Below are 65,746 nucleotides of genomic sequence, written 5' to 3' on the forward strand. Positions count from 1 at the left end.
TCCTACCACAAATCATTTCGCGTTTTTATGTATTATAAACATTTATTTTTATTATAAATTTTGTTGTTTAGTCTCAAAAACTTCTATAAGCAAGAGTTGCTTCATTAAGCAACGTAACTTATTGTTTTATATTATCCATGCACCTCTCATTAAAAACGTTCATTAAATTAAAAAATATAAGAGATGAAGTTCGAAAACATAAAACTAGACAAGAATAATGCGTAATTTAGCTAAGATAATAACTGCAAAGGACACATTTAAAAAAAGCAAAGGGAGTAAGGTGTAAATAATTTGAAAAGGATGGAATAAATGGTAACTGTATTTAATTAAAATGAAAAGGCAAAGTAAAGGGAGTAAGTCAGATTAATTACGGTTAGTTGGCGTCGTAACTCGTAACTGTGGGTCCATTAGTTTTGGGAGTAAGTATTGGAAAAATAGGTGGCAAACGCGGCCAGTTATTGACAGGGCTGGGGAAAACATGCAACGCAAATGGGGTTTGAACTGAGGAGGGAATTTGCACTCTTCCAGATCTGTCATTTTGTAATTGTAATTTCGCTGCGTGTGTCAGTTAAAGATTAGTGTTTGGAGTTAAAAATAAAGATTTGTTAGCGTAATTGTTGGATCCAATAGAATACGCCCTGCCAGGTCCTCTCTCTCTCTCAACAGTCAAACGCAGCATAATAACAATAACTCTAATACTGCCGCAGATTGAATTCCACTCCACTATTGTTCCTTTCGCAGGTACGTATTGTGTGGACTTGATTCTCTTCGATCTAGTATCATCACTTTCCGTTCTAATACTGCCACTGCCTCTGCGTTTCTTTAATCTCCCCATGCAATATTTTCATTTGTTGTTGAAGGAGATGATGTTATATCTTTTATTCACAGTTTGAATGTCAGCATAATTTACTGCTCCCTCACCAAATCTTTGTTTAATACAGTGAAGATGGTAGAAAATGGTTTTGTTGAAGACGACAGCATAACCAGAAAGTCTTCTAGCAAAAAGGTAGAGTTTATGGTTTATTTATAGTGATCATGTGTTATTTAAACTCTTGTGCGTCCAGTGTGACAATCACCTGCCTTTGGAACATCCATTCGATTTTTTTTCACTCTCTTGTTGAACTGTTTATACATACCTTGTGTTTTTTGCCTACACTGTTTGAATAGCATTTTAAATTTAATGTCATGAAAGCATTTGAGGCTTTAAAAATTGAAGCGATTATCAAAACTGTATCAAACTAGTTCTGTTATGGATGTTAACGTTAAATTCAATGTTCCTGACCTAGGGGCTGATATAATCATTACACCACTCTTTGAGTGTGAAATTTGATATTACTTTACAATGTAGAAGCTAATTAAGTTTCTCTTCCTAGAACTTAGAGCATTTAAATAAGTGGATTAGATCTTGTCTGAAGAATATAGTAATTTATCTGAAGTTAGTATCCGGTCCAGAAACCTAATGATCAGCATGATTTAAAAATTGTATGGCCTTATTCTATTGTTAGTTTTGATCTGGTTTATTTAGTAATTGCGATTTCAAATTAAGTCAAATGACTCAGAACTGATAAATGTGAGACTTCTGAAATATTTACTAACAACTTATTTGAAATTTAGTTGATCCTATTATAATTTCAAGATCTGGCAGATAACTTTGGTGATTATTTTTAAAGATCCAACACTTTTCACTCAAAAGAAACTTCTCAAATTTGATGATTAAGTCCGTGATAGAGATTCTACCTCATTTTTTTTATGCCTGATTCTAACGCCTGTTTTTATGCCTAATAAAGGTTGACCCAGGGAAACCTCCTGGACTTACGTGGCAGCGAAAATTAAACAACGAAGGAATTGCTCTAGTAGAATTCACCTTATCTTTAAAAGAGATAATTCATCTGGTAAACCTACTTTTGCAAAATGAAAAGTTCCCCCCTTTAATTGTTTACTTGTGATAAGAAGAAAATATAAGTTCAATTATTTGGTAACAATATAATATTATAATTGCAGCATAATCCTTGGTTGTGCATGTGATGAACTTCTCCCTGTGGTCATATCATTGGGAACATTTTATTCATGGACTTCATCGATTGTTAATCATACTCAACTTGTCTCAAATATTTATAAAAATGTTGATACCCTAACATTCAACGTACCTTTATTTTCTGGAGGAAAAAGTTAATATCTAACACAACAAAATTTTATACAAGAATTTAAATCTCAAGGCACTGAGTTCATTTCTGTTTTAGGACAAGACCCTTCAATGTCACTTCCCCATTGAAACACTTTGATGCTTTGCTATATTATCCCTACTTGGGTATACAATATATCAACTTTTTTTTACACCTATTGCTGTAGTATATTTAGAAGTAGGAACATCAGGAATTTTTTAAGATTAGCAATCCTTTGACTATTAATTGATTTGATAGGCTCCAATTGGTTATCGGCTATGGCGCCATGTACGTGAAGAAGCTGCCAAAGGAAGGGTAATTTTGTTTCAGTAATAAATTTCCCTATTATATTGATTTGTGCTTATGAAGCATCCATCTGATTATCTTTCTTGAAATTTCTTCTGCTATTGTTTGTTGTTTCTATCTTTCATGCAGGGGGGATTGATTGATCCTTTTGCCAAGCGTTATGTAACATCTTGTCATGGTGTACCTTTAGGTGGTATCGGGTAGGTCTTCTTCAATCCTTTTGTAAGTAAGAATTTATCTTCCATTTGCTAAAGCCAAAAGATCAGTATGTTTAAATCAACCACTCTTGTTTATACTAGGCCATTCTCATCAAATAGTAATTCAGTAATTGTACAAGGGAGAGATTATAGGATATGCTATGGAAATTTACAGCAGATTTATAGGGAAATAAATCAACTCCTAAAATTAGGGTCTATAAGTCTGTACATAGTAATTAAATAGTACAGTGATAAAGAGGTTAAAAAACATGCGATTAAACTGTGACAATTTGGATAATAGGATGTTACAACATCATTAGTATCTAATCTATATTTGCTTGATTTGAGTATGTCCAGAACATTTTATGATAATATGCATTGCTTTTGCTGTTGACAAACTAATCTCCAGTGCAGGAAGCATTGGAAGAGGTTTCAAAGGTGAATTTCAGCGTTGGCAACTATTCCCTAGAATATGTGAAGAGAAACCGGTCTTAGCAAATCAGTTTTCTGTAAGTTTTATTCATTTTGTCTGATCAGGAAGATACTTTGTTGTTATGTTTTAAGCATTTTAAAATCCTAGTGGTCTAACACTCTGATTGTATCCCTTTAAAATTGGAAGTTCAATGTACAATGATACTAGAACTTAATGTCAGTAAAGCAATCTGATGTTTATTCACATTGTGATGACCAAAAGTTATCCACTTTTTTTCTCTCTCTAGTTCAGTAAATTGATTTATTTATCACACATGAACGTCATAGTTAATATGCAGGCAGTGATATCATTGTTGATAAGATGTGTTGTGAGTGACAGCTATGTGCGTCTCTTTTCTTCTTTACCTTTCACACTACTTTTGATTTATTTTTTCTTTTGGATACTTTTTCCTTGAACTTTTTTCAAAAATATATCCTGCTTCTTCATGCTGGAAAAGAGCAGCATTGAATCATTAGTCAAACCAATTTTCTTTGTATCATAGGTGGTTATGTTTCTCATTTGAGTACAATACTTGTGTAGAAAACCACTATGCCTTCAAGCATAAGCTATCAGGGAAAAGTTTGATCACTGTTTTTATATCTGAAATCTCTCCTCACATAAAAGCCCTTAAGGCTTAAAATGTGGACAAAAGCAAGTGCATAACTACCTGATGCTAATGCTAAACGGTCAGTTTCAATCTGTACTAAATATAATTAGAAGAATTTGGGTTGTAACAATAAGATACTAGACCATTTAGGTTAACCTTGATTTTTCATCATGTCAATTAACCTTTAACCTTAAATTCATGCTTTTCTCTTTGCCAACTGTCTTTTGACATTTGTTGTGTGTGCTAATATGCTCCATTCCTTTTCAAAAGAAGTATGTTAACAAGGACAACTTTGAGAGTATTTTGCCTAAGTTGTAACTTTATGTATGTGTGTGTATTTGTAGGTATGTATGTGTACACACACACACGTGTATGTGTGTGTGGATATTTTTGGTTATTTACAAAAATCCTGACTTGTGTGTTATAACATTATAAAGAATGAATTAGTCCAAAGTTAAACATGTTCATAAAAAAACATAATACAACATTGTTTAACTACTGGATTGGTAACTATTGTCTCAGGTTTTTGTTTCTCGTCCAAGTGGTGAAAAATATTCTAGTGTACTTTGTCCAGTGAAGCCAGATATATTAAAGTAAATCTTTATAGATTGCCTTGTAATTTTAAAGTTACTAATTTATCTTTTTTAATGGAAAACTTGAATTCTTTGAACTTATTTAAAATAATTTGTGGTGAACTTCATTCAGACAAAATCCAGTGTCAGGAATTGAATCATGGGATTGGAATTTGAGTGGGAACAGTTCCACATATCATGCATTATATCCAAGAGCTTGGACAGTATATGAGGGTAAGCTAGGCTAATTGGCATAATTCCAAGTTTCAACTACATTATGATATGTTTAGTACACTCTATCTCTTGCATTGATCACCTCTTCGGTTCAAATACAGAACCTGACCCTGCTCTGAGAATTGTTTGTCGTCAGATTTCACCTGTTATACCCCATAATTACAAGGAAAGTAGCTTCCCTGTATCAGTTTTCACTTTCACGGTAAGCAAGGGCCACTCCAACATAACTTTTCGTTAGTTTTAGTTTTTTTTTTTTTTTTTTTTTTTTTGCATATAAAGTAAATAATAAACTATCAATTTTATTTTATGCAGCTGAAAAATTTTGGTAACATGACAGCAGATGTCACCTTGCTTTTCACATGGGCAGTAAGTGAAACTTTTTTGTTGGCTGTTCCTGTTACAGTCTGTTAGTTTTTACTTTTTAATCCTCTATTCTCTTGTTGAGGCACTGAGTGCCAACAATATGTTTGTGTTTCCAGAATTCTGTTGGAGGACTTTCTGAATTTACTGGTGACCACTTTAATTCAAAAATAATGTAAGAAAATTTAATTGGTTTGCCTTCTTTATGCAGATGTACCCATTTTGTTGCTCTCTCTCTCTCTCTCTCTTCCTCCCCCCCCCTGCAGAAAAAAAAATGCCTATAGTTTATTCTAAGATTCAAGGTACATGTTATATCTTGCTAGGATGAATGATGGGGTTCATGGTGTGCTTCTACATCACAAGTAAGCCAGCTTGTTACTCTCTTTTTGAGCAAAAGATGTAAAGAAAAACAATTCTTGATTTTATAAAAAATGTAATTGATATATTGCATATACAGGACTGCAAATGAGAGATCTCCAGTTACCTTTGCTATTGCAGCAGAAGAGACTGAAAACGTTCACATTTCAGTATGTCCTGTCTTTGTTATATCTGGTGCTTACAATGGTATCTCGGGAAAAGATATGTGGCATGAAGTTAAACAGGTTAGGGACCTGCTTGCATATTTAATACTGTATTTCGTTGAAAGATCCTTGTTTAATGTTTTCTTCATTCTTTCATTCTGTTTTCTCACAGACAAGCTAATCATTGTTCTGTAAGCATTTTATAAAGCAACTACTTGGAGTTTCCTTTATTTTCTTTTAGGTGTCTGAATTCTTTTTTCTTCAATTATGACAATTAGCAGCAATACTTGAGTCCCTTTGAACATCACTCTTTCAGAGTATTGCAAGCTTAAAGAATCATACTTCTTGGACCTTATTCATTAATTTCTCATGCCTCCTACTCATTCATAGGAAGAGAAGTGCTGCATGATCTCAAGTGAGGCGTGATCTAGGCTGAATCAATGCCATTTACCGGAAAAATTTTGGCCACTATATTTTTGCAAATTTTTGGTTTCCTTCTCACTGATGTGGTTACTAAGATGTTGCCACATGCCAATTTTTTATTGGACCACATCAGCTAGAGGGACCAAAACAAAAGATATGCATAAAAGTAGGGACCAAAACACAAAAAAGGTTTGGAGGGACTAAAACCAAAAGTTTGCTAAAATAGAGACTAAGAACATACTTAAGCCTTTGTTATATTATTACTGCTAATTCATGGTTTAACCTCTATTAGTGGATGCTTTAAGATAGGGATGGTTGAGTGGATTAAATGAAGATAATGCTGATGCAAATAGTAATTCTCTTTTCTGCTTGGTTTGCTCTTTTCCTGGATTCATAGTGAGAATGGGATTTCTGTGTGCTTTGTTCCCTTAAGAAACATTAATGATGAAATTTAAAAAACTTCTTTTAGTTGGTGACTTGATGATGTTCATTCTTTTCCCTGTCCTAAAGTACTGTAGCCACTGTTTTAATTTTATAACTCTGTATGTTAGAGGATAGTAAACTTCCTTTCATCCATATGCTTGCCATGTTATATTTCACTAAACTGCATTAGGGTACCTTTTTCGTTTTCAGCATGGGTCGTTTGACCATTTGAGTTTTGCTAAAACCCCCGTGCCTTCAGAACCGGGATCATCTATCGGAGCAGCTATTGCAGCAACCGTGAATATTCCTTCTGATGCTGAGCGTATTGTGACATTTTCATTGGCGTGGGACTGCCCTGAAGTCAAGTTTCCTTGGGGAAGGACATATTACAGGTTGGTGGTAGAAAGCCTGTATGAGAATATTTCTTGTTCAAAGAGTACACATTGCTAATAGAACTTGATTAGCAGGCGTTACACTAAATTCTATGGTACTAATGGAAATGCTGCTGCAGATATTGCACATGATGCTATTATTGGTAATATTGTTTGCTGAACTACTTTAAATTGTGTTTGTAAAGTGGGAATTGTGTCTAAATTTGATATCAATCACAACTACATCCACAGATAAATTTTTGGAAAGCAAGACTATGGATATCATTTTTCTTGATGTCATTTTTTGATGAGGTTCCCACGTTACACTTGTTGACAAAAAATCATGCAGAGGCATGACTCATTCATGATTTTTAATACCATTAATAAATGACTTTTTTCAAACTTTTATGAAATTGTGACTTAGAGCATTGCCAATGGGAGACCCAGATTGAAGATTGGCAAAGACCGATACTTGAGGACAAGAGACTTCCTGAATGGTAATTTTCATTTCTTTATTCACTGCCTATTCCTACAGTCAAATTCTGAAGTTTTCAGATTTCTGTGCAGGTATCCAACTACCCTTTTGAATGAACTTTACTATTTGAATTCTGGGGGGACAATTTGGACAGGTATTTTTGGCACTTGAAATTTTGGATTTTATCTGCTAATAAGTATTAGTTTTTTTCCTTTCAAAATCTTGCTATCCTTGCATACATGATAGTGTGTTACCATCATCAAGTTGTTAATTTTTCTCCTTTGCAGATGGTTCACCTCCTGTGCATAGTTTAGTTGGCCTTGGAGAAAGAAAATTTTCCTTGGATGGATTTATATCTAATTTAGAGAATGAAAATCATTTATCACAACAAAAGGGTACTGCTATCAGCATTCTTGAAATGTTTAGGTCAGTAGTTGAGCAAATAGACTCTCCACCGGCATCAAGGTCTGCATATGGAGTAAATCTGCTCCAAGAAGGGGAAGAAAACATTGGTCAGTTTCTTTATCTTGAAGGCATTGAGTATCAAATGTGGAATACCTATGATGTCCATTTTTACTCATCTTTTTCACTAGTCATGCTATTTCCAAAACTTGAACTCAGCATCCAAAGAGACTTTGCTGCAGCAGTACTGATGCATGACCCTAGTAAGATGAAACTTCTACATGATGGCCAGTGGGTACGAAGAAAGGTTCTTGGTGCTGTTCCTCATGATATTGGAACCAATGATCCATGGTTTGAAGTAAATGGCTATAATCTTTATAACACAGATAGGTGGAAAGACTTGAATACAAAATTTGTTCTCCAGATTTACAGGGATGTAGTTGTCACTGGTGACAAGAAGTTTGCACAAGCTGTTTGGCCCTCTGTTTATATTGCTATTGCTTATATGGACCAATTTGACAAGGATGGTGATGGAATGATTGAGAATGAAGGCTTCCCTGATCAAACTTATGACACATGGTCTGTGTCTGGTGTGAGTGCATATAGTGGTGGACTGTGGGTGGCAGCACTTCAGGCAGCATCAGCCCTGGCACGTGAAGTGGGTGACAAGGGTTCTGAAGATTATTTTTGGCTGAAGTTTCAAAAAGCAAAAGCTGTATATGAAAAATTATGGAATGGTTCTTACTTCAATTACGATAGCAGTGGTGGAAGTTCGAGTTCATCGATTCAAGCTGATCAATTAGCTGGACAATGGTCAGTATCCTTCTGTCTTTCAGAAACTATATTGTATTTGTATGCCTCATTTACATTAGTGGCACTTAGAAGTAGCTTTATGGTTGTCATCATGGCTGGAGTACTAGTATGGTGCAGTGATCCAATAAAACCAATTACATGACTAAATTTTGTGCATGCATTTTCATTGTTTGACATGGTTCATTGTGTGATATAAAGTGGGTGTAGAAAAATATGATATCATGGGATGTATTGTGGATATGGCTCTAGAGATCTTTGATGGCTGGGAAAATGTGATTCATTTTTTCAATGTACAAGGTCTAATTCAATTGAAACAAGTTATTGGCTCTGTGATCTTGACTTGTATGTGCACATGCAGCTACATGAGAGGGTAGCTTTCGTTAAGCAACCTCACCTAGCAGGAAAAGATTTTGGCTGTTGTCATATACAAGCATAGCTTCTGAAATTAAACTATGAGAAGACATGCAAGCATTTAAACAACAACAACAACAATCAAGCCTTATCTTGCTGGGTGAGGTCGGCTACATAGATCATGACGCCATTGAGCTGAGTCAAAAATTAAATTTTTACAAAATTAGTTCTCTATACAATTTGAACTTTGGCTTTATCCTCAATTATTGCACATGTAGCTTCCTCTTTGCTAATATTTAAAATGGAATTGGAACTTCTTATTTCATATTTTGCAGGTATGCTAGAGCATGTGGTCTTTTGCCAATTGTTGAAGAAAAGAAAAGTAGAAATGCGCTCCAAATGGTTTACAATAATAATGTTATGAAAGTAAAGGATGGGAGGCGTGGTGCTGTAAATGGAATGTTACCTGATGGAAAAGTTGACATGTCATCAATGCAATCACGAGAAATATGGTCAGGAGTCACATATGCCTTAGCTGCAACAATGATCCAGGAAAATATGATTGCTTTGGCATTTCAAACTGCTGGTGGAGTATATGAAGCTGCATGGTCCTACTATGGACTCGGGTATAGTATACTGTTCTCTAATGGTACTTGTTGAAAGTGAAAGACTAAAGTTTATATCAAGTTGCATCTCTTCTACTGTGAGTGGATTTGTCTGACAAGATTAGACTTTCCTTTTTTTCTTTTCCAAACAAATTTCTTGGATGTGTTAGAAACTGATTGAATAGAAGCTAATCCAAAGTGGACCTCAATCTCTACCTTGAAGTATTTCATACGACTGAATATTGTTGCTCTTACATTCTGCCATGGCAAGGGGTTATCAAATGAAGAAACTCATTACTACTATGGATTTGCGAGAAGCTAAACTAGTAGAAAATAGCACGTTCGATTTTAATGTGAACATAATTTTTTGGCTTTGAAATTGTTAATAATAGAAACTGTAAAAGCTTGTTAAGCCTTACCTTTTGCTGCTGTTCTCTTTCCTTCCTTCCCATACCTCTTTAGGTGATTTTTGTCTGGTAAATTTCATGATTTCTATTTCATCTTTCAATTCTTTTTGAAAATGTCAAATTCACTAGCACTGATAACGGTACATGCTGCAACTTGTTCCTGTGTTCTTGTCTGACATATAGTCGTGCGCTTGTTAATAACAATGAAAAATATGCCATGATGATTATTGGTCACAACGTGCTAGTGTGTTTAAGGTAATCGTGTCCTCTGCAAATTATCTTTTGAATGAAGCGTGGTCCTATTTTCATATTGAAGCATGGGATCCTTCGCTTTGCTGTTTTGAATTGCTGGGTAGCACCTAGCACGTGCCAAATGTATAATGGCTAAACTATTAAGAACTTGTGTGTTTTCAGTGATAGCTTGTTCATTAGAACCTTTAATACTTTATAGACACGTATCTGTTTAATGTATTTTTTTTTTAGTAGTTAATAAAGCTTCTTCTACTTGATCAACAGTTATTCTTTCCAAACTCCTGAAGCATGGTCCACTAACGATGAATATAGATCTTTATGCTACATGCGGCCTTTAGCCATATGGGCAATGCAATGGGAATTATCAAGAGCAAAGCACACTCCACATGAGAGAAAATCAGATATAAAAGAAGATATTTTGTCTAGATGTCATGATGGTTTCTTGAAAGTTGCGCACCTTCTAAAGGTGAAGGAGGAGACAGCTTCTAGAAGTCTATTCCAGGTTATATATGATTTTACTTGCAAGAGGCTGTGGGTATAGACATGCCTATTGCAATTTATATTTCACATTCTATGACTATAATTTTGCGAGACCTTGTTGATTCTGAATGGTCCCAATTACTTGATGAGCTTTATCATCTTTCAGCAATAAATCATCTCGTTTTCAGAATATGAGAAAAATAAGGTTCTATTGTTAAAATGGCAGAACATTTATACTTGTTGCTTCTTTTAATGGACTGAGCTCCCAAATCTACTTATTAACATAGGTACACGAGATTCTTGTGGCTTTCATTTTGCCAAATTCGCATTCTTGTACAAATAGTAACTAGGAAGTAAACAGGATCTCCACACATTTGCTAAATTAGGTGTAAATTCACGATGCGTGAGAGCTTCAACAAAAAAATCATTTGTGAATGAATTTGTTTGAGCTTTAATATATCGTATATTTGACTAAGAATGACTTAAATAATATCAAAAGTAACACTCTTGTGGAAGAAACTAAATTCCATTTCTAATTTGGAAATATAATGTTTCTAGTTTTGTGATTATTTTAAATAAACCACTAATATTCAATTGTATGTAAATGATATGATTTCCAAACCCACTGTAACATATTAAAATTAAAAAACCAATACCAAGGAATTATTCATTTAATTCGTACCACAAAATAAGAACAAACATATCATCATCATTCTTTTTGCATATTTAATTTTTTTGAAGCACACACAATCAAGTTGTACTAAATCTCTACTTATGAACTACGTGGAGAAAAGAAAATTTGTAACAAGATAATGATTGTAGCACTTGGCATTGGTAGTTGTAAAATAGAGAGGGCAATTCAGGAATAGCCTTTTCATGATTCTCAATATTAAAATTACTTTAAGCATGTTCCCTACATAAATATTTTGAAATATAAATATAATAAATCTTGAACATGATGGACATAATTTTAATGAGCTCTGAACTTTCCATCATCATTAAATATTTAAATATTAATATTTATAACTAGAGTTCTGCCACTATAACGAGACTTTTTCATTATAAAATTTTGTTACCATTATGCAACAAGGCATGTTTCAACATATTTAATTTTAAAAGTTTATTGCTTCATTTGTATTTTAATAATTTTTTATTTATTTCATTTATATGTTACTTAATCTTTCATATCCTAGTCTTTTCAGCTTTTTATATTTTTATAAATATTTAAAAAAAAAAATTGTAAAATACAATAATTTTTAATAAAGTATGAAATTCTTATTGTAAATATTAAATAGATGACATAAAAATATATATTAACATAATACTCAATGTTATAATAAAATTATTTATTTGGATCACATTTTGTTATAAATAAATATTTTACGTAATAAAAAGTATTTTCACTACAATGCTACATTTTTATTCTTTTTTTAATTTTATAAATTGAGTTTTACTTTAGATGCATGGCTGGTATAAAGATCTTTGTATTATCAAACAATTAGAATGTATTATATATCTAATTATATATATATATATATATATATATATATATATATGTAAATTATTCCAAAAATAAATAATTCTTGTTAATATAAGCACAGTTTGAGTAAATTTTTTAAAAATTATAAGAGAAAAATACTATAAAAATAAATAATTTTTTTCATAAATTAACAACAATTTATGTTTTTCTATTTTTTGTGAAAATTTATAATTTAACTTCTAAAAAATTTGAAAAGATGAATTAATTTTAACTTGGAGAGAAGTTTTATTTATTTTTTATTATAAAGAATTCTTTAAAAATTTATCCAAAGGCATAATAATTTATAATTGGGTGAGAGTGTGAAAATTCCATTTATTTAAATAAAATTTTTATAAATTTATTACTTCGTTGATGTTTTCATAAATTCATTTATGTCGTTTATATGTTTCATAATTTATTTTATGAAATAAAAAAATTAAAATTAAGATTAATATTTAAATAAATATTTCATGCAAGAGATATGACATGGTTTAATAAGAAAAATTTAATTTCAAAATATCTAAATAATGATATTGTCATATAGAAAAAATAAAACTAAAAAAATAAAAATACAATAATGATATTGTCTCTATCTCTATGTACACGTAGGAATTACTTAGCCAATTATGACGTCTTATACTTTTGTATGTTATTCTTTTATTTTAAAAATTAAAACTTTTTATTTTTATTGTTATAAGTTTACATGATATTCTTTTATTCTAGAATGAGAGCGAGTAATTTTTTAATTTTCTATATTACGACATGGATAATAGTCTATTTTTAATATAAAATAAAAAATTTTAATAAATATTTCTGCTCTTAAAAGAATAACTTTACTATCTATAATAGTTATATTTGACTCAAATAAAATTATTTTTAAAAAAATACTTATAATTTAAATAAAAATATATATTTTCAAGCTCCTTGCATGTATGTATATAAAATGTATGTCGCTAAATTTAAATTATAAATAAAAACACACACACACTACCTTTTAATTAAAAATAATGAATATATTATATAATTCACATAGTTATTTTAAGTAAAAACGTAAAAATGTTATAATTATGTGACACAATTTTTTGCATATTTAAATTTAAATTTTTAATTCAATATTGATTTGATTTAAATTTAAAAGTTTCATAATTTATTTATTAATTTAAAAATGTTTATATCTTTAATTTGCTCATATTTAATACATTAGATGTTAATCATTATAATAAAAGTATTTATTATTTAAAATTTTTTAAAACTCATACGATATACTTTTATTCTTCATGCAAAAATATATTTTAATTTAATAATATTTTTATAGAAAATAAAAAATTCACTAATATACAATCTATCTGTATCTATATTTATAACATTAAATTTTTAATATATGATTTTTTGAAATCTTTATTAAAATTATTTATGACAAAATAAAACATTCATACAATACATGAGCTAGCAATTACTATTTACAAATCATCGTTAAAATAAATTTTTACATTTAAAAGTAAAGTAAACTACTCTAACATCTCTTTTATTTTATGTTTTTTACTAAAAAAAAAATTCTATATTTTTAACATACATACAAAACTTATTTTTTTGAAAATATATTATAGTTTAATCTAATTTTAATGTTTCATTTTACATAATTGTTAGTTAATATATTAAGGAGTTGTTTGGGAAGAGAATTTTAAAGAGAAAAAGAGAGCATAAATTTATATTTTAAATAAATATATTTAAAATTAATATTTTTTAAATAAAAAAATATAAATTAATATATTAACAAAAATTTAATATATTAGTAATATATTTATCATTATAAATAATATATAAATTTTTTTATTTGAAATTAAGAAAATATGTCCTCCCCTTATTTCCTCATTAGAAACCTCCTCCCAAACATATTATACTTTGAATTTAATCTCATTATATATAATTTGTTACTTTTTAAAATTAGTACATAGATCTTATTTATAATTTAGAGTGATAAATTATTTTTATATAAAAATTAATTAAAATTGTTTAAAATACTTATTATTATTGACGAGTGTTCTTTAAAAAGTATTTTAAAATACTTATAAAATCATTTGAGAACGTGTAAATATTTTTGTAAATATTTTGATTATTTTAAAGGTATGAAATTAATTAAATTTGTTTTTTAATATTTCTTTATATTCATAATTTTTGTATTATTTAAGTATTTAATAATTTTAAAATTTCATTATGAGTGGCTGAGATTTTGTGTAATATATTTTTAAAATAGTAGAGATTTTGTATAGATTTTAAAAATAGAGAAGATATATTGTAAATAGCACGAGAGCTTTTGAGTAATTAACTCTAGTTATATTCAATACCTTAAAATAAATTTTACTTATTTTTTAAATGAGCAGTTAAGATTAATCTGAATTAAAATGGAATTTAATAAATTGTTGACACAAATATTATTAAGTTAAATTTTCAAGATAAAAATAAAAAATATATTATATGAATATTTTTAATTTAATAATTCTTAAAAAAATATTTACTTATTAATAATAAATATTTTATTATATTAACAAGAATAAATTAAAAATTTAAATATTAAAAATAAATTATAAAAAATTAAATTAAGATTAAATTAAAAATCTTTTTTTTTTAAATTATTTAACGTAAATTTAAAATATTATTATTTAATTATTAAGATTTATAATTTATATACCGAAGTAGATTTAGCCCGTAGGAACGCAGAAGTGATCATTCACTTATTATTATCCGTGGCATGAAAATGCTAGGAATTAATTGAATAATTTGACAACAATTTATTTTGCGTGATAAAGTAGAAGAGTGGCACAAGATGAATTAAATTTCATTGAATTATGTGATGATATGAAGATGTGCCTTTTGATTGCTTGGTTAGGTTATATATTATTTCCCCATGTCCTTAAACTTAAATTAAAACCGTACAAGAAATGCGAATGGGGAAGTTGTTATTAACCGAAGTGATATTTGTCATAATGGGAGTGCTGGGAAAGGTAAAAAGCAATAGAGGGATGTAACGTAGGAGGTAGCAATAAGGAAGGAGAAAGGTGCAATCGCATATCGCAATCGCAACAGCAACAGCAACAGCAACAGCATCCGCATCGAGGAGAGAGTGCAGTTGGTGTGGGGATTTAATTTCAGTTTGGTTAGGAGTCCAGTCTAGTCCCCTACGAATCCAATCCAAATCAAATCAAATCGGTGGCCGGAAACCTAAGTTGGTTGAGATCCGATGGAGGCAATCGAAGAATTGGTTCAGCTCTCCGATTCTATGCGCCAAGCTGCCGCCGTTCTCGCCGACGAAGATGTCGACAACTACAAGCGCCCTTCCACTTTTCTCAATGTCGTTGCGCTCGGCAATGTCGTAAGTTTTTCTTCTACATTTCTGCAACTAAGATAGATAGATAGCACACGCGATGAGGTAACTGTGTCATGCACCCTCTCTCTCTCTCTCTCTATATATATATATATATATATATATATTACCTATGTGTATATGTTGGATCCGTTACGAATAGACTTGCAATGGTGGATCAGGGTGCTGGAAAATCTGCTTCGTTGAATAGCCTGATTGGACATCCCGTTTTGGTATTGCCTATTTGCATTTTCTTCCTTGGTTATTTCCTCTTCAATCCAGTCTTTATTTGGCGACTAAATCCGTCGTGAACTGCAGCCAACCGGGGAAAATGGTGCTACCAGGGCTCCCATTAGCATTGAATTGAATAGAGACACCTCTTTAAGCAGCAAGTTAATCATTCTCCAAATTGAAAATAAATCTCAACAGGTTTCTGCAAGTAAGAGCCTCTTTCACGGCAATATTGTTTTTAAAATAACATGTTTCTGATAGTCTTACTCTTTTTCTTTCCTTTCCTTCTCACAGGTGCCCTTCGACATTCTCTACAGGATCGACTAAGCAAAGGTTCGTCTGGTCGGAGCCGCGATGAAATATATCTGAAATTACGTACCAGTACTGGTAAGGCCATTTTTGTATCGTATGTTGCTTCCCTCCCTGTATGTGTTAATAAATAGGCTTTGGAGTTTGGACAGTTATGCTTGCATGCATTGCCATCATAAGACTTAATCATATTGTTCCGTTCTAAAATTCTGCAGCACCTCCATTGAAATTGATTGACTTGCCTGGATTGGACCAGCGGATAATGGATGACAAAATGGTAAGTAGGTATAAGTTATTTTGCCCCCAGTTTTTAAGTTTCGACGTGGCCTATTACTGCCTGCATTCCCTCAATTGACGGTGAAGTGTATGCTTAGATCTATGGTTGTTTTTGAGGTACCCTCTTTGTAGAGAAGTTTGATTTATTCTTTTTAATTGTTTTAGATCAGTGAATATGTTGAGCACAATGATGCTATTTTGCTGGTAGTAGTTCCTGCTGCTCAGGCACCAGAAATTTCATCATCAAGAGCCCTTAGAATAGCAAAGGAGTATGACGCAGAATGTAAGTTTTCAGCTTTTGTTTTGGTCTCTCTCCCAACTGCCCCACTCCAAAAGCCTCCACCTTACAGTTTTTAATAGTTGGTCCTTGAAACATGGTATTAGCTTAAGCCTCCACCTAATAGGTTGCTTGTTGCTTATATAAGGCCATTCATGAACCTCAACCTAACAGCTTAAGCTTTGGGCGAATTGGTCCTTGGCACAATTAAATCTCTTAAGTTTTGAAATTGCTTTCATATTTTGTACCTAGTCATATCCTCATGGTACTAGTGCATCTAACCCTTTTTTTGTTTGTGGGTTTCAATTATAGCCACCAGAACTGTTGGTGTTATCAGTAAAATTGATCAGGCTGCTACAGAATCAAAAGCCCTTGCAGCAGTGCAAGCTCTTCTATTGAATCAGGGACCCCCTAAAACCTCTGATATTCCATGGGTTGCTTTGATAGGGCAATCTGTTTCTATAGCTTCTGCACAGTCTGGAAGTGGTGCATCTGAGAACTCTTTGGAAACTGCATGGCGTGCTGAAACTGAAAGTTTGAAATCAATATTGACTGGAGCCCCTCAAAGCAAGCTAGGTAGAGTTGCTTTGGTTGAGGCCCTTGCTGGACAAATTCGCAATCGTATGAAGCTCAGGCTTCCAACTCTCCTCACCGGGTATTTATTTTTTACTAGCTTTTGTTTTGTTGTAAATATCCTCTTTCTTTTGTTAGCGCTGCTGATTTAAACTTTTCTGTTTGTCTAGCCTATTGATTTTTTTCAAATAGGCTTATTAATATTGTTTGCTTAAATGTTGTCTTTTTTAACGATTGATTGATGAAATGGGATACTACACAAAAGTGAGGAGAAGTAGATAACTAGAGGGTTGCACTTGAATCTTTACTCACGATGCCATGGCATGCTCATTGCCAATATCAAAGTGCATTATTTTTATGTTTTCTATGTTTTATAAATGCTCAAACATTAGGTTGTTATTGTCATTGTTCTCTTAAATTTATTAGGGATGTATATGGGTTAGGGTGGTTTGAGTTAAGCCTCAACCCAAACCCTGCCCATGTTTTTGTTACATCAACTATTCACTGATACATAAAGGCTTGCTACCTAATCAACCCAAACCAAACCATGAAAAGGAGAAGTGTATTGGATTAATTTATTATATTAGTCCTTTCAATCAACCTTCATTTATGCCATCTACAATTTGCAACATTATGTATTTGTCAAATGGTGAGAGGTTGATTGGTTCAACTTCTATTGATATTTCTTAGTATTTGTATAATAAATTAATAGCTTGTAACAAGTACGAATGTAGGCTTAAAAGTTAATTTGATTTTCACACACACAGAAAAAAAAAGCTGACAGGTTAGCTTCAATGGCCCTAACATATCATAATCCCTTAATTGAAATGCTGCAGTCTTCAAGGAAAGTCTCAAATTGTTCAGGAAGAGTTGGTGAAGCTTGGTGAATCAATGGTTAGTAGTGCTGAAGGTACAAGAGCTCTAGCCTTGCAGTTGTGCCGTGAATTTGAGGACAAATTTCTTCAACATCTTACTGGAGGCGAGGTTAGTAGTTTTATTATTTATTTTTACATTTTACAGAAGCAATGGTGCATAGCATTTGGTATTTTAGGGGAAAACTGGATCTGTCAGAAGAGTTTGGAATTTTTTTCTCTTGTGCCATATTAAGGGATTGGTAAAGATGGCAAGGCCTTTCTGGTGTTGTGCAGTTGATGCAGTGAGTTGGTGCCTTGAATTATAGAGAAGTGCCAGAAGTTTCAAGAATAACATCTTACCATTACCACTTCTTTTGGTTTAATTTGATTTTATTAACTTGGGTACTTCCTGCTCAAATAGTGGCTATTTTATTGGGTTTTTTTTATTGGATATTAAAATGGTGTGATTTGTTCAATTGATGAGTGATTTGCCCCCTGTTGGAACTTGGAAGACGTATTGTTGTTGCTTCTGTACTTTTCTCTTTCCCTCTCTACCTAATGAATTTATTGTCTTAATAAAAAAATTATTCTAAAGTGTTGAAATGATAGGGATTTTGGTGGAAAAGTAGGAAGATTGACTTTAGAGATTCCGAATATTCTCGTGTATAATGATGTGATGTATGTGATAGAAAAGGGAAACTTTAATTTTCATTTAAATTGCTCAAAGACTCCTAATCTTGATTAAATAAGGAAATAAATTGGAAAATATGATGGAATATGAAAACCAAGATACTTTAAGATCCTTAAGATCCCATTAGTATATAGAGAAAGTACTCCTTATGATGACTTTAGCAATAGTCACCCTTTGGTTGGTTTTTGGGGTTGAGTTAGGCCTAATCCATTCTCAATTTTTCTAAATATATTGTAAGATACAATACTGAGTTTGGTTTTGAAGGGAAAAAAATCCAACCCAATCAAAGTCAATTGGTTTGGTTTGGATTGAAATTGTTTTTCAACAAACTCAAACGAGTTATTTTGGTTCGAGTCATCAAGACTAAGGGAAGGAATATTTGATACTTCTCAAATACTATATATGTAGGAATTGGTTTGGTTCTAAAAAATATGAACCTAAGAACTGAACCAATAAAGATCAAATTCAATTGGTTCAGTTTGGGTAGGACCCATTTGTGTGAAAAAATCCAAACCAATTTAATTGGTTCAATTTGGTTTGTTGAGTTCATCAAGTTGATTCAATGCAATGAACACCTCTAATACCATTGAAGGGATAGGATGAATGTCCCTCCTTAATAGCTCAAATAGTAAGAGCCAGAGGAACATGTTTAGATGGTAAAGTTCTGTCCCTGCAATGGGAGGAGGAGGAACAAGGGGTGTTCGGGAAAGGGAGTGGAGAAATCTATTATGCATGTCTCTAATGAAAGAGACTGTTGGCAGCAGAATATTGAAGAGGATGATGCAGCAGTCATGCAGGGGCAAGTGAACATGAAGGGACTGAAGGGTGGTGCAGGGGGTTTGTCATCATTTTGGTAGTTTAGGGATGGGTGATGCCAAAGGGAAGAGAAGGCACTGCTTCTCTGATAGATTTCTTTTACCTTTCTGAATCTTATGATGTGTTTGGTTTGGTCGTTACACACATTATGAAGAAGAAAATGTGAAGGGAATTAATTTTGTGTTAGGCCAAATGTCTGTTAGGTTTTGTTCTAACAGAAGTCCAAACACACTATTTCCTTGATTTTCCCATTGTAATCAGAGCTTGGTCCTCTGAAAATTTCTTGCCGTTTCTATAGGAAAAATCAGTATAGCTTAAATAAAGTTTTGCTTCTTTAAAAATTTGCAATTTTTCCACTTAGTCCTTCCCTTTTCACTTTTTTATTCTAGTTGCTAAAAAATTGCTCTACCTTTTTCATCTGGTTTCTTTGTTCCTGATATGTTAATTTGTTCCATTATTTACTTACATAGCATCTGAGTTGATTTATATAATTTTTCCATTTGGTCTTTCCTTTTTACTTTTTTCTAATCTAGTCCCAAAAAATTTGTTCTTCATTTTCATCTGGTTTCTTTGTTAGTGATATGTTAATTTACTCCATTATTTACTTACATAGCATCTGGTTTTTTTGTTAGTGATATGTTAATTTGCTCCATTATTTACATGGACGAGATGTGTCATTAACAATATAATATCTTTCATATGCATTTGTTTTTATTTTGTATTTCAAATAATGAAATCGTATACTCTGATCTTGGGAATGGGATTCCCCCAATGTCAGTACAAGAATCCTATTTTTTCTGTATCAAATCACTTTCCTTTATTTCCTTTCAGGGTAATGGTTGGAAAGTTGTTGCTAGTTTTGAAGGGAATTTTCCTAACAGGATTAAGCAACTTCCTATTGACAGACACTTCGACATAAACAATGTCAAGAGGGTAAATCTTCTCCATTGAATTTGTCATCTTGTTTAGTTAGAATCTCTTGATTCTTGAGGTTCTTGCTTCTTATATCTCCATTTTGGGTTGTCAGATTGTCCTAGAAGCAGATGGATATCAACCTTATCTTATCTCTCCTGAGAAAGGTTTGAGATCCTTAATTAAAGGCGTTCTTGAAATGGCAAAGGAGCCATCACGAATGTGTGTCGATGAGGTATACTTTTAAATTTCTATGAGCTGTTAATTTTGTTTCTAAAGCTATTAAGGCTTCAGATGTGAAATATTGTCCAAAATAATTTGGGTAGTAGGTACAGACCTGACTATATGGGGCTCTTGTAAAAAAAAACAAAACAATGGTATGTCCTTTATCTCCTGCTACCCTTCTTAGTTGATGACTTACAAAGTTGCATCAAGGTCTGAACTGGAGGTGGAACCTTCTGGAGCAGTGGGGGGTTTTCAACCTTCAAAACCTGACAATTAATTGCAAGGGGGTGCTTTTACAATCTGAGGTGTTTGCTTCATAATCACTTAAAATTAAAAAAAAAGCCAGTTCTTGTTTGATTACATTTTTGCTCAATTTTGGCTCAAACAATTCAAGACAAAATTAGTTTTAAACTAGCCGATTTATATGCCAATAACTATTTCCCTTCTTTTTCTCCCACTTTCTCTTTCGTCTTTAGCAAAAATTTTATAAACTAGTTCTAAACATAATTTTAGAGGAACAAAATATCTTGTAAACTATTGTGAATTTATATAGATTTGTACAATTAGTTTTACACTTTTACTTTGAACAGTACTAAAACCAATTTTTTAGTTTGCCAAACATTCCTTAGTAGTCTTTGCTTTCTTTGCATAATGCACCTGCTGGAACATTTGGCCCATAAAACTATATGTTTTTTGGCCATTAAATATTTTTCTATTATCTCATGCAATTAATTTATTTGACCTGCACTCTAATAGAGATAGACTTATTACCAGGTTTTGATTTGCTATTGATACTGTTTCATGGAATCTGCAATTTTGTGATAGACTATTTATGAACAGAGAAGTAAAATCTCTAGGTGTTTTTTCTTTCTTTCTTTTTAAGAAATTATTTTGACAACTACCAAATTAGGTACATCGTGTGCTTGTGGATCTAGTTTCTGCTGCTGCAAATGCAACGCCTGGTCTTGGAAGATACCCTCCATTCAAGAGAGAGGTAACAATGCTGTGCCATAATTCATATGTACCTTGGTCTGATTTTTAGAAATTATCTTACTCATTTATTACAATTTTCAGATTGTGGCAATTGCAAGCTCAGCCCTTGAAACATTTAAAAATGAATCCAAAAATATGGTGGTTGCACTAGTTGATATGGAGCGTGCATTTGTTCCTCCCCAACACTTTATACGTTTAGTGCAGAGGCGGTATGTTTAATATATGACTCGTGTGATTTTATTTTTTTAAATGAGTTCATGGTCTTAATGTCCTTAATGGAAGCATTTTATTTTTCATGCATGTGGCTCCTATGATGAATTTGAAATTCATTAGAATCAATGGTATTGATTCAATATATGACTTCTAGAACCACTTGGTATTCAAGTGATTTGAAATTTCATTAGAAATACCGAAATAGTAAGTAAATATCCAAGATTCTAAAGATTGGAATGTTTGTAATAGCTGTGAGCACTTAGCTGACTGAAATCTTCGTCAGTTTGAGTCATATACTATTTGCTATCTCGTAGGTTACTGCAAGTTGTTTAATGTTGCATGCTCAAAATAGGGAGAAATAAGATGTGATATTGTCCTGATAATTTACCTTGCCAGCCTCCAACTTGTCCTTCATAAATAAGTCCCAAACTGCTAATGTTTTTCAGCTTGGAGGACATTGATTATGAAAATTGGGGGATGAGTGGATGACTTTTTCCCTTTAGTAATGGGATGGAGACTTCTTTCCCCATAAACACAATCATTAGCATCGACATTTCTTTTATGTTCATAAAAGTCATGTTAAATGAGCAATCTATATTCATTGCATTCTCTGCTATTAGGGAGCTAGATCATGCTCCTTTATTGTTAAAAAATGAAGGTAAGTAATGCAATAATGCATACAGAGCTGAGTTACTGGCTTGAATGTCTTTACTGTTATTTAAATCTAATCTTGAATAAATCTGTTGGACTACTCAAATTTAATATCCTGTATTTATCAACATAATATAGTTCATACATACAGTAATCTCTACCTGTTTAACCATTTGACTGCTGCTATATATATATATATATATATATATATATATATATATATACATATGTTATAATATAATATAATATAAATTTAATATGCTTTAACACTTACTAATTTCATTAGAATGGAAAGGCAACGACGAGAAGACGAGCTAAAGAACCGGTCATCCAAAAAGGCAATTGATGCAGAACAGTCAATCCTAAATAGGGTGGGGGATAATTTACTTCAATAAATAACAGACTTGAATGTTACATATCATGTTAGTGTTTTAAATTTTGGCTTTATATATACAAGATGCATGTTCTGTTTCCTTTTCTAGGCAACTAGTCCTCAAACAGGTCAGCAAAGTGGAGGAAACTTAAAATCAATGAAAGAGAAATCAAGTCAGCAAGACAAGGATACACAAGAGGGATCTGGTTTGAAAACTGCTGGGCCCGATGGGGAGATAACTGCAGGTTTCTATTATTCATCCTAAAATGTGTATTTCTGGTTTAACATCATTGAGGTCTTTCTTCTGTCTGTTGTGCTGCACCATCATTGAAGTGTTAACCTGGTGGCTTCCTTCTCTTCTTTATTGATTCCTATTATCCTCTCATAAATCTAGAGCTTCAGTATTTTCCTTACTCAAAACTGTTACCTTCATTTGCTTGGTGGTCATCCTCCCTAATGAATACAACTTGCAGTAGTTGGATATATCTGAATATTGATTGGCAAATGTTGGTTGTGGTTGATTGTTTAATCACTGAATTGGTAATTCACACATAGTATGCAGCATTATCATTTGAAGAGACAGTATCACTGAAGAAGAGAAAAAAAAATCAAAGATTCTTTTCCATTTCACCCTACTTTATAAATAAAAAATAGACAAAAATAAGATTATCTTGTTATATAATTATATTATCCAATAAAGTCATTACAAAACGCAAGGGCATTGGTTGATCCAAGTAGCTAACCCCAATGAGTGGTTGTTGGTGGATATCAATATATGTTAAGCTTTTTCCACAGCAGTTATCCATTATTGTTGGGTATTCATCTAATCTGAGTACCACAACAGTTTCTATACCTTCCCTTTCTTTCTAGGCCTTCCTTTCTCACCATATTAAAACAGGGAGTTGTATACTTCTTATTTACAAGTTTAGTACTTTGAATTTATTTCGCCTTTCAATGCAGGATATTTGTTGAAAAAAAGTGGAAAAGGTAGTGGTTGGAGTAGACGATGGTTTGTTTTAAATGAGAAGAGTGGCAAGGTTAGTAAATTATCTTATTCAATGCTGAATGACATGATTCAAGCCATTCTGGTTCAAGCACTTAACCTATCAGCAAGGAAGTGTTTTATATGGATAGAATTTCTTTGGTTAAATTGAAAATGATGTTTTGTGAACTCATTTGGGGGTATAGATAATAATTGGCTTTTTATGGAAATCATTTTAATTTTATCAAGTTCCTAGGAACTACTCTTAGTCTACCTCTTACCTCAGTTCTTGACATTTACAGTAATTGAGTTAGTTTGCAGCTGCTCGAGTGTTAGCCGTATGTTTTGGAATATGAGCCCGCTTATGTTATGATTAGAGGAACTTTCATTTTTAAGTATTAAAATGGACAAGGCAGGATACTGTTATGTTAGACTGAAAGTTCTTGTTGACTTGGTATTGTGTCTTGTCAGTTGTAAGAAAGAGCCAATATGTATTCAATCTCAATTTTATAAGTTCTTTTTGGAGGTCCTTGTTATTATGTTCTGAAGGAGGACAAAGCCTCTTTAATGAGGCTTGATTCCCAAAAGAATGTTCTTTTCTACACAGTTATCCAATACTTTCCCCCTACATCCAATTGGCAGGTCACTAGACCTGTATTTTTATGTACATTAAACTGTAAGATAACTATTTGTGTCATGTTATTATTGTTTATTATATCACTATATAATTAAATAAATGGACTGAACTCGTGTAGTCTGCTCGTTGTTACTATAGCTTTTAACTACGTTTAAGGATTCAGCCTTTCATTGGGGTATCTACACATTGTTATTGATGTTCGTTTTTTTCTCACTTTGTTATTGCATTTGTCTTTTTTAATGTTTTACTAAATGTATTGAATAGATCAATTTGATGACACTAATATTATGCTCCAAGGCAAGGTACCTTGTCCTTGAGCATATGACCTCCACCATCAGCACTATGATTAGCTCTTTCTAGACATCCTACATTGCATGGATTGATGTGTTGGAGGGCCAATGATTAACACTTTCTGAGCATAAGATGATTTGACTGTACTTCATATTGCCAGCTTGGATACACCAAAAAGCAAGAAGAGAGACATTTCCGAGGAGTAATTACATTAGAGGTATGAACTATTTTGTTTATTTCTTGAATTTATGTTAGAATGCCTATGAACTTAATTGTTTTTTGCGTAGTTAAGAACAAGAAAGGGCCAAACAACCACACAGTATAATCAGTTCAAAGAAGTTCAGTTATGTCTTGTTAATATTCTTTCATGTGAGACAACGTTTATTTATGGTTAAGCTTCATATTTTTAGTGTGGCATATAATCATGGTTCTGAGTCTTCTGACATATTTGACTTAATAGAATTTGGAGTTGATTGGAATAATGACTATTGTTAAACCTTTCAGCATGGTAATACCTCTTTTGCTTTTGGATGTGCTGAACAGGAATGCAATATTGACGAGATTTCTGATGATGATGAGGCCTCTGCTAAGAGTTCCAAGGATAAAAAGTCCAATGGACCTGATTCTGGAAAAGCATCAAACCTTATTTTCAAGATAACCAGCAAGGTCCCATATAAGACTGTTATGAAAGGTAGTCACTCTTGTTCTAATTTATGCATCCTCCCCTTCCTGTACCAAATCCATCACGGATCTGTACAATGCCTAGACTGTGTCAATAATGAGACATACATTTTGCAGCTCAAAGTGCAGTTCTGTTGAAGGCTGAGAGCATGGCGGACAAGGTTGAGTGGATCAACAAGCTAAGAAATGTTGCACAGGCTAAAGGAGGTCAAGCTGTTACTGAACCAAGTTTTCCCATGCGACAGAGCCTTTCTGATGGTTCCCTTGTAAGATTTTTCTATAATGGGATTAATTTAATAAGACCAATTAAACACTTGAATTTGTTTTCTTCCCCCATCATTGGTTCTCATATTGCTTGGTTTGTTTGGGATTTATTTGTTGAATACCAATTTTTTTCCTCTAGTGAATAGGATCCTTTGCTTACTGCTTATAGTTTGTACAAGTTATAAACATGAACCAATTTACAGTTCATCTAGAATTTGGTTTTGTATTTTCATAACAATTTATTCATGTTGCAAAAAAATTTGCAGGATGCAATGGCCAGAAAACCTGCAGATCCAGAAGAGGAGCTCAGATGGATGTCTCAAGAAGTGCGTGGTTATGTTGAAGCTGTTCTAAACAGCCTTGCTGCTAATGTCCCAAAAGTGAGCTTAGTTTATCAACTACCTAATTCTTCTCTTCAGATTTGATGCTGTTCATAAGATCATTTCATTTTGGCTGAGCAGGCAGTTGTTCTTTGCCAAGTAGAGAAAGCCAAAGAAGACATGCTTAACCAGTTATACAGTTCTGTCAGGTTAGTGCTGTCTCTTTTTGCCTGAATGTCTGATGACCGTTGAGTGCAATGATTCTTAATAGATATTATGTAACGTTTCTACCTATATTCACTCCTTTCATGGCTCAAATGTTATTGTTCATTCAACCCAAGTGTTGTATTGACCACATATGTACGTATTTGGTGGTAATGTGAATGCTCCTATGCATCGTGTTTTTTCTAATGGTTTCCTTGGATATGTCTTGGATATCAACACAAAGACACTTTGTATGGAGGTAGGCGAAGTTTATGCAGTTGCATTGGGTATCTGGTTGGAGCAGTATGCTTGCCTGTTTTAGTATGTGCCTTAAATATTCAACTTGTCCTGGGATGGGATAATATTTTTGGGGTTCGATGTTTTGTCCATGGCTATTTCAAGGGAGTTTCTGTTTCTGATATTATATTTTTGTTTGCTCATGTCTTGCTCATATTTAGTATGATTTCGTGTTTGTGATCCTATCCTATTCCCAGTTGCGCTTTCCCTTTTTTATGTATAATATTTTTTTATGTTTCCTTAAAATAACAATACTTGAATCTTTGATTTATTTATTTTTCCTTAAAACATTTTGCTTATTTACAAATACTCTTCAGGAATGAAACATTTGACAGTGAAAATGGTTTTTTTAATGCTGTGGTTGTCAGTGCTCAAAGTTCTGCAAAAATTGAGGAGCTACTCCAGGAGGACCACAATGTCAAGCATAAAAGGGAGCGTGTTCAGAAACAGTCATCTCTTCTTTCAAAACTCACTAGACAGCTTAGTGTCCATGACAATAGGGCGGCTGCAGCATCCAATTGGTCTGATAGAGGGAATGCGGCAGGTATGTCTGTTTGCTTGAGGTGCATTCTTAGAATTTTCTAATGTGCCACATTATATAGGATTTACTATCAGTAAAAGCTTAGCTGGTATGCTATCAATTTGGGAAATACTATAACTTTTGCATCTTTTGAAGAAAGAATATGATGATAAGATGATAGTATATAAATTTCGTAGTAATTCTGTAGAGTTGTTGAACATATATATAATGTGTTGATTGCAAACTTTTTTAGTACTCACTAGTGCGTAGAATCAGCATAGGAATCAGTTAAGGTGTATGGACTGTATTATTTTATTGGAGGTGGATATAGTTTTATCAAACAATTTTTTGCAGAAAGCAGCCCAAGAAGCTCTGGACCCTCATCAGGTGATGATTGGAGGTCTGCGTTTGATGCTGCTGCCAATGGTCCGAGCGACTTGTCATCTAGATATGGTTCTGGTGGTCACAGTAGACGTTACAGTGACCCATCCCAAAATGGCGACGTTAGCTCAGGCTCAAATTCTAGCAGTCGCCGGACACCAACTCGGTTGCCCCCTGCTCCTCCACAATCTAGTTCAAGATATTAGATGAGCTACATATGGTTTTAATCACAATTATGCATTCTTGTCGGATGGACGCTTTTGTTTTTTGTTTTTTTTGTCCTGCTTGTATCGACTGTCCCTCCACCTTCTTTTAGTGACTTTAGTGGGAATGTTATAGGTTTGTAGATAAAGTATTGCTATCGCAGTCATCTTAAGGTCATACGCAGTATGTGCCCAATTTTATTCCCTTACTGGGCATGTGGGGGGCATTGTTGGGTGAGATGATTTTGTGTCTTCCCGACATTCTTTTCCTCTTACAGATGTAATTGTTTTGTATCCAATGTGATTATCGGCATTTATATCAATGCGCATTAATCACGGGTGTTTTTCTTGTTTTTCCTGCAACTTTATGTTATACAAGAAAAAGTTTGCGTGTTTTAATGATTAGAATTCACTATTTAACTATCGTCGTTGGTCATCAGTCCCTTGGCAATTGAAAAAGAACAATTCTAATTTTCTACTTTTTTTTCCTCTAATTTTTCTTATTTGATAAACGAAGGAAGCATTTTTTTTTTAAGGTAATAAATATATAAGCCTTTCATTTAATACTTGCTAATAATAGGAATATTAGGATGACAAGTAAGAAAATATAACAAAGTTTATTAAAAAATATTGAGAATTTTAGGGTTGCTTGTTTTACAGTTAATATTTTTTGTCCTTTTCAATAAAAGAAAACCTGTTTTAATAAAAATATATAATTTAGATTAATTTATATACATATTTTAATTATATTTAATGATTTAAATTAATTTTATTAAAAATAATTTTATTCAATTTTAAATCAAATGGGCACTTCATATAGACTGGAGAAATAATGGGACGTTGTGTAAGTCAGGAAGATAAGGATCTATCTTGTACACAAATTTTAAATAATGCTGATATTTTTCTTTTTAATGCATATTTGAATATTTTTAGTTCTTGAAAAAACTTTATTTATTTTAAATCTTTAAAAATTATAAGAAATTATTTGTTTCTATTGTATTGAAATTAACTTTTTACCGAATGTAAAGATTAAAACCAAATAAAATTTTTATATGTATTAAATAAATAACATTTTTATGAATCAAATGTATTTAAGATTTAAAGATAAATAAATGCTTTTTTCACGTAACTTTTAACTATTTGTATATATAGTTGTATGATTTAAATTTATTATTTTTATGTATTTAAGATTTAAAGATAAATAAATATGTTTTTTTCACGTAACTTTTAACTATTTGTATATATAGTTGTATGATTTAAATTTATTATTTTTATGTGTTTAGAATAAAAATAATGTTGAATATATAGAGCATGCTTTGTTTATATTAATAATTGAATCACAATTTCAAGAAATGTTATGGTTGAGCCATGACAATTTATTTATTTATTGTTCGAAGAGACATAACAAATTTTATGAATTGTTGTACGAATATGAAATGATTATTATTGTTACTAACCAAGTGATTATTTAATATCAAGATGTGATTAATGTTTATCGAGACAATTTAATACCAAGTGATGATTTAATATAAATAATACAAAATTTGAATTGGTAAATTTTCAACTAACGAGCGTATATTATCCAATCTTTTCGGAGAGGGGAGCGGTGAGTATAAAATTAGAGTGAGTGGGTGTAGTGTTCCGGAAAAGTTGGGATGGCAGTGGCAGCTGCGGTGAGGTGGTGCAATCCTTCCCCGTTTGTGATTGGATTTGGAGGTCGCAAATCGAAATTGGAGAAGGCGGAATCCCCTGGAATCGGAATCAGAATCAGTGCGCTCTTCTGGAATTGGGAATTTGGGAATAGAAACTCCCTCTCATTCTCCTCCTCCACGCAAAAGCAGCAGCAACAACAATTCACTTTCACTTTGAGAGATAGAGACGCATACACAGCTATTTGTAATTGTAAAGTGATAACAGTCTCATTTGCATCTTCAATCTCTGACGTTCCGTCCTCCGAATGGGACGCTTGTGCTCTCGATGCCACCGGCGCTGATAAGTTCAACCCATTCCTTTCCCATGCCTTCTTATCAACATTAGAACACTCTCGTTCCGCTGTTAAGGAAACTGGATGGAAACCTCACCACCTCGTTGCTAAGGATGAAGCCAACAACGTTGTCGCTGTCGTCCCTCTCTATCTTAAAACCCATTCCTACGGTGAATTTGTCTTTGATCATTCTTGGGCTAATGCTTACCATTCCTATGGATACAAGTATTACCCTAAGTTACAATCCTGCGTCCCCTTCACTCCTGTAACCGGTCCTAGGATCTTGCTTCGTAACACCTCTTTCAAACACCAAATCTTTGACAGTGTTGTCTCTGCAATGAAGGATCTCACTGCCACGGTAATCAACTAACTGCTATCTATTCATCCATCATTCTCTACTCTTTTATTATACACTGTGTTGTTATCTCTATGTATCTGTTGACAGTCCCAGCTTTCGTCATTACATGTTACTTTTCCCTCTGAAAATGAGTGGCTCAAATTCACTGAAAAAGGTTTCCTCCCGAGGATTGGAATGCAGTACCACTGGAAAAACCGTAACTACAAAAAGTGAGTAATACGGCATTTGCCATGTTCATAGATTTAGCCTGTTACTCCACTTTTCTGGCCACCCTTTTTATTACTCTTGGGGTGAGGAATTGATTTAATGAAAATTCAACTCTAATGTTTGGACTTCCTTTTTCGTGAATAAAAGTTTGGGGTATGGGATAATGGGAAGCTATCCCATTGCAAGGCCAAGGTATAAGTTTAGATTTTTTTTCCCTTCAACTTAAGTTTAGTTCCCCTTTTTTCTCTAATTGTCAAGGAACTCGTACACTAGAAACTGGCTAGCATACGGTGTCTCTGTCCTCAATCCAATCTTAAGTCTCAACTATTGTAAAATAATGCAGGTGAGCATTATAAAGTATTATTGGCCTCTTACTTATGCATGTGTTCTGTATTATTTCTTTTCCACCTCTAAATTTCTCATTATTTCCCGTCACTCTCAGTATCTTTTTATAATTTTTAATCTATTTGGAAGCCTTTAAATTATATTGAAATTGTTTAGCATTTAATTACTATACTTTATCTTGGTCCTAGAGCCTGCATCTCTTTTTTTAAAAGCAATAAAATTATTTCTCAGAAAAATACTGGACAGTGAAAAGGATCCAAACATTCATCTTCCTTCATCTTCTTTTTATTTGTCCAGAAAATGTCTTTGATTCCATGAAGAGACATGTCATATTATCTTTAACATTAGTTAATGCAAGTGTTTTTGTTATTTCATGTTGGCAGTTTTGATGAATTCTTGATGGACATGAAGCAAAGTAAAAGAAAAAATATACGTCAAGAGCGCAAAAAGGTTGGTATTAATTAAAAATACGTTCATCGTTGATGTGTGCAGATTTTTTTCGTCTTAAGAGTTCTATCCAGTAGCACTGTTAGTGTGCTGTTCTGTCTATTTGTCAATTATTTGCTCTTTTTCTTCCATCCTGGCTATGATAGCATAATTAGAATGTATTGCAAAAAATGCTTTCTTTTCTTTGGGTCACCGCATGCCAATTCTAGATTTTAGGTGGCATCGATTCAGTTGACCCAATAGTCGTAGCCACATAAATCATATGATCTCTTTATGCAGATCTCAGCCCAGAACTTGATTATGAAACGGCTCCGGGGTTATGAAATAAAGGTACTTTACATGGTCATGATGTATATATTTAAAAGATTGCATTTTCTTTATATACTGTCAAAGATTTAAATGCACAACATTTACAGTGGATGCTGTGTGGCAAATTAATATTTGACTATAAAAAATTATAATTTAGCTCTTCTAAAGTGAGGAGATGTGTGAACTGAAAAAGTGAGGGCTAATCTTACCTAGTGTTGATTTGAATTCATATATTTTACAAATATAACTAACTTTAGATCAACAGTGAGTAAACCGTTACTTTTTCACTTTACACATCACACTTTAGAGGAGTCAAATCCATAAAAATAGTGTGCTTTTCTGCGTCAGATTTAGTGATCTTCTATAGAATTGATCAAGGCCAATTTATGTCTTCCAGCAGACTTATAATAGGACAGAAAACTTGTATGAAATCATCGAAGTTCTCTGTCCTAACTAAAGCGGAGAAGAAATATTTACATTGGGAAGGATATTAAAATTCCCTTACGCTAAGATAGTAGCATATTTTGCTATTATCGTGAGTTTCTTAACACTCAACTAAGCCCTTTATATCATGTAGTTAAAATGGTTTAGAAGATATGTTCACTAGAGCATTCTCTCTCAACTACAGTGCTCTCGCTTTTCTTTCCTCATTTGACAGCAGTTCAGTTTTGGTGTAAATTTTAGTATAGTCCTACTGATGATTGTATTCTTTATGTATCCTTGAAGATATTACAATGGTGTATTTTATTGGGAAAACTTTAGGCTGTTATTCTTTCTACCTGCTATTTTACATGTTATGTTTTTTTGTATTGGAAGGCTAGGCACTGGGATTCTTTCTACACTTTTTACAGAAACACAACCGATAACAAGTATGTTACCGAAATTGATCCTTCTTATTTTGATAAAATAAATTATTTGATGACAAAAGTGAATGATTTTCAGTGTCAATATTCAGTATTGTTGTTGCTCTATTGACAGATGGGGTAGTCCTCACCTGACAAGGGATTTTTTTCACGAGTTGGGATCAAAAATGGGAGATCACCTACTTCTTGTTGTGGCTGAAGAGGGTGATGAACTAGTTGCTGGAGCCCTAAATCTTATTGGAGGAGATACTTTGTTTGGGCGCCTATGGGGGTGTCAACCACGAACTTACTACCCAAGTTTGCACTTTGAAGCATGTTATTACCAGGTACATGTTTCTCATTATTTTTATACTCAGCTACTGTTAGATGATTATTTCCATTTTTGGTAGGTTTTGGTTTTATGGTTGGAGAATAATGCTATAGTTTTTAATCAGATATTTCCTCATAATTAACACTTGCTTGTAATGTTTATTTTTCTTTTATTTGATTAGATTTAGTAGAATATCCTTTCTTTTTCATTTTTGTACTACGATCAATGTTTTCTTTTATCAAGAAAAACGGAGATTATACTTGATCTTTTTTTCTCATTTGTATATTAACAAGATCAGATGTAGTATATCAAGGAAATAGTTAACATATTTACGCTTTGTTTGACGTCACAGGCAATGGAAGCGGCAATTGAACTCAACCTTAAAACAGTCGAGGCAGGAGCACAGGGCGAACATAAGATTCAGCGAGGATATCTTCCTGTGACAACTTTTAGCTGCCATTACCTTATTGATGAAGAATTTAGGAATGCTATAGAAGATTTTTTAATACGTGAAGCTTCTCAGGTACGACGATTTATATTTTGTTCTTTAACTTTGTTTACTCTTGTTTTAATATTACAAGTATCTTACTTGTAAATCATATGGCGTGTTATGATTGTAAAATGCATTTAGTTGACATTTTTTCTTCTTTTAGGATTTCTATTTAATCATTAAAACCATAATGTTGTATGTGAGTACTCGGATGCGTTCTCGTTTGTGTAAAGGGTGGGAGTCTTAAATAAACTATCAAATAAATGAATGCTGTTAATATTCGGCTTAACCTCATTCGTGCATTCGTTTGCATGCATTCTTCGAATGATTTTTCACAATTCTTCGAAGTGTTTTTACTTCCATTGATGTTAGAAGCCATCGTGTTTTAAAATAATTTACGCACTGCGACTTTTGCCCTACAGGTGAAGCTTGTTATGAAACTCTTGCATGACTCTGGCCCTTTTAAGGAAGGTGTTATGTAAAAGGTAAATTATCAGCGTAGTGTTTAGTAATTATGATCTGTAAATATGCACAAGATTTTTACCTAGTAATCATTATATTTTGCTAGGAAGTATGTACAGTTGTGTAAGTGAGTACCAATATACACCTTTGCCATTTGTTGCGAAGGTGACTGGTGCATCTGTATTCTGAGGGTAATTCACTGATAGCCAAGTGCTGCGTTCGTTACTAGTGAATTAATAACTATCTGTGATACTATTGTTACATTAAGCAAAGTGCAGACTGGCTGCGATTTGCAACATTATAAAATAAGAATTTTGCTAACTGGTTATGAAATCAATAAATATAAAATTTTATTAAAAATTTCATTGAGGATGTATTAAAATATACACTTCAAAATACAGAAAGTGTATATTTTTTATTCTTTAACTACCTTGAGACTGGTCAGTGTGCTTAGGAGTATTTCCTTTGTATTCTCGGCGAGGTTGTCCACAGAATTTGGCTGTAGCATCATGGTTTAGCAGGGGCACTGATAAATATTATTTTTGTCCTTTAAAGTTGTGTATTAATGTATTTTTGGGCGCACATGCGCTAGCGGGAATATAGACTAATCTGAAAAACTGAAATCGCAATGGGACAAAAAAATAGGAAAATTGGAGCTTAGACCACTAAAACTTGGTTCATGGTACAAGAGAAGTGAAGAATCGGTTTGGTCTGGGAAAACAGAAACGAGGGTGAAATGGAGCTAGAAGAAGAGAAATTGTTGAGAGTCAGACCGTGAGAGATGCACCATTGTCAGCAGGAGTGAGGTTGAGGATGATGGTGGCAGCCTTGAGAGCCCAAGCTTGAGGAGTTTGATAGAGAGAAGCAGAAGAGCCAAAGCAAGAGGCGAGCATGTCGGTGTTGATGACACCTGGATTCAAAGCCACCACTGCCATTCCTTCTGGAACCTCTTTAGCTACCGACCTACTTAGTCCTTCTATCGCCCATTTGGATGCACAGTAAGGAGCAACCAAAGCCGCACCTGATCTCCCCCATCCTGAAGACATGTTCACTATAATACCTTGCTGCTTGTTTGCTATCATCAGAGGAATGAAGTGCCTCAGCACATTCGCCGTCCCCTTCACGTTCGTGTCCATCACCTCCTCGAACTCTTCTGCCCCCACCTCCCATATCTTGTTGTTCTTATTAATTGTTCCTGCGTTGTTCACTGATCCATTCTTCTCTCAATTCATTGTCATCTATCATATTTGATTTAGGGTTAGGGTTAGGATTAGGGTTTACGTACCTATAATATCGGGGACGGCCTTCTCCTCCATTACATGGCGAGCCATCTCCTGAATGCTGTCATTTGACTTGACGTCGGCATTGAGAAACAAGTGGTTGGAAGAAGAGAGTTGTGATTGGAGCGAATTGAGGTTATCCTGAGATCGGGAACAGCCGATTATGGCGTGACCTCGACTCGCCAATTCGAGGGCGAGGGCCCTTCCCAGCCCTTTTCCCACTCCCGTTATCAGCACCTTCCGACTCCCCACTCCGCTTGTCGGTATCGCCTTCATCTGTGCCTCTAATTCCAATCCTATTTCCACCCACCCAAATATATAAGGTAATCTTAAATGTCCTCTTTTGTTTCATTTTCACTTCCGATTTAGATCACCAACTTTATATTTTCAATCTGATAATTTACATTTTGTAATTATATATTTTTTCAATTAAACATGAATTTAATTCAAATACATTAATCATCCAATCATAAATTATAATATTAACAGGAATCATAAATTTTTATAACAATTAATATAAAGGTATTATTTGATAGTATAAAAAATTATATTAACAATTTACTAAAATTATACCTTACGAATAATACAAGTTATTTTTATGATTAAATTAGAATAAAGTTATTTATAACTTTTATATAGGTTAATATGACAATGTTAAGAGTTAGGATTAGAGTGGTTTTAAAGCATTATACTTAGAAAAAATTTAATTATTTATACTACAGTGATAAGTCTTAATGTCATAACATGACCATTTATTCTCATTTAATACTATTATACCTAATCCAAATATTAATATTTACCTTTGTTAAATTTAATTTAGAATTTTTTTTCAACTTCATTTATTAAAGACAAATAAAAAATATAATAAATACTTCATAAAAAAAATATGAAATGGTTTAAAAAAAGGGGAAAAATTATTAATCTCAACTAATAGCACTGAGTCTAAAGAATCAATAAAAATAAATTTTTATCAAAAATATTTATTATACTTTTATAATTTTAATGTAATGGATGTGTTTTTTTTCAATAAAAAATTAATAAATATAATTTGTATAAATATATTTATATTTTTTATTAGTTAATTTAGTTTCAAAATAATTATAATTTAAATAATAATTATTTTTAATGTGACAGGAAAAAAATTAATATAGTTATGAATTAATAAATATATTTGTATATTATATAAATTTGTTTGTATTTTTATTAAATTATTTTATTTTAAAATAAATAAAAAATTATAATTTAAATATAAAAATATATAATCATAAAATTTTATTATATTAAATAATATCAAATATAATTATATTAAAAATATGATAAATACATTTTTATATATAAATTTTTTTGTATATTTATATATTTTTAATCTTCTTTAATAATAAAAATTGTTATTCTTTTAGTTGATGTAAACATATAAAATAAACTTTTTAAAGATAAATTAAAGAGAACATGAAAATAAAAACAAACAGTAAATTTTTTTAATCATTTTTAAATATAAATAATATAAATCTATTATATTATTATTGTTATTAAATATTTTAAAATGAAAATAAAAATATATAAAAAAGTATATATCAATGAGTACAAATATAATAAAAAATATTTTTCAATAAATAATGAGTTTTAGTATTATTCTCAACTAAGATCCATTTGAATAAAGTCTAATTTTTATTTCTTAAGAATTAAAATAAATATTAACATAAATTTATTTGATAAATTATGTATAAAATTATTAATTTATGATTTTAAAATAATATATTTAAAATTGACTTAGTTATAAGTAAATGTATACTAATAATTAATGATTCTAATTTAAAATATTTTTTAACTTTTAAATTAGTATTATTTTTAAGAATATGATATCATAAATAATTATATCAATACAAAAATATATTTATTTTATTTTATATTTAATGTATAATTTAGTTTATAATTAGAGAATCAATTGTATATTCATTACATAATTGAATATCCTTAACAAAATTTAAAAATATTCAAAATTTAATTATAATTTTAAAAAAATTTAATAATCACATAATTAGAATATAAAATGTTAATAAATAAATATAGTTTCAAATGTTAAAATTAAAAATATTGAAAAATATTTTTATAATATTTTAAAAAATTAATTTATGTCTTTATTTTATCACAGATTTTTTTTTCATAACTTTAAGAAATATTTAAAATATAAAAGAAATATTAAAAAGTTGAAGAACTCTCATTCATTGTTAAAACAAATTATATATATATATATATATAAAGTAAATATAACATTCAAATTTAATTTATATTTAAAACATTATTATTTATTTATTATAATATAAAAATATTAAATATGTAAATCTAACAATTATAATAAAATTTTAATAACAAATTTATATAGAGTTTTGTTAACTTCAGCCTTTAGGATCAAAGATAAATAATTAATAGTAATAAAATTTTATTAAAAAGAGAAATATTTATTATATTTTTATAACGTCAATAAAATAACTATGTACATTTTTTATTAAAAAAAATTATTTGTGGATGTTTAAACTCAGTTCTAAGGACTGATGTTAACAAAACTTAAATTTAAATTACTATATTACTATTTGATTTTGCTATAATTAAAATTTTATAGAAGTTTTTTAAAATTCTCATACTTAAAAAAAATTACAAATCTTAGAATATCAATATTTTTAATAGTATGTATTTAATTTAAATTTTAATGTTAGAATGACAATAAATAATTAAAAATATAGTAAAAATAAAAATAAAAATAAAAGTATTATAAATAATTACCATAATAGGAAAAATTAGTATAATTTTTATACTCGAATGAATCTATAAAATAATAATGTTTGATATATCAATATTAACATAAATTTTTGTTGATCTAAATATAAAAATAAAAACATAACCTATAATACATACTTGACACAAATTTAATCAGATAAAAATAAAATATATTACATGATATCACTTTAAAACAATGCAATTTTATTTTTACTCTATGATATAATTTTTGATAATATAAATTTATACTATTGTAGATTAATTTAGTTTAAAAAAATTAATGAATTTGATATAATTTAACCAATAAAAAACTTTATATAATACATTATATCACTTAAAAATAATGTATTTTTATATTTACTTAACAAATTAAAATAAAATGTATGAATATAATTTAAAAAGAAAATAAAAAATATTAATATTAACAATATAATACTTAATTAGATTGATAACTCTTAATGTGGACATAATTGTAAAATACAAAATTAAAGTAAGATGATAAAAAGAATTTTTAAAAAGTTTTCAAAAGTTGTGTATAATAAAAAAAAATCATTTGTATTATAATTTATTTATTTATTTTATCATAAATATGATTTAATAATTTACAACATAAAACAATAATTCAATAATATACAATATAAAACAATAATTTAAATCAATACATTCAAATTTGAATATAAAATATAATTTTATTTTTCATTAACATATCACTTGAATTATTAGCGAAAAAAATATATCACTTAAAAACTTCATTCAATTTTTACAAACTTTATTATGTAATTGAATTAATATTTCTTTTCTTTTTTTAATATTTAATAGATTTAAATAATTTCTATTAAATATTACTCATAACAAATTTGTTAGTCTTTTTTAAAAGTGTATAACTATTCATTTAAAATTTTTATATAAAACCAATTCTAATAAAATTTCTTTAAATACAATTTAAAGATAATTATGAATTAATAATAATTATAATTCTTAAATTATGCAAAATATTATAATTAATTTTGATAAATAATTATTAAATATAATTTATAGTCTATGATATTTTCGTTTCTAACATTACCAATATTTGTTTTGACCATCAATATCATTTAACCATATAAATAAATCTAAACATTTTGAATCTTAATAATTATAATTTTTGTTATAAATATGTATAATAATAAATAGGTAAAAACTAATATTTTATTTCTAATAATGTAAAAATTCTTATCACTAACATAGTCAATTTTACATAGACAGATATATTATCTCTTTTAAATACTTAAATTCAGTTTTAAAAACTAAGTGTAACAAAATTCTAAAATGAATCACTAAACAAGTCATAATTTTCTTTTTCCTTCTCCACACAATCATGAGTTACAAATATAGTTAATATAAAATCTTAATACACTCCAGACCAAATTGTTTGTGCATGACTGATACATACATTATATAGGATTCAAAGATAATAAATACTTATATGTACAAAAATGACTTGTATCACGTCAAGTGAATTACAAAAGAACCGAAAAAATAAAAGAAACAATTCATGCATGGCACGATAATTGAGTAAAGACGTACCGGTGTTCATTCTCTCGGCAAACTCAACACCGAACGAGTAAGGACAGCTAAACCCCAGGATATAACCGAGCAATAGAAGAAATAGAAAAACCACAATATCCGAAGCACATCTTTCATTGAAGGAAAGATCAAACAGCAGAATCTCAAACCAATCCTCTGCATAGGGTCCTGTCATGCTGCTTTCTGTCAAAAGATGATGATGTCATGCCAGCCTAGCTGCACAGTACACAAGTGGTACGCTCCTATTGGCCATGTTGAAGTGCTGGCCAAGTTCACTCTCGTTTCCCTCCATGTTCTAAGTCATACTTCCATACCACCATTTATTGCACATACAACTAACGTACACTGGAATTCGTAGGAGTTCTAGCAACCAGGCCCCACAGTAGACGACTGGTCTTCGGGATTCACTATTGCTTCAGAATCTAGTTTACCTGGTTTAACTTTTTCATTAATTGGGAGTCCTATTTTGGGCGAAAGCTTCTTCACCTCCTCTGAAGTGTAGATGAAAATTTTCCTCACAACAGTACAGAACTCACTGCAATAAACTAGCAAAAATTTAATATACACAATAAGCATACAAAAATATAAAAAATTAAGCATCCATTGTATCCCAATCCAATATGGAAAGCATGCTGTTAATCCAATTATCCACTCTTTTAGGTCTATTAGATGGACACAAATCATGCAGCAAACAAAATATAGTGCCATACAAACATGAAAATGCCCAAGCCAAGAAAATGCTGTGTTAAATGAACTTACTGCCATGGATCATCTCCAACCATCATCATATCATCTTCATTATCAGTGTAGACAACCTGCCATTTTTTTAGGGACCCACAGAGCTCAGACTTGATGTCAAACATCTCTTCCAATCTCCGAAGTAGATCCTCATATCCATCAAATCGTGTTAAATCCACAGCCCTCCCAACAGCCATTCCTTGCATGTGAACCTAGAAAAATATTAAATTGTATCACAAATAACCACAATACACTATGCAGGCACAATGAGGAGAAAATGCTAACCACCTTACCAACACAGGATGACCATAGATTTAAATCAAATCATACAAAAATAGTTACTAATTCTATAGCTTTTACCATTAAGTTGCCAGAGAAATTTCAGCATAACGATCATTTGTCAGTTGTGGATTCTATTGCAAAGGAAAATTTGCAAGACTTCCCAGCTGCTAGATATAAAAACTATTCATGGACTATAAACCAATAACTTATACTTTTGGGACAATCAATTTATGATATGCCATCACAACCTGTATGACCATGCAAGAGAAGTTCAATCCTTGTTGCCTCCGTTCTTCTAAACAAAGGTTAAATTCAGCGCATGGTAGAGTGGCCTATGCATACTGTCCATGCCTCAAGCCCAGCAGGTATGGCACAGGGGGAACATGTTAGATATATAACCATGTGCTTTTAGGATGCGTATAGGAACATAGCTTATTAAGCGTTTATTAAGTTTGTTTTTTTTACAGAAGGACCGTACTGTATTTTTAACCACAATTTCTTGGAATTAGCTGAAAAAAACTTATAAGAGTCACTAGCTATTTACATGATTTTTGTACAAGTTCTTCCAAATGAAGCCTTATTCAACAGCTTAAGCTTTTGGGATAATTGGTTCATGAGATATCAACCAAAATGTTTGATCAAAATTCTGGAAAAATAGTGGAAGTTGTGTTTTTATCAGTGTGGGAATAAAAGAAACCAAAACTTCCAATAATTTATTTTAGTTATATTAACTGATTGTGTGTTAAAGAATAATATAATGACTTGTTAGAGACAACAAAATCATACTATCAGTATGCAATATATTACCTTACCACCAACTAAAAGTACTCAATTCATCATACATATATAAAATGAACAGGCAACATAAATAATTATCCTATAGTCAAACTACATCAATGCATTGTAAAATATGCCCAAATATGTCGGGATTTTTTAAAAAATGGGGAAGGGTGCAGAAAGATTACACCAAGAAAAGTCATGCTACTACCTTTGTACAGCTCCTTATTTGCTTGCTTTGTGACTCCTGGGGAGACTGCAGGCATGATTTTTCAGCATCACAACTTACAGTTGGAATATCAGATCGATTGGCATTTGATGGTTCAGAATGCTGATCAGACTCAGCATCTAAAGATGGAACAGACCTATCATCAACCACCCTTCCCGACAAAGTAACTGTTTGTAAACTTCCTTCAGCATTAGAATTCTCACTTAGCTGAATCCCAAAGAGTCTACAGCCATTTACAGTGCCTTGTCTCTTCTCTCCAGCTTCTTTAAGGGCTATAGATTCCATAGAATTTTCTACCCTATTAGACCAATATATTGATTTGTTGGAAGGAGGTCCCACAGAGCCATTCCCACTAAAGCCAAGAAAGTTAGTAGCAGAAGAATTGAACTTTGGTGATGGGTAGAGGCCACGCCCATGTTGGGGGTCACAATAAGAGAAAGGTGTAGATTCAACTGGTGATTTCCATATGCCTGGTACACAAAACCAATTATGTAGAAAAAAAGAAGGGACAGCAGGATTGACCAAAAAATATTACGACCAACCCAGGAAACCCACCTTGCATAGAAGAATCAGACATTGTAGAAGGTAGAATGATAGGTCGTGCCCTCTTGTTTCTTTGGGTTGGCTGAGAGTTTGCAGGAGTGGTAGACGCAAGTGGCTCCAATTCCCATGAAGAAACTCTATCAGGACGCAGAATTGATGATGGTTCATCCCATTGCACCTGAAAGACAAATCATTTTAAGACATAAAATCAAGGAATGAAAAGCAGTAGTCTAATTTTTAACTTCTAAGCAGCAGGAGTATCAGCACATCGCCTGCCATATTCATTTTGCATACAAGACCTTTAGCAACTATTTGGTAGATAATGAATTTTATGGCAACTTTATATTACACAAATAATCAGATAGAGTGTATCAAGCTTCATTTCAATTCAATCTGTTTGAGTCATAATTCAACCATATAAAATATTGAACATCTTCCAGCCAGTTATTATGTGATAAAAAAATGTGGGAGAAAATTGTTTAATTTGTAAGCTGTCATTCATTGGATGGTCAACCAAAGTTCAAAACATATATAGCAATAAACCTTTCTTGGGATGGGGAAAGGAACAGGAAGAAGAGAAGTAGGATAAAAGAGAAACTAAGTAGAAAATAGGTAGACTGTTAAGATGTTTGGATTGAGTGTAAAAGAAAAGTAGAAGAGAAAGAAATCTTAACTCTCGTGCTTGTTTGGTTAAATGGAAAAGTAGAAAGAACGAAGGAAAATTTTAGTATCTAGACATTTCTACCCTTAATAATACATAATATAATAAATTTTAATAAATAAAAGTTTAAAAATATTATACAATATTATGAACACTTGAATTATAAAAGTATTAATCAAAGTTATTTAAATATTCATTATTTTAAACATATGTAAGATAGGGATAATCAATTTTTTATATAAAATAATCGAATCTTTATGGCACAGATTCAATTTCAAATTAGCAGAACCATACACAGGTGTAATAAATTTAACTTTTATTTTCAATGCCCCATGATTCCAGATTTAAAAAAGAAAGAAAGAAAGAAATGCGGTGGAATCATAAAAAAATAAAGGTATCATAATTTATTATTCATTTTCTTTTAAACCCTGAATTGGAGAAGTGAATCTCATGTTGAGGAAGATGGGGTATAGGGTAGATACATCAACTGCAAAAGGTTTACTCTTCCTCTTCAGTTTTCTTGGCTCAACTGAAGATAAAACTTTTTTGTGGGATCCATGCTATTTTTCTTTTCTTGTGTTTTCCCAGTACATCTAAAACAGGAGAAGATGATGTTCTCTAATCTCATTCTCTCCTGTTTTTCTTCCTTACATTTTCTTTTAAATCAAATTAAGTGTAAGGGTTGTATTAGGGGGAAGGAGGAAACAGTACTAGGCAAAATAACATTTAAATCACATAAGACATTTAATAAACATAAAAAAGGTTGACAGTAACTAGACCCGGACCACCAGAGCCTTTTATTAAAAAAATACAAGCCGAGGATGCCCCACTAGCAGCACTAGACCAGAAGACATTGTCACAATAACAAGGAAGTAAAATATACACACCACACACACACACAAGAAAGGAATGGTCTCACAAAGTACAACAAAATGTCAGTAATGGTCCTCTGAAAAGGAAAACAGCAGCATATGCACAACGCACCCAGCCCACCACTCATAAGTCAAAGCAGCACGTAATGGTCAAGGGTCCCATGGGAACATAATACGGATAATGCTTGCCATTCACAGGGGGGCCATGAGCGAGCACAGCACTCCCACCAATTTGAGATTTGAGGTGGGAACAGAATTGTTCAGCCACCTACAGATAGTAACATTGAATGATTCTGTGATCTATATCACAATTTTGACGACAATGGCTTTGACAGAATCCTAGCCGAAAAAAGATATATCAATCTAATCAAATAGTGGGCAAAACATTGCCCCTGCATGTTACAGGAAAACAAGGCCAATGACATATTCTTTGTTAGCCAGTTAGTTTGTCCATCTCTGAATTTCCAAATTCCAACCATTTATGGATATATCGTACACTAGATTGCTCAAATGAAGCTTGGCCAATATCATTCTTAAAGAGTCCTGAGAAGAAGCTGTATTTTTCACTACGCTTAAACATGACATTTTGAAAAGTTGGAAATAATTTCAAACTACAAAAATGAGCATTAGAAATGCAACTAAAGTACATTGTATAGTGTATCTTACTCTTAATGATCGCCACTCAGAATCAGGCCAGACCAATGATTTATTATCTCCAACACCCACAATTGTGCCACTGAACCTGCATTCAGGGCGAGAGGAAATTTATCATATACAATAATATGTTAACATCCACATACCAACTACAAGCTAACCAGCTCATGCACCTTCTTTCAGGAACTTCATCACCCTCAAATCTCATTTTGAACCTCATCCCAACAGAGAGTTTATGACTCTGAGCTTCCAGATACTTGTTGACACTTACAATAAACTCTGATCGGCTTGTTCTAAAGATAAATATTGACAATTCAGCAGAAAGTCTCAGTAAAAAAAATTTTAAAAAAATTCAAATACCATCCCAATCAAAATATTACAGCCAATAAAAAGTTCAATAATAGCAGAAAGCAAGAAGGCACATATACAAAGAAAGATGTGAAGCTAAAGGGATAAACAACAATATATGACAACATTACGAACTAAATACTCAGTATGAAAATAACTAAAACTAACAACTTCATAGTGTTAAATACAAGACCTGGGCTTGTAAAATACAGAAAACAGTGTTCCAGTGTTAATGGCATGAGATGCAGTGGCCAGAACACCGAGGTGCATACTGTGACTAGATATAACAGAAGAAGGCACATTGCTTTGCTGTCTCATAAGCCTCCTAACCCCAACTCGCAGCTCTCCACTTTCACCCCTGGAATATAGCATGCAACAAAAACCAGCCACAATCACTAACAATATTAAGGAACAACAGCAACGGAGATTAAAAACTATTTCTTGCCCCAAGGGGAATGGAAGCATAGGAGCTTTTGCTGTTAATCAACTTACCTTAAGAATATAAAGGCATCACCAGCCACTAATTTTTTGGAACTGACAAAGACACTCCACCCAGTGGTAAGTAAGTGGCGCCTGGGTTGTCCTGGAAATTTCTCTGTTTTCAGGAACTTGTTGACAGTATAAACATCAAATCTAATCTAATAGTATATATATAAACAAAATAATAGTTGTTTGTCTGTGAGAGTACACAAATTTAACAAAGCCAGATGGATTTATTTACAGAATCCTTTACAGCAGAGAAAAAAAAATACAATTAATATGATTACAGCTTGCAGCTGTACCTGAAGCTATTAATGAGGATAATCACCTTGGATCAGAAAGTTTAAGAGGCCATAAGGTCACAAGTTAAAAGGGATACTTCATACTTAAGCTACCCAAAACTACTAAAATATGTGGATAATATTTCTGTTGTCTTAGGGAGGAAACTTTGAGAAGTTAACCACCAATAGATTTCCTGAAAAGGTGATCAAATGATAAATAGGAAACCAAACATTGTCGAAGCAGAGATTCACTGCAAAGCAAGCTACAGAAGAACAGTCACAAGATATGTTTCACGTAGAAACAACTGTCACATCTTCTGCAAGCAGTGTGAATGGTGCTTGTTCAGCCAGTAGATTATTTTACAAATGATAGTGTTAGAATATCTTCATATTATCATAGAATATCATGGAATCAATTAGTCATACAATTGAGGAAGCAATCTTAGGAATTTTATCCTGATTTTGTTATATTTCCTAATTTTGTTGTGTTTCATTAGTCTTACTCTTACTTGTATTTGTGGACTTGGGCGTAGTACTAGACTAGCACCTGACCTATTTTTACCTTTTTAGTATTAAGACTATTTTGTCAGTATTTTGTATCACATCATTACACACCATAAAAAAAATCATACCTTCTTCAAAGTATTATTTATTTCTCAGCTTCCCTACTTCCCATCCTAAACCATACAATTTCAACAGCTAATGAGTAATAAATAAATAAAAATCTAGCCTCCTGTATCTTTAGGTGCATCATAGCAATCCACGAAATATATAATGCTCTAAATTGAACTGAAGCAGACAGATCAACTAAATCTTCATTAATACAAATTACCACACTCTATGACAGATTCACATGATAAAACAGAGTGCAAGAGAGATGGAAAATATACAGAATACCCAAGCTACTAACCACGAAAAATATGTCTAAAATGCCATTCATTCCCATGTAAATCAGTTGCAACCAATTCTTGCCATGGTGGCTGCTGAGCCTGAGACATATCCTGAACAAAATATGGGAATTACAAGTGAAAGACAGCTAAAATAGAGGATGATCAAGTATCTCTACCAGTGTTTTGAAAAGAGGAAAAAGGCTAACCAGTGGAGGCAGACAATCGTCTGCATGTCTTCGAAGAACAGAGAAACCTCCATGGGTACTGGTGTCAGAAGCAGTGAGTGTCTTGCAAAATGAATGGACCTTGACCCTTGGAGATTCAGGAAGAGGGTCATCAGGGCTTGTCACCTCGCTTTGCTAAACCAAGGCAATCAGACATAGATAGCGAGAGAGAAAAGAGAAACCAAACGGGTAAGAAACAGTTATGACTGGAAAAGCATTTGAGAAATAAATACAGAGTAGAAAAGGTTTAGATATATAGATCATGTAAAACAAAGAACAAGAGTACACTCACATCTGCTTCAGGATGCAGTGTTATCTGTGCATATACTTCATCTGTTTCAGGTTCAGCCTACAGAGCCAAGATAAATTGAACAATTAATTGATTATCAATGTAAAGCATGACAAACATCCAGACAAGGTATTAACAAAAAGAAGAGTATCAAGTAAGTTTGTTGAGAAAAATCAGAACTCACCCGAAGATGAACATTGACCACTTTACATAATATTTTAGAAGGTAGATTGAAGGAAGGCATCTGCTGCTCTAATCCCTCATACATAGATGCCTCAAGCTATAAAATAGAAGAACACAAGGCAAAATAAAAACATAAACTTCATAGTATAATAAAAAGCATATTATCAAAATAAAAATTGTCAGGCAATATGAATCAAATAATTGAATATAATAAGTTACAATGATGCCATCAAAGTAGCCGATGCACCACAATGTAAGATAACTGAAGTCTGAAAGTGTGGTGCAACACTTCACTGACTGAAGAAAAAGGGTGGAGAGCTGATGATTTGTGACAAAATGGTAATTTTGTTTTCGTTATATCAAGGCATTTATCTGAACAGAGATCAAAGATCTCTTTTTTTCTCTCATCAGATCCCCCCTCCTTCATTGTTTACCTTTCTTCCTTTTCTCTCTCCCTTTTTGCTCAAGAAAGCCGCCAACTCTCACTCATAAGGTGAAAATTAGTGAGTAAATTGAAACTTTCAAGTTCTACCTCTCACTTTTTTCTTGCAAGTTCCTTTTGGGAAGCTTTTTGAGTTAGGATTGTGCTGAGGACAGTGGAAGCCACGCCATGAAACTTACTTATGTGGCTCTACGTCAACTGATAAGTGGTAACCCAAAAACTAGGGTAATAAATTTTATTGGTCCAATTTCATACTGGGTAGGTTGAATGGTGAACTTAGGCATTGCCATTTAGAATTTAGGGAATCAAATCAGGCAATTTAGGTGACATTACTGATTTGTGCTTTATAGGTTTTTATTTGGTCATAGAATAGTATAAGGAGACTCTAATTCAACTGTGCAAAGTTATAGCGGAAGGACAATTGGAAACTTTTGTTAATTATCAAGAGCACCTTTTATTTTTTTTCCCATCTTGTTTAATCTGGATCCGACTCGATTCGCACATCCGCGATGTGGTTGGTAAGTCTACCACTTAAGATTTTTTGCATACACAAAAACTCGAACCCAAGACCTTACTTAAGCAATACCAAGCTATTTGTCATTCGGACCAACCTCTGTTAGTATTATCACGAGCGCCTTAAGTTATACTTATATATGAAATTTCATAGCATGAGAGATTTGAAAATTGGATTTCTTTTTGAGGCAGTGTGGTAGCTACTCTGGTTGTTTTGAATATTTATATGAATTAAAACTTTTAGAGATTTCCATGGTTTGGACTAGCATATAGTTCACCCTTGCTACACACCAACCATGAACCCTAAGCTCAAGTTGTGACAGAATGTAGCAATCTAAATATTCAATAGGCTACAAAATTTAGAGGAACACAGAGAAATGGAAACAAACAAATTCTGCATAATTTTGAAAACCCCCAACCAATGCAGTGGAAATTTGGAGATCTTCCACAAGAATACTGGTGAGGTGAAAATCCATGCCAATAGGATCATAAATCATGAAGAACAAAACAACTAACGAAAACATCCAAAAGTCAAGGTATAGCATGAGTAAAAAACAGAAGCACAAGCATCTCACTGCGATTTATGTTCAAACTTAAGATCCCATGCCCAATTGCCCATGCAAATTGTACCCAGTGCATCTGGCAAATTGTTATGCTGTATGCATTAAACATAATATGGATATATATCCAAATCACAAGGTGCATGATCTAAAAACAGGAGCACAAGCATCTAACTGCAATTCAAGTTCAAAAACAGGGAGGCCCATTAAATGACTCAGATTGGGAATCTTAAAGAACAAAAGTCAACTTTCATCCCTATAAAAGGATAAACATGAACATATTATGTACACTTTTCCAAGCATGCGAATACATTTGCTTGCTAAGTACAAACAAGTAATTTCTAAAACTAAAAATCTTAGATACTAAACTAAAATACCTGTTCCATGTGACCTTGTGGAAAGTAATAAACTCGCTCCCCTTCATGAGGAAGAGTGACAAGGGGACCAGCACAGGCATGCCACAATTCCTTGTATAAATCATCATTAATTGCCCCTATAAAACAAAACACAAGATGAGAAATACACAATAATTTAAAGTGCATGTGAAATATACATTCAAGTATTCAACTCAAAACATTTCCAACATTGATAACTTTTGCCAACCAATTCAGTAAGATAAAATTGTTCGTGACAGAAAGCATAGGCAACAATAATCTCAACAAGCAAAAGGCAGCCACGTGTCAAAACTTTTGCAAAATTCAAGATACATTTCCCAGTAACACACAGAATAGATAATACATAGAGGGTAAAAAAAGACGCGGTGCTTCCAATTCTAAGATTAGGAAGTATCTACTAACCAACCATTAAGGGGATTATAAGAAGAATGCATCGTGGCATGTATCCTTTTTTACAGAATCTATTGTTACCTGGTATCCAGGATGCATAATATCTAACAACTAACAAGTACAAGCAAGCAGCTACAATTTCTAAATTGGCCCTAAATTAGAGTCTTCAAGGACAAGTGGAAGCAGGCTTAAAAAAGATCAAAAGTTGTGAAAGCCATGAGCACCAATCCAAGCTGAGCAAGCACATAAAAAATACCCCAGATCATTTCCTATAACTATATTTTATCCCAAAAGAAGTAACAAAATGTTAGTGATAAACAATGTCAGGGAAGATTGCGAGCAACCTGCATGAATTCCGCCAGATTTGTGATTTGGAGCAGTGAAAGCCATGAGAGAAACGCCCAAATAAGGTCCAATAGAGTAAAGAATGTAGGACAAGTGCGAGTTTTCCTGCTCCAGCAGAAAATAAAAAATGAAAACAACATCAGTTTTGGAACCAATTCAGCAAAGAGCTCAGTGACCTAACCTAAATGAAGCAAAGAAAGTTGAATTGTTCGTGAATTGCAAAAACTAGACGTTAGCTGATCATTGAAGTGATGAAAATAAAAAATGAGAAGTGCAATAGTGGTTTGAGGCTGCCTTAGCCTAGAGCTGGATCCAAACAAGTAAAATTGAGGAAACAAACGAGCATTTCCCTTCCCACGCAAACACGTGAAAAACCGAATCAGATTTGAAATCGGGCCAAGCTGAAGCAAGTACATGTAAGATGTAGATCAAACAACTCACTCTTTCGATCAATCGATACGGTGGCGTTTGGTTCAACTTCAACCACACACCTCCTTCTTCACTTCACTTGCTTCCTTCTTTTAATTCTATTTTTAGTTTAAATTGAAATCTGTGTGATGCGTCTCTGTGAATTTGAAGCAGAAAGAGTGCGCAATGCGCTATCGAGAGAGAGAGAAGAAAGTAAAACAGACAGAAACAGCGATACAATGCGTGCCCTCAAACCCCTACAGGTTCCCCCACTGTCCCACGCCCCTCAAGCATATGCCATTCAACTCATTATTTTATTACTATTCTTCTATTTATTTAGTATATACATTAAATATTCATATTCATTTCTTTTTTTCTTTTGGAATCCCTTCTAAATTAGATGCCAATTTAGTACAGACAAACAATTTCTCGCTTTTAAATTACGCTTTATCTCCTCCGTTTCCTCTTTTGTTTCGTTGACTGCCACTTTAACCATTTTCACCCTTTCCATATTTTTACCCTCCTTTTTCCTTATTAATTAACATATCCCCATGCACCATATCTTTCCTTTTCGTATTAGCATTTCTATTTCTACCATCTCTCACTTTTACATTATGAATGTCCTTCGTGGCCCCTTTGGATGGGAGAAAACAATGAGAAGAAAAACAAATGAGGAGAAATAAAGATGGGGTGTTTATATGCGTAGAAATTTGAGGAGGGGAAATTCAAATTAAGTTGAGCTCAAAAACCCATAATTAAAACAAGTGGGAGGAAGACACAGAAGGAAGCATATGAGATGGAAGGTTTTTTTTATATATATATGATTTTTGTTTTTAATTTTTTAAAATAATAATATATATAAAATAGCAAAATAAAAGAATTATCATAAAAAATACATTAATATTGTTTTTTATAATTATTTTTTATATATTTCAATTGTTTTTCTTCTTTTTTACTTATTTAAATTAATAAATATATTTTTTTCAATATATCTAAATATAAATTATTTTTTATTCTTCTACTTTTTTATTTTTCTTCTGTTTCACCTTTTGTCTACAACTTACAATGTGAAAAATGTTAGATTTTCTTCAATAAATTAAGAATTAAACATATAAAGCACCACTGTTAGCTCAAAAAAATTTATTTTGTAATCAGCTAAGAACTTATGTATGTTGATTTTTTATTAAAGATAATAAAATATTATAAAAATTTAATACAGAAATAACATTAAATAGTATGACTTTCAATAAAAAAATTACTTTTTTTATTTGTTTAAATATCATTGAGTACACATTTAAAAAGTTATTATATTTTATTAAATTTTGTTAAATCTAATTAAACATATAAAAGTATAAAGATTTTATTAAAAAATATTATATTTATTGTATTGAAATTAAAATGTGATAAATAATTTTTAATAAATTTTATCATGTGGTTAAATTTAGTTCTAAAAATAAGCATTAATATTCTTATTTTTTTTTATTATACATGTTATTTAACCGAGCGTAATGACGGCATGATTTATATAGTAACTAGTGAGAGATAAAATTTTATTGTTATTATATTATATATATATTTTATTTTATTTATTTATTTTTATTTAAAATATAAATTTTCTTCTCACTTAATATTTCAATAATGTTTGTATGTAAAAAAGTGATGATATGATAAAATTATTATTAAAAATGAAGATAAAATTAATTTAGTTTAAATAATTATAAATAAATACACTTTATCGCTGTGTACACATGCTCTCCTACTTTGATTGCTGCTAACGTATCTATATTCAAACTTGTTTATATACGTGCTCCGCCAAAAAGATAATGTGTTTAGAAAAGGAGAAAAATTGAAGAATGGAAAAATTTAGTGAATGCGATATACTTAAAAATGTAAATTAGGAGAAAGTGAGACGAAAGGAATTGGCTATTGTTTCCTTTAATTTACTGTATTATTAAGTGATTTTTATAAAATATCAAAAATTGACATAAAAAAAGTATATCATTTATATTAATTAAATTTTTATAACTATTATAAATATTTTTTTATATAAAAATCTTTTTTTATTTGCTTTACTCACTTTAAAAAATATTCATTGTGTGTTTATCAATAAAGACGGTATGGAGATTTGTAAATATTTAATTTAACAATGGATTGATAATTATATTATTTTATTAGATTTGTGTGACTTAAAAAAAAAAAAAATATATATATATATATAACAAAATTTCGTCTTATTATTATTAGTTTAAATACTCCTTGTTACTGTTTACTGACATGTTTGTAATTATGTAATGATAATAATTATTTTAAAATATAAATGACATAATATGTTTAAACTTAAGTTAATAAAAAATAATAATATTTTTTTTAATATAGGACTATAATAAAACCTAGTCTTATTTACAATAAATATATATATATATATATATATATATATATTATTCTATTGATATATTAACTTTTTAGTATATTATAATACTTTCTTTTAATGTGTCAATAAAAATACTTTTGATAAGAGTTAAAAAAATTTACAAAATTTTAACAACTGATTGATAATTATATTATTTTATTAGATTTGTATGACTTAAATATATATATATATATATATATATATATAAAAAAATAAATAACAAAATTTCGTCTTATTATTATTATTATTTTAAATGCTTCTTGTTACTGTTTACTAATATGTCCGTAATTATGTAATGATAATAATTATTTTGAAATGATAAATAATATAATATGTTTAAATTTAAGTCAATAAAAAATAATAATATTTTTTTAATATAGGACTATAATGAAACCTAGTCCTATGTATAATATATTTACTATTCTATTAATATATTAACTTTTTAGTATATTATAATACTTTCTTTTAATGTGTCAATAAAATACTTTTGATGAGAGTTAAATACATTTACAACTTTCATATTTTTACAAGATTTTTATTTTAATTCTTTAGAAATAGTTTTACTCTCTAATTTTTTGTAAATTTATTTTTTTAAAATTTCAATCATGATCTGATTTAAGAAAAAAAATTGACAGATGATAACATTTAGTCAATCATTTATTACTAAAGATTTAAAGCTTTAAATTTATAAAAATTAAAAGAATTGAGAGACTGAAATAAAAATTTCTATACAATATATAAATGAAACATATTTAAGACTTTTAATAAATAATAGTATTACATTTTAAATTTATTTAAATAATATAAGCGAGAAGGGGGAAATGCTGCAAACGAAATTGAAATGCTTTTTTAAAAAAGCGGCGTTTGGCGTCCGGATTCAGTGTGTTAGACTGACGTGCGCCTTGTTGCTGTAGTTGGGGTTTCAACTGAATTTTGGGAAGGCAAGGCGAGGTAAGGAAGAATGATACTCAGAACTCCACCGCCATCGAAGAGGCCACGAGCGGACGCCGATGCTGACGCTGATCAACAGCTTGTCATCTACGAGGATCCGCCGGTGTCGGTTCCGGCACCGGAGTCATCTCAGGATCCCTCCGTTTCTGAGCACATGCTCTGCACCTATCAGTGTCGCCAAATGGTTCGTCTTCTTTTCCTTCTGAATCTGCATGATAATGACCTCAAAAATTAATATATTGAGGTTTAACTTTAAGCTTACAACAACATAAGGCTCTTAATGCTTGACAATGACATGCTCTTGCGCTACATTGTTATTGCTTGCTACGCCTAACGTTCTGCACGTCAATTTATTCCAGGTTAAATCGGATTTTATTGATGCCTTAAGCAGAGCTGAAAATCAAGTTCGTGATTATCAATCTAAATTGGAGACGTTGGATGACAATTTCCAAAAAGTTGGTTGGTATACGCTTGTTGAAGTGGCTTTTCATTCCAATATTTTCCAACACTATTGTTCAGTTAATTTACATGTTTTCGAACTTTGTATTCTTATGTTTTTTGCCTTTTTCTGTACATCAATTTATTATATCCTCTATTTTGTACCTTCGTTTAAACTGTCAACTTGTTACAGAATCTGAGAGGAAGAAATTTCTGGACCAATTCTTATATGCGGAACAGGAACTGGCAGCTGCAAAAGGACGTGAACAGGCACTCCAAGACCAACTTTTAAAGGAGGTGACTGAATCTCAAGAACGATTAAGAAAACAAATCCAATTAAACAGTGAACTACAGGTATGTCTTATTTTTCTACTTAGTACTTTTAGATGACAAATGAACATTTTTTTTAATACCAATAATTCAATATGCACATTTGTGCGATTACGAACTGATATATTTTTATAGAGTTCATGCCTTCAATACTAATATTATGTTAGCATATCTTCTTTGAATTGTTGGTCTGTTGATAATATCTAAAGTTATTTTTTTCAAACTTATTGTTGAAGCTTGTTGTTCCCCACCTCTGGTCATGCTGCATTTAGGGCAGTGATTTAACCCTCTTCAATCTGGAATTTAGGTTAAGCTCCAAAATGAGATGAACCTTCGCATTAAGGCTGAGTCTCATGCTGCTTCAGCAGAAAAGAAAGCAACATCTTTAGAAGGAAAGCTGGGGCATCTCTCAGAGAGCATAGAGAGGGAAAAAAATCGACTTCATGATGAACATGCACAACTGAAAAGGGACTCAAAGTTATCTATTTCTAGGATAACTGCAAATGTAAGTGGTTATATTTTCTGTTCAGACTAAGAGCCAATTACAGTTATGAGCTGTTGTTTATGTTGTGTAATTTCATATTGTAGCTTGAAAAAATGGAATGCAGAGCTAATAATGCTGAGAAAGAAGCAGAGCTGCTTAAAGAACAGCTGAAACATCTTAAGGACCAACTCAATGAGGTTTGGATGCCTAATTAGCTGCTTTTTGGCTTTGATTATTATTCTTGTAAGAATGCTCTTTGAACAAAGCTATTTACTAGTGATGTTTTGATTTGGTGTCAAGTGTCTGAAATTCATCTGGACAGTTTTCTGGTAGAATAATGTATCTTACATGCTTAATTTCATTACCAAAATCCCTTTTCCAGTTGGGTTATGAACTTATGTTTGCATAATATCATGATTCCTATTTCCAGTGTATGCACCAGAAGATTGAAGTTGAAAAAAATCTGTCAACTTTAATGTCTCAAGAAGTATCTTTTACAGAGAGTGATGCTTTAGTTAAAAATTTGCAGCAGGAGCTTCGGAACTATGTAAGTTTGCTTTCTGTTTTATCTTGAATCTTGATGCCCCTTTTTATTTGGGATTGTAGTAATGTGAGGATACATTCACTGATGACTTGATGTGTGGACTGTCGACTAATTTCATAAATGGAGAGAAATGTCATTATTGTATTGAATGGTCTGGATATATAATGGATAGATTGGGTGGGCTTGGCTTCCAATTTGAGTCTTTTTTTTAATCTTTTGGGATGTTGATGGATTGGTACCAAAAGTCTGTGTATGTATTTTTCATTTACATTTTGTTATCTCTTTTTTATTTAATTTTTTAATATGATTTAATCTGACGCACAATATTCAAAAGTGTTCCAAGAAATGAGGACATATCTGTAATTTTTTGACTTGATTACAGAAATACTGTTTTATTTTAAGGTTATGCTGTCATGTAAATTATCTTGTTTGTAGCTTTCCCTTTTCTGGTGTTTTGATGAGTATGCAACTTGCTGTAATTAACAGCAACTCAGCAAGCATATGCTAATCAAAGCATTATTGTGAAGGAACTTGCTTTCTATTGGACTGGTGTTTTTACTTGGTAACTTTCTAAAAGAAGAATGCTAACGATACATTCCTCATGATCAAGTGAAATTCATGAGACCTGCTAAATAAGGAATGGGATCCACCATGCAGGAAGTAGAACCAACATCATTTTGTGAGTCCCAAGAGTTTTATCTAATAATAGCGTGTTGAAAAGAGTGCTGTGCTAGCATTTATCTTTTTCTACAATTATGAGCTTGGATAAAAGTTAAATTCATTTCTGGACTTCGAAATTGGCACGAATGCTACATCTATTACAAATTTGTAGCCTGAGTTAGTATCCGTCCCTGCTTGATCTGGCTTCCCACCTTGCATTATTATATATGCATTAACAATTTAGTTATGGTTTAGGTGGAATTCCTATGATTATCAGAACAGAAACACAGGAGTTAATATTTTCACTTGTCATGGTATATTTTTTCTCCTGTTTGGGATAATGTCTTATCCTGTGCTTGATGCCTTTTCTTTTTGTTGGGGGTTTAATTCATATGATTTTTAATTTCAAATTATAAGACCAGATTAGTACATTTTTTGCTCTCTTGTGCTCTAGGAAATTACCAGATGAGTCCTCACTATGAATTTGTGCACCCACAGTAATCTAAATAACGAATCCTGTTTACATTGACATTTTAGGAATCTGAAGTAAGGGAAGCAAGAAAGTTAAGATCAAGTCATGAGAACATTGAGCTTTTGAAGGAGAAATTGTTGGAGGAAAAGAGCCACAGGGAAAAGGCAGAATCAGAGCTATCCAAGTTACAGGATGTCCAATTAAATATGAACAAATTAGAGGATCAAATATCATCATGGACAATGATGATTAAAAACATACCTGGTGTCTCATCTTTTGAAGACTTGCCTTTTAAATTTGCTGCTTTACAGAAGTACGTGAGTAGTTATATTTCTGTTTGCAAATTACGAGATGACATCTTATTAACCTCCCAGTTAAAAAAATTTACTGGCAACATTCCCTATGACACTTCTTTTTCTTCTTTTTTTTGGCAAACTAATGGCACTACTTTGCTTAAATGTGCTGATGGAGAGAATAACGTGTGCTGATGCGTGAAGACTTGTGTATTCATCAATATGCATGATAATATTCATTTCTATTATTGCATATTTTGGTATCCAAATGAAGCAAAATGTACTGGATGTGTAAAACCTAGAATCTGTTCATATTTAATGCTTGTCTGTAGTTTTCTTAATATTCCTATCAATGCAGAGAGGTCATTTATAGCACACAGAAGGAGGGCGAGATATCTGCTCGCTTGAAACAACTGGAGGTGGCTTTGGATGCTGCTGAGATTGGTAAACAAAATGCTGAAGCTGAGGCTGTGTTGGCTAAAGAGAAAGCAGAACTATTAAAATCAGAAATTAAACAGATTGAGTTAATGGTCAGTGTTTGATACTTTGATTATGATGTTCAAAATGTTTTAAATTTATTGTCTTCTGCTATTTCTCAACTCAATTTAAAAGGCATATGTTTTGCTTTTAGTTGCAACTCACACCAACAAATCTATGAATCGCTTAAGTAAACATATTAAGTGCTACATATTATACTCTGATCTAAGGTTTCCTGCAGCCTGTCTTTTAGCTTCATGCTTCAAAATTTCAAATGCAGCATACACTGATTGCTTGCAAAGATATCTTAAGTATTGTTAGGGCTATTGATGTAAACACAGCTTTTGAAGATCTGTAAGCAAAATATGCCTATGAAATGAAGCTTTTAAATATCAGTTTATGATTTTTGAAGGATTTTGTCTTGAATTTATGAAGCTGTGGTAGTAAGTATCAAAATCTTCAATTCTTCAGTTTGCTAATTTTATGCTTGTTTGTTGGACACTGAACTCTCTAAAAAATGGCTTTATCTATTTGTTTGCTAATTATTAGTATTCCACAGTTTTAAAATAGAACCCTTTGCTGTGCTGCATTTTACCCCCTTAGCTGTGTTGAAGCTTTGGGTTTAAGAACTTCTGTAAATTTTGTATTATGTGTGCTACATGCTAACTTGCATGATGCTGTTTCCCTGTTGATCATTGTGCACAATAACCATACATTAGACATGGGTATCAAAATATCACTTCCATTTAATTGAAAGCTGTAATAATTCTTTTAAACATTTTCCTTGTCTCTCATTACACAGATTATTTCATGCAAGTGCTGTACCCATTTTCTATAATTCTGGTGTACTTTGAAAAAACTGCTTGTTATTTATTGGGGCACTAATTATCTAAACTTCTGGGCAATCTGTTCATAATAACTTTAAATAACTTCCGTATGACAGTGATAGTAACTGAATATTTATGTTCTGAAATATGTGGTTTTTGCCATTTTGAAATATTTGTTGTCTTGCAGCTTGCTGTTGTTACTGAGGAAAGAAATAAATTAAGAAATGTTGCCAATTTGAAGAATGATGAAGCTTTGGATGCATCAAGAACTGCTAATCCTGTTGAGGTTGCATTTCCCTGAATTTTGTTATCATTTAACTTATTGTGTGTTCTCTTAATGTTTTCTTGCGTGTTTGGTTGATGCTTGCAGGAACCTGAATCATCTCTTATGAAGAAAGATGATTGTATTAGAGAATTAGAAAGTAACTTGCATGAGCAGAGAGTGGTTAATAATCATCAATTTGAGGAAATAACGTTACTTAATGAAAAGTTGCACAGTGAAGCAAGAAGAGTGAAGTCATTGGAGAGGGAGAGTGACCGGCTCCGTTCAGAGATTTCATTATTAGAGGCAAAGGTTGGTAGTTTGGTGCGCTCACAAAGCACTGTAATACACTCATACATAGTAGAATTTTCAATTTTCATTTTGTTAATATTAGTCCTGGTTGTTTCTTATGTCTGTATTACTTCAGACTGCTCATTTAGCCAAGCTGTCCAGATTTTCGTTTTCATTTTAAATTATGACAGGCTAGACATTGTTTTTCCTTCTGTAGTTGGGCCATGGTGATTTTTCTGCTGCTAATACCAAAGTTCTGCGGATGGTGAATACACTTACTGTTGACAGTGAAGCCAAACAAACCATAGAGGCACTGCAAACTGAGCTACAAAAAACAAAAGAGAAATTAAAAGCTGTTGAGGAATTGAAAGGTCAATCAGGTATGAAACCTTGTAGTTACAGAAGATGTAAGGGTCTACATGTTCTGTTTCAGAAAAGAGTTTGGTAATACAGGCAAGAGAGGGTTGAGGGAGGAGACTGGTTTTGAAGCTTTGGAAAGTGGTTCTGCATTTTGTAGTATTAAGATAAGCACTGAATGGAAGAGAGTATAGTGTCTAGGTTCTTTAATTGTGTTGTCCCCATTCGTTTTGCTGAACTTCTGAGTACAGATTACTACTGTGCTGGCGCTAGTATATATGATATTTATAGATGAAACTAAAAAGGAATCATGAGGTAAAATTCTGTTTTTGTTTCTCTAATGGGCACATTTATCACCTGTAATTACATTTTTGCTTCTTTGAGAAGCCAGTTATCAAATTTCTGGCTTCCTGCTAAAGAGTTTATCCCTGTTTACTAGACCAGATAGCTTATTCTTCTTAATCACAATTCTATTATATTGAGAATTGAGAATTTAGCTTGAATTACCAACTAGAGTATTTTAATTGACGCAGCAAATTTGACGGTTGTAATCTATATAGTTAGGGTTCTAACTGGGTTTGGATGGGGTAGATGAGCATACTTCTTGTGCAAAGGTTTTGAGCTTTAAATTATGATACTACGAGTGAATTTTTTGTCTAGTATCTGTGGAACCAGTTTGGATTGCTTGATGTGAATCAGAGCTTTTAAAAAGCTTCCAATAAAACGAATATAAGTACACGAGAGATGCCAAGAGGGTCCCTCTGCAAGTTGCTAAAGTAAAAGCAAAAAAGAGAGAAAAATAAAATAAACGAACATCAATATACAAATGAAATGTGCATTCCTATTCATGATATTAGCCCGACCTCTGTCCTTGTAAACAGACATTGATAGTAATGAGAATTTTTTTAAAGGTGAAAAGCGCATTTAAGGCCTTAAGGATGGTCCAAAGCTTCCAGTACTCTTATTCACAATTGAAAATTAATGTTATCATTTGTATGGGCTTTTCCTGATCACTGCTAACTGTTTAGGAGAAGCTGGAAAGCTGGTAGATAGCTACATATCAGATAAGATTTTGCAATTAAAAGAGCAAATTGCAACCCTTGAGAAGCGAGAAGAAAGGTGAGTGTATAACATGCTAACTTTTGATAAATTATTTGTTGTTGTTGTCATGATGATTCTGGAATAACTGAAACACTGAATTATCAACAGATACAAGACTGTTTTTGCAGACAGAATTTCTGTCTTCCGGAGGGCATGCTGCGAGCTTTTTGGTTACAAGGTTTGTATATACTGATCTAGTTTTACTTCAATCTTCTTTTATTATTATCCTTGTGTGTAAATTGAAAGTCTTTTGCACCAAATGGAGTTGCTTTTATTTCATTTTTAGATGACCACATGCTTCTGCTTGGAAAATATTGTAGCATCCCAGTAGAGATGTAATTTGGTATGGGAAATCTCAAAGCATATTTGATTTGTAATTACTATATATATTCTCACAAATTTTGTATGAAGCTTATGTTGGAAGGTGGTTTGTATAACACATTGCTTATAGTGGGTTGGGTGATTCTATGCATACAAAAGGTGGGGAAATACAACTTCATGTTGAAACCTTTATGTGTAGGTCGTCATGTTGCTTCTGCATGTAATGTCTGTTGTTTTCTCTCAAAAAATATTTTTGTCGATTGTGCATTTTCCAGTTAAGTTCTTTCTAACTGACAATTGATTCTATGATAATTAACACTATTTATCTTTCTGCCGACACTTAAAATCCTTTTGTGGTTGTTGATACCTATATTGGCAGATTGTGATGGATGAACACCAACGTCCAAATGGAATCCCAGTGACACGATTTACCTTGCAGTCCATTTATGCTCAAAGTGATGACGAGAAGCTTGAATTTGAATATGAATCAGGGAATACTAACATTTTGGTAAGACGTTGAATTTTGTATTTGATTTAGTAAATAGAGAGAGGTGATTTTACTTTGTTAATTGCATACCACTAAAATTTAGTTTGGGTTGATCTTCAAGATTAAATTCTGATTTTTTTGTCAACAAATAATTCGGGTCTCCTGATAGTCTCTAAGGAAATATGTTCTGAGGTTGTTTAAACTTTTGCAAATGAAGGTAATAATAAACACTGAAAATTTTCTATTTTCACTTTTTTTTTCTCATGATAACAGGTAAATCATTATACATCTCAACCTGAGGTTTCTCGTCAGGTAACAAAGTTATCTCTCTTATCTCAAGCATAAATATGATCATGTGTATATTGTGATGGCTTTGTTTGAGCCTTTGGCGTGGCTTCTTGCTTCTAGGTTTTGGCATGAAAACCTTTCCATATAGAGAAGATATTTTATTTTTTAGCAGAAATTGTTTTTGACTAAAAATGTTATTTACTAAAATAGCACATTTCTACTATGTATTATAGGAAAGGAAAATATATTTTGAATAATTTAGAAGATGTTTATACAAAAAAAAGTTTTGCAGAAAATCATTCATTTAATGATATTGAATTAATAATGGAAAATATTTTTTATATATATTAGGCTCCAAGAATAAAAAACTACTGAAACGTTGTGGAAGTTTATTTTCTACAGCCAGATCCTTTAGTTTTATCTCAAGAAAAATAATCCCTCGTATATGCACAGAAGACTTTGGTGATTGTGACTGAGAATCAATAGGAACTGGCGATGGAAAAATAAACAGAAGACTTTTGTGGAATGAGTGAATGACAATTGCCATCATGCATATAACTTTTACATATTCATGTTTCTCTTGCTGAGTCATACTTACGTTCCCAGGTTGAGATATTCATTCGGAAGATGAATTCAATTCCTGCCTTCACTGCCAACATAACGGTGGAGTCTTTCAATAGAAGAACCCTGTCTTAAAGTTCTGGAATTTGGTCAGCTAGTAAGGCTGGTACTACTGGACATGGTTTGCTTTCTGGGAATGTAGAGATGGATGCTTTGGATTTGAAAAATGTCACATTTTTTCCTTTTAAATAATAAGAGTGAGGTGGAATTTTGGGCATACAGACTTGTACTGAGGTGAATTTCATCGTGTTTCGTCCTTTGGCCGTTCTTAATATTACATATGATTTTTCAATTTGGGTGCTTGTTATGTTTTATATCATAATAATTTCCGTGGTTGTCACGATGCGGGGAATCGGAGCTTGTGCTCTATGTTCCAATTGTTTCATAGGGAGAAAACCTATTTTGTTGCTATTTTTTCACCAGAGTTTAGGGCCCTTCAGATAATTTCTTGTAATAAAGTTTTGCACGGATGAAAAATTACATCAATTTAATCACCGTGAGGAAAATGAGGTAAATTTTAATAGTAGGACCAAATTACGACAAATTTTAGTAAGTGCGGGAACTGTAAATGTGATCATGAGATATTAAATTGAAAACTAACAGTAGGATATCTAAAGAGGATGTCTTCCATAGTTCTATTGTCGTTTTTTAAGACAATGGCTTTTGGTGAAGTAAATACTTATTTTAGCTTTTTAAAAAGTAAATGTAGATTACTCTAATTTCATAAAAATTTGACTTTAGTTTTAAATTTTAAAAAATAATTTATTTACTTTGTTTCTTGTTATGGTTTTGTATATTTAAAAAAGAATTAAATAAAGTCAAGGATTAAATTTAAAAATATTGTATTAAAATGAACAATGTTTACCATTCTAAAAACTAAAGTGAATTTTTATTTTACGACCTCTCCACTTACTCATTTTCTGTGTGATGGCCTAGACGTGTTGACCATCCTTTGTTCCTCGTTTTCTTTTAGTTTTATTCCCTAGTAGTGGCGAGAGTACCGGCAACCAATGGGTGGCCTGGGCTAGCAAGGTAGCCATTATTTATGGTATATGTCCTTATTATCAATCACTTAATTAGTCTGCCTGAAATGATTGCATGAGGCAAAGAGGGACTAGGTGATTTCAACCAGCGCAAGGACTACAGTAGCGATCTTATCGAGCATAAATGGATTAGAATATGAAATTTTGACATGATATATTGCATGTGAAAAACTTGTGTCTATTTTTTTTACATTAAATAAGTGGAATTTAATATAAATTTATAAAAATTATTAAAAAATAAACACAAAACATTCACATGAGAAAATGAATAAAATGTCTATTCTCATATGGAGCTTATGCTTAAATCACCTTACGACTCACAATAATGACAATACGCTGAAAGTTATTTTATTTATTCATTTTAAAAAGAAACTGGAAACTGGACTGAAGTTTGTAAAGTATTTTGGATAATGTACAAAAAATTGAACTTAATGGATTTAATTCATTGCTTTCTAGTTCAATTGTTTAATCATAATCAAATTGGTGATAATTAAATAAATATTTTTAATAATATATTAAGTAATAAATTAATATAAAAAAAAACCATAATAATTAGAAGCTTAATAATCAATAAATAAGTTTTCGTAGCTTCGCATTCAGCTTACATTTAGCTAAAGGAAATTTTAAATTTAAAAAAAAAATAAAGAAAGTAGGTTCATTGATCAATCATTTTTTTAATTGAATGAATATCCGACTGGTTCATAAGTTTTTCACCCTAAACCGGTCGGTTAAATCTGTTATTTTAACTAATGTTTTAGACAGTATTTGACCTTTTTAAATAATGTTGTGGTATTTAATAGTAGTTCAACCAACATTTGTTCCATAATGTTGATGGATTAAGTTCAGTGGCCGTGTGCTGACGTAAAATTGTGAATATGGGAGAAGCCTCTGTATTCTGAATATTATAGGTGAGACTGCTACTGGGGATCTAAGATAGTTAGTGGATATATATAGGGGAGAAAAAGGTGTGATTGAGGAGGGTTTGAAGTTGGAGTTGAGTGCCGGGTTTGTGTGAGTGGTGGTGCACACTTGCGTTTTGTCAACCAATTGGAGTGGAATGTTTATTCGTGGTGCCTACTGCGCACTCTGAATCATATGGGTGGAATTGGTTGCAGGCCCAAATGTCGAATTGAAATTAAACGTATTTGGCTGCTTTTCTTAGGGTGGATGGTTATTACCTATTATTGCTATTTGAATTTGATGCCCATTTTGACATGAGCTGCTAGTTTCCATTTCTTACGTAGTTAACCTGTATTGTGATTGTCCAGTCACTGAGGAGGAGTCTGGAGCCACCTTTGCAATACATAATAGATATGCTACGTAGCCATGATTTGAGTGATCATTGACGACACCACATACACTACTGCAAACATGATTTATACAATTTTAAACTGCTGATAGTTCTAATATCAATGAGTTCGGTTTCATTTTTCTCATGGCCACGTATAAAGATTAATAGGACGATTTGTGTTGAGATTGGAAACAAAAATCTAAGTTAATTTTTCTCCACCCCTCTTTCTCTTCCTACCCTGAATTGGGCCGGGTTAGGAATAGAGTGGTGAAAACAAATTTAAACTAAATGATTTATTTTTTCACTTAACCAGATCTGTCTTCTCAACAAAGTGGCTCAGGGCAAAAGACCTCTTTGCTATATATAATTAACAATCATCGCAACTCAACCCTGCACAACGATCTCTCTCTCTCTCTTGGTGGAGATCTCTTTTTTCTTCACCTTATATTTTTTGATTATTAGCTTTTGTTATATGGATTGTTACTTTAATGATTATTTCACACAATTGTCTCATAATTAATTGGATTTTGGTAATGGTTATACCAATGAACCATAGCCGTGGAGCGTGCGAAGTCTCAAACTTCTACTTTATAGTAGTGGTGCTTAACATTAACCGCACAAATATTCTAAAACTATCCACATCAAGCAATATTCATGTCAACCATATTCCTTGCACTACTCACTCTCTGATTCAGATAACTCACTACAATTTTTTTTATTTTTAATTTGAAATATCATAGAAACTTCAAAGCAGAAAATATTCATTCCATTCCATTGAAAGTTCATTTGCCTGGTTCTCTTTAACCATAAACCTATCTTTACCTATTCATAAATCATAATCTGAGGTGGGAATACTAGAATAGTGAACAATTCTCATATAAACACAGATACAACAAATCAAAAGTTCACGATGTATTGTAATAATAATATGATCCATAGGTCATGGTGAACTGTGTTCACGTATGCTTTGCCTACCTGATATTTGGAGGAAGATAATTTATAGTAAGACAATTTTCCTGGCAATGAGATCAAAGTTTATTCCGCCTCTTAATTCACTATCCACCATTGTTTCAGGGTCTGTAGGTTAAGTTATGACACTCCATGCGATTAAGAACACCAAAGTCACCACGAAACAGCACCCAACTTATGCGCATATCCTATGGTCTATAAGTGTTAATTTGATGATATATTGATTTTCATATGTTGTTCTAATTTCTTCTACAAATGACCAATTGTGAGGGAAGTTGGAATTAGTAACTTCTTGAAAAATCCTTAACTAGTCTTGTCTCTTAATTTCTTTAGCTTTCATTACATTACAGGTTCCACGTGTACCCCGTTTTGTGGCAATCCTACGCCTTAATTTGTCATCTGACGCACCGTTCCTTTTATTTCTCGAAGACCATGTTCAAATTTGGCATTTTATGTTGATGAATTGACTTCACTAATATATATGTTCAGATTCTTCGGAATTCACAAGCCAAAATAGGGACCTAAGCATGTGCAACTAACACCTTCCTTGAAGGAATCATGATCTGATAGAAAGAAAGGAGAAATGAAAATTTTGACATCTCACAAATAAGCAAACAAATAAAATTTCATAGTGCAAACCATGCTTTGAAAGTACAATAATACGGCAGGTTTGGAATTACAAGAAGTCAAAGCATACAAATTTGAATGCAAGAAAAAGGTGTTGAAGCCTGCATGTGCATGGTCGTGAAATTTTCATTGATTTGTATTAGCCGAAAAAATGAGTTGGTGAGCGGAGTAGTACCAAGTCTGAACTTTGAACCATGAAGTCCTCCAAAAGAAAGGGATGGTGTAGACGAATCCTTGTGGGGTGGGATGACCCATCCACCAACCCACACAATCTATCTATATATGGCCCTTTTTGACTTTACATTAGTTGTGCTTTGACAAAACTCGGTACAATTCAAGGGCTTGTATCCAAAGTTTATTGTTTGAGTTGACTTTACCAACATGTGTGCACGCACGATCACGAAGAAACACATCAAATCAGTTTTTAAGGCATTCCAATTTCCACAATGCCACCGTCTTCCAAACACACATGTAATGTAAAATAAGCTTTGTTGGCCCCGGACACGCGCCGAAGCTAACCCACACAACACTACCTCAAGGGCGCTAATAACACCCAATGACTTAAAGAGCAATGCTTTTAGTGGTATCGTGGCTCTTTCAGTGGATGGGTGAGAGCTAATTAAGTAAACCTTTGAAATAATAATAAGTAACGCACATCCAATGGCTTTTTCAGCACCGACATAAGGGAAATGCCAATGCAATAACAGGCTCCCATTATCTTTCAAGTGAAGACATTCTTTTCATTTATATGGATAAACTTGGAAAGAATGATTGAATATTTGAAGGAATCTATACAATATTATGTAGCATACAAC

The 65,746-nt window shown here is 32.1% G+C and overlaps 6 protein-coding genes across 20 annotated transcripts; 4 read left to right on the forward strand and 2 right to left on the reverse strand.

Moving 5' to 3' along the window:
* The first annotated feature begins 460 nt into the window (after positions 1-460).
* On the forward strand, positions 461-10,647 carry LOC113846602 (non-lysosomal glucosylceramidase). 6 transcript variants are annotated; one of them, XM_027475062.1, is made up of 21 exons: positions 683-741; positions 942-1,006; positions 1,788-1,892; positions 2,421-2,477; positions 2,598-2,668; positions 3,075-3,174; positions 4,267-4,337; positions 4,450-4,550; positions 4,652-4,752; positions 4,863-4,916; positions 5,030-5,085; positions 5,234-5,272; positions 5,368-5,512; positions 6,488-6,669; positions 6,742-6,812; positions 7,073-7,145; positions 7,216-7,277; positions 7,411-7,635; positions 7,717-8,338; positions 9,025-9,315; positions 10,218-10,566. In XM_027475062.1, exons 2-21 carry the CDS (start codon positions 947-949, stop codon positions 10,492-10,494), a joined length of 2,763 nt encoding a protein of 920 aa, XP_027330863.1. In that variant the 5' UTR covers positions 683-741; positions 942-946; the 3' UTR covers positions 10,495-10,566. The 6 variants fall into 6 exon arrangements, with proteins under 6 accessions (XP_027330860.1, XP_027330864.1, XP_027330862.1 ...); XM_027475059.1 differs by having other exon boundaries at positions 461-741; positions 6,745-6,812; positions 7,411-8,338; positions 10,218-10,647; XM_027475061.1 differs by having other exon boundaries at positions 622-741; positions 947-1,006; positions 6,745-6,812; positions 7,411-8,338; positions 10,218-10,647.
* A 4,013-nt stretch (positions 10,648-14,660) lies between these two features.
* Positions 14,661-27,905, forward strand: LOC113848432 (dynamin-2A-like). Of its 3 annotated transcripts, none has more exons than XM_027477939.1 (22): positions 14,661-15,322; positions 15,496-15,546; positions 15,632-15,752; positions 15,839-15,931; positions 16,069-16,130; positions 16,295-16,412; positions 16,719-17,061; positions 17,816-17,963; positions 20,172-20,273; positions 20,368-20,487; positions 21,388-21,471; positions 21,552-21,679; positions 22,621-22,705; positions 22,817-22,952; positions 23,668-23,744; positions 24,778-24,834; positions 25,161-25,308; positions 25,416-25,564; positions 25,829-25,942; positions 26,024-26,091; positions 26,752-26,927; positions 27,258-27,905. In XM_027477939.1, the coding sequence occupies exons 1-22, from the start codon at positions 15,191-15,193 to the stop codon at positions 27,488-27,490; spliced, it is 2,745 nt and encodes a 914-aa protein (XP_027333740.1). In that variant the 5' UTR covers positions 14,661-15,190; the 3' UTR covers positions 27,491-27,905. The 3 variants fall into 3 exon arrangements, with proteins under 3 accessions (XP_027333740.1, XP_027333742.1, XP_027333741.1); XM_027477941.1 differs by having other exon boundaries at positions 14,749-15,322; positions 16,300-16,412; positions 27,258-27,879; XM_027477940.1 differs by having other exon boundaries at positions 15,181-15,379; positions 15,477-15,546; positions 27,258-27,876.
* A 1,186-nt stretch (positions 27,906-29,091) lies between these two features.
* LOC113847230 lies at positions 29,092-43,092 on the forward strand. 2 transcript variants are annotated; one of them, XM_027476205.1, is made up of 9 exons: positions 29,092-29,829; positions 29,917-30,038; positions 30,765-30,831; positions 31,108-31,158; positions 31,954-32,006; positions 32,116-32,326; positions 32,663-32,833; positions 33,223-33,303; positions 43,082-43,092. In XM_027476205.1, exons 1-8 carry the CDS (start codon positions 29,143-29,145, stop codon positions 33,280-33,282), a joined length of 1,422 nt encoding a protein of 473 aa, XP_027332006.1. In that variant the 5' UTR covers positions 29,092-29,142; the 3' UTR covers positions 33,283-33,303; positions 43,082-43,092. The 2 variants fall into 2 exon arrangements, with proteins under 2 accessions (XP_027332006.1, XP_027332005.1); XM_027476204.1 differs by lacking the exon at positions 43,082-43,092 and having other exon boundaries at positions 33,223-33,579.
* Positions 33,752-34,837, reverse strand: LOC113847231 (NADPH-dependent pterin aldehyde reductase). The gene is made up of 2 exons (XM_027476206.1): positions 34,548-34,837; positions 33,752-34,469 (listed from the first exon to the last, which is right to left on the reverse strand). Exons 1-2 carry the CDS (start codon positions 34,816-34,818, stop codon positions 34,030-34,032), a joined length of 711 nt encoding a protein of 236 aa, XP_027332007.1. The 5' UTR covers positions 34,819-34,837; the 3' UTR covers positions 33,752-34,029.
* LOC113847228 (auxin response factor 1-like) lies at positions 38,630-49,711 on the reverse strand. Of its 4 annotated transcripts, none has more exons than XM_027476201.1 (15): positions 49,421-49,694; positions 48,979-49,084; positions 48,227-48,342; positions 46,336-46,431; positions 46,155-46,211; positions 45,845-45,997; positions 45,659-45,749; positions 44,480-44,570; positions 44,181-44,345; positions 43,813-43,932; positions 43,652-43,727; positions 41,465-41,630; positions 40,892-41,379; positions 39,643-39,833; positions 38,630-39,418 (listed from the first exon to the last, which is right to left on the reverse strand). In XM_027476201.1, exons 2-15 carry the CDS (start codon positions 49,022-49,024, stop codon positions 39,247-39,249), a joined length of 2,028 nt encoding a protein of 675 aa, XP_027332002.1. In that variant the 5' UTR covers positions 49,025-49,084; positions 49,421-49,694; the 3' UTR covers positions 38,630-39,246. The 4 variants fall into 4 exon arrangements, with proteins under 4 accessions (XP_027332002.1, XP_027332003.1, XP_027332001.1 ...); XM_027476202.1 differs by having other exon boundaries at positions 38,632-39,418; positions 49,298-49,640; XM_027476200.1 differs by having other exon boundaries at positions 38,660-39,418; positions 44,480-44,582; positions 49,421-49,711.
* A 3,007-nt stretch (positions 49,712-52,718) lies between these two features.
* On the forward strand, positions 52,719-61,290 carry LOC113847227 (mitotic spindle checkpoint protein MAD1). Of its 4 annotated transcripts, none has more exons than XM_027476196.1 (16): positions 52,719-52,932; positions 53,108-53,207; positions 53,380-53,540; positions 53,824-54,021; positions 54,105-54,197; positions 54,431-54,547; positions 55,742-55,989; positions 56,328-56,499; positions 57,461-57,553; positions 57,644-57,847; positions 58,044-58,206; positions 59,212-59,302; positions 59,393-59,462; positions 59,985-60,113; positions 60,366-60,404; positions 60,987-61,290. In XM_027476196.1, the coding sequence occupies exons 1-16, from the start codon at positions 52,759-52,761 to the stop codon at positions 61,074-61,076; spliced, it is 2,142 nt and encodes a 713-aa protein (XP_027331997.1). In that variant the 5' UTR covers positions 52,719-52,758; the 3' UTR covers positions 61,077-61,290. The 4 variants fall into 4 exon arrangements, with proteins under 4 accessions (XP_027331997.1, XP_027331999.1, XP_027331998.1 ...); XM_027476197.1 differs by having other exon boundaries at positions 52,759-52,932; positions 57,461-57,559; XM_027476199.1 differs by having other exon boundaries at positions 52,795-52,932; positions 53,108-53,211.
* The last annotated feature ends 4,456 nt before the right edge of the window (positions 61,291-65,746 follow it).

Source organism: Abrus precatorius, unplaced genomic scaffold, assembly GCF_003935025.1.
Source record: "Abrus precatorius isolate BTA unplaced genomic scaffold, Abrus_2018 Scaffold8, whole genome shotgun sequence".
NCBI classification, from domain to species: domain Eukaryota; kingdom Viridiplantae; phylum Streptophyta; class Magnoliopsida; order Fabales; family Fabaceae; genus Abrus; species Abrus precatorius.

Coding starts and splice junctions, on each gene's coding strand:
- LOC113846602 (XM_027475057.1), top strand. CDS start 947: ATGGTAGAAAATGGTTTTGTTGAAGACGACAGCATAACCAGAAAGTCT. Junction 5,273..5,367: donor GGTGTGCTTCTACATCACAA/GTAAGCCAGCTT, acceptor TTGCATATACAG/GACTGCAAATGAGAGATCTC. Junction 6,670..6,741: donor TGGGGAAGGACATATTACAG/GTTGGTGGTAGA, acceptor GAACTTGATTAG/CAGGCGTTACACTAAATTCT.
- LOC113848432 (XM_027477939.1), top strand. CDS start 15,191: ATGGAGGCAATCGAAGAATTGGTTCAGCTCTCCGATTCTATGCGCCAA. Junction 17,964..20,171: donor AACATCTTACTGGAGGCGAG/GTTAGTAGTTTT, acceptor ATTTCCTTTCAG/GGTAATGGTTGGAAAGTTGT. Junction 21,472..21,551: donor ACCCTCCATTCAAGAGAGAG/GTAACAATGCTG, acceptor TACAATTTTCAG/ATTGTGGCAATTGCAAGCTC.
- LOC113847230 (XM_027476205.1), top strand. CDS start 29,143: ATGGCAGTGGCAGCTGCGGTGAGGTGGTGCAATCCTTCCCCGTTTGTG. Junction 30,039..30,764: donor AAAAACCGTAACTACAAAAA/GTGAGTAATACG, acceptor TCATGTTGGCAG/TTTTGATGAATTCTTGATGG. Junction 30,832..31,107: donor TACGTCAAGAGCGCAAAAAG/GTTGGTATTAAT, acceptor CTCTTTATGCAG/ATCTCAGCCCAGAACTTGAT.
- LOC113847231 (XM_027476206.1), bottom strand. CDS start 34,818: ATGAAGGCGATACCGACAAGCGGAGTGGGGAGTCGGAAGGTGCTGATA. Junction 34,470..34,547: donor GGCCGTCCCCGATATTATAG/GTACGTAAACCC, acceptor AGAATGGATCAG/TGAACAACGCAGGAACAATT.
- LOC113847228 (XM_027476200.1), bottom strand. CDS start 49,024: ATGGCTTTCACTGCTCCAAATCACAAATCTGGCGGAATTCATGCAG. Junction 46,212..46,335: donor TGGTCAATGTTCATCTTCGG/GTGAGTTCTGAT, acceptor TTGGCTCTGTAG/GCTGAACCTGAAACAGATGA. Junction 43,728..43,812: donor GATGAAGTTCCTGAAAGAAG/GTGCATGAGCTG, acceptor CCCTGAATGCAG/GTTCAGTGGCACAATTGTGG.
- LOC113847227 (XM_027476197.1), top strand. CDS start 52,759: ATGATACTCAGAACTCCACCGCCATCGAAGAGGCCACGAGCGGACGCC. Junction 56,500..57,460: donor TTAAACAGATTGAGTTAATG/GTCAGTGTTTGA, acceptor GTTGTCTTGCAG/CTTGCTGTTGTTACTGAGGA. Junction 59,463..59,984: donor GCGAGCTTTTTGGTTACAAG/GTTTGTATATAC, acceptor CTATATTGGCAG/ATTGTGATGGATGAACACCA.